The sequence below is a fragment of the Acomys minous genome, assembly GCF_964271855.1.
Source record: "Acomys minous genome assembly, chromosome: 7".
NCBI classification, from domain to species: Eukaryota; Metazoa; Chordata; class Mammalia; order Rodentia; family Muridae; genus Acomys; species Acomys minous.
The window spans coordinates 2,445,438-2,517,099 of record NC_140488.1 but is presented as its reverse complement, the minus strand read 5'-3'; the positions used below and the strand labels follow the sequence as shown (position 1 = coordinate 2,517,099).

The 71,662-nt window shown below is 42.7% G+C and overlaps 3 protein-coding genes across 15 annotated transcripts in view; all 3 read left to right on the top strand.

Annotated features, from left to right (window-relative positions):
- LOC311602254 (melanoma-associated antigen 10-like) overlaps positions 1-1,400 on the top strand; it is an 8,387-nt gene extending 6,987 nt beyond the window's left edge. For all 8 annotated transcript variants that reach the window (XM_084790063.1, XM_084790065.1, XM_084790058.1 and 5 more), the window contains one exon: positions 215-1,400. In XM_084790063.1, coding sequence (XP_084646189.1) covers positions 280-1,287 — 1,008 coding nt within the window. In that variant the 5' untranslated portion in view covers positions 215-279 and the 3' untranslated portion in view covers positions 1,288-1,400. The remainder of the gene's footprint in view (positions 1-214) is intronic.
- A 31,542-nt stretch (positions 1,401-32,942) lies between these two features.
- GABRQ (gamma-aminobutyric acid type A receptor subunit theta) lies at positions 32,943-48,109 on the top strand. Of its 4 annotated transcripts, none has more exons than XM_084790670.1 (11): positions 32,943-33,049; positions 33,197-33,367; positions 35,191-35,279; positions 39,440-39,507; positions 40,471-40,691; positions 42,598-42,680; positions 43,159-43,293; positions 43,619-43,771; positions 44,245-44,501; positions 45,165-45,574; positions 47,111-48,109. In XM_084790670.1, exons 2-11 carry the CDS (start codon positions 33,219-33,221, stop codon positions 47,136-47,138), a joined length of 1,593 nt encoding a protein of 530 aa, XP_084646796.1. In that variant the 5' UTR covers positions 32,943-33,049; positions 33,197-33,218; the 3' UTR covers positions 47,139-48,109. The 4 variants fall into 4 exon arrangements, with proteins under 4 accessions (XP_084646796.1, XP_084646797.1, XP_084646794.1 ...); XM_084790671.1 differs by having other exon boundaries at positions 46,901-48,109; XM_084790668.1 differs by having other exon boundaries at positions 45,165-48,109.
- A 9,131-nt stretch (positions 48,110-57,240) lies between these two features.
- On the top strand, positions 57,241-63,236 carry LOC311602100 (melanoma-associated antigen 10-like). Of its 3 annotated transcripts, none has more exons than XM_084789777.1 (5): positions 57,241-57,293; positions 58,190-58,249; positions 60,963-61,049; positions 61,169-61,224; positions 61,821-63,236. In XM_084789777.1, the coding sequence occupies exon 5, from the start codon at positions 61,885-61,887 to the stop codon at positions 62,749-62,751; it is 867 nt and encodes a 288-aa protein (XP_084645903.1). In that variant the 5' UTR covers positions 57,241-57,293; positions 58,190-58,249; positions 60,963-61,049; positions 61,169-61,224; positions 61,821-61,884; the 3' UTR covers positions 62,752-63,236. The 3 variants fall into 3 exon arrangements, with proteins under 3 accessions (XP_084645903.1, XP_084645902.1, XP_084645904.1); XM_084789778.1 differs by lacking the exon at positions 57,241-57,293 and adding an exon at positions 57,719-57,904; XM_084789776.1 differs by lacking the exon at positions 60,963-61,049.
- The last annotated feature ends 8,426 nt before the right edge of the window (positions 63,237-71,662 follow it).

The window sequence follows — 71,662 nt, the reverse complement described above, 5'->3', positions numbered from 1 at the left end:
TTGATGGCAGTTCCGAGGTCTCGAGCTCTGCGACTTGGCTGTACCCCAAATAGCTGGGTCGCATTCTTTTTGGGGCTTATATGGTTCTAGGGCTGCTAAGACTCCTTGTGACCCTAGAGCATCACTTCAGAGAAATCAAATAACAGGACTTTTTGAGGGCTGTGAGAGAGTGGATGCCAGCAGAGTCCACTCACCCTCTCTCTTTCCTCACCAGGCCTGTGAATCCTCACTGCTGTGACTGGGACACTCTCCTGCCTCCTGTTACCAAGGAAAGTCACAATGGACGATGCCCAGGATACTCATCACTCCAACCTCCCAGACAGTCCTCAGGCCCAGTGGGAATTAGACAGTGCCCAGGCCACCATGGCTGCAGCAGGGGAGGAGGAAGTCACCATCTCAGAGGAGGTGTACAGTGGTGGAATACCAGGTTCTCCCCAGAGTCCTCAGGGAGCCCCCTCTCCCCCTGTGGAAGTGGAAATGGCTTCCATTCCTGGGCTCCCATCTGATGAGGCTTTCATGGAGCAAGTACAAGAGGTGCGAAATATACTGTCAATGCTGCACAGTGCACAGAACATAAAAGCGTATGACTTGGTGCACTTTCTGATTTTCAAATATGAAATGAAGGAGCTCACTAGCAAGGGGGAGATGCTGGAAGCTATTGGCAGGGAGTATGAGGACTACTACCCTCTGATCTTTAGTAAGGCCTCTGAGTGCTTAAAGCTGGTCTTTGGCATTGACCTGATACAAGTGGACCCTGCTGTCCATACCTATGCCCTTGCCATTGCCCTGGGGCTCACCTATGATGGGATGCTCACTCCTGTCGTGGGCATGCCCAAGACAGGCCTCCTGATAGTTATACTGGGTATCATTTTCATGCAGGGAAACCGGGTCCGTGAGGAGGTGATCTGGAACACGCTAAAAAACATAGGGTTGCCCAGTGAGAGCGGTCCTTACCTATGTGAGGATCCCAGGAAGCTCATCTTTGGGGATTTTGTGCAGGAAGGCTACCTGGAATACTTGCAGGTGCCTGGTAGTGATCCTCCTTCCTATGAGTTCCTGTGGGGCCCAAGGGCCCGCCTTGAAACCACCAAGATGAAAGTCTTGGAGTTTTTTGGCAGCATAACTAGGACCCATCCCCGAGAATACGGTGAGAAATACGCAGAGGCCTTGATAGAGGAGATAGAGAGGACCCAGGCCTGGATCGCCGGGCGGATGGCACTTCTGGCTCTGACCCGCTCACGCTCTCGTGCACGGGCAGGGCAGTCATCCAGGTACCACGCCATCTGAGAGCTGGTGGGAGGAGCTGGGAACCATTGTAGTTGTAGTATTCTGTTGATGGGACTTGGGTTCTTGGTATTCCAAAATGTTAACACTCTTACCAGAAGATCCATTAGTTTTAAGTCTTTCATCTGAGAGCTGGTGGGAGGAGCTGGGAACCATTGTAGTTGTAGTATTCTGTTGATGGGACTTGGGTTCTTGCTATTCCAAAATGTTAACACTCTTACCAGAAGATCCATTAGTTTTAAGTCGTTAGTAATACGTGTACTGTTGTTGATCCGGTTTTGGAGAATTTTACTATTTTGAAAACAAGTGAGAATGACTTAAGTCCTAATTTGTAACATGTCACAGATACCAGTGACATTGAAATTGGAATTTCCTGGACAATGGGAAAGAAAGAACTTGGCATTAATATGAGCAAGAATAAAGTTGTTTTTTTTATTGTCTTACAATGTTTAGTCTCACATTCTTGTGAACTAATTACAATCAAAACTAAAAAAAATTGAGTGGAACTTCCTTACCCCCAAACCTTCACTGAGTACCTATTCTTTGCAGAGTTCCTTATTAGCAGTGGGGCATGGCAGAAGCCAGATCTCTCCTCACCCATGGAAAAGTAAGATAAGAGCATAAGCCAGGGCTGTGGTTTTCTGTACAGAGTGTAAGGACAGGATCCACGGCCCTGTCGATACAGCTAGAGGTTCTTTCAGACCAGAAGCAGTAGAATAAGAGGCTTGCAAAGGGGTCTTCTGGGGCAAGCAGCCCAGTGTCAGTACTGTAAACCACAGCAGTTTGAGAGTCATGTGGACATGGTAGCTCACAAGGTCTATAAGCCCTGATCCAGGGGATCTGATCCCAATATCTGACCCTGGGGTTCAGGGACACGTGAGGTGCACAAGTAAACAACGCACCCGTTCACTTACGAGTGGCTATTAGCTGTTAAGCAAGTGAGAATCAAGCTGTAATCCACAGGCCCAGAGAGGTTAGGTAAAGAGGAGGGCTCTCGGGGTGGGGTGGGGTCACATGGACCTCCCTGGGAAGGAGAAACAGAATACATCTTGCAGGTGGAGTCAGCCTAGGTGGGGACAGAAACAGGAGGGGTGTGGAGAGAGGGATCACAGGGAGAGACAGCTGGAACTGGGGAGCATTTTGGAGGGTAGAAACCTAGTGCAGTGGAAACGTCCTGGAACCTACGAAGGTGACTCCTAGTAATGGAGGATATGAAGTCTGAAGTGGCCATCTTTTGTAGCCAGGCAAAGCTTCCAGTGGTGGCACTGGGTTGCATTTGGCTGAGGTTTGGGGGTTTTGGGGGTTTTTTTTGTTTGTTTGTTTTGTTTTTGGGGGTATTTTTGTTTTGTTGTTGTTGTTTTTGGTTTGGGGTTCCATGGAGATACCCAAACAATCCAGGCTGATGCTAGGACAGAGAGCTGCCTTCAGCAAACTGATAGTGGGGTCCCATTGCCAAGGACCACATCACACAGCACATTTAACCTACGGTGGTTGACCTAGTACAGGGAGCCTCCCCTCCCACTTTGTAGTCTTGGTGCAGGAAGGTATTCTGCAGGCTACAGAAAGAGAAACCGGGACACCAACTCAGCCACTAAACCTTCAACCTACAGTCTGACCTGCCTGCAAAGTGTCCTGGGGCTGGAGTTTCTGATTCTCTTTCCCCTACACAGAGCACTCATATGATTCCTACAGGTCTTGTCTTTTCCCAGTCAGCCCTCTGATGCTCATTGGATAGCGTCTTATCTACCTTCTCCAAGGGGTGTGTCTTTTCCCTTTTTATTTCTACTGCAGAATTTCTGGTGAAGGGCTAAATATGTATCAGGATCCTCCACGGTGATTATTTGCAGTTATATGAACCCAGCACACTTTTTTACTACCCTCTAGATGAGCAGACTGAACTAAGCACTGGCCTTATGGGCAAAATTCCCAACTGAGCTGTGAGGAGAACTGCTACTTAGTATCGGCCTGAAAGGGTTAACTAAGGATTTTGGGGAAGAGCTCAGGGGCTGCCCCTCCTGGAAGGGTTGGGTGGCTCTGGCTCTGCTCCCAGAAGTCTTGGCAGTAACTCCTTGAGAACTTCTTGATAAAGTTAAAACAGTTATTGGTTCAAGGTGAGGGAAGGCTTAGAGTTAACTTCTTTCTTGTTCGTGAAATTTTCTCCCTTGACTGATTCCCAGAACGTGTTTAGTCTAATAGGTATGAGAACCAAGTTTGTTATTGGTAATATTAATGAATAACTAATGTTACGCGCCAAGCCAGAATATGCTACTTTAGAATAGTATAAAAGCTGTACTTAAGAAATAAACCATTGCTATTTGCCACCGGAGCAATAGTCTGCCCATTTCTTAAGGCTACTTGCCACCAGAGCAGTAGTCAGCCTGTACTCAAGGCGTTCGCGGAGCTGGTCTCCGTCATTTGGTGCCGAAACCCGGGAACTCGGAACCAAGGAACGCCGCTTGCCTCAACCAGCCGCGGCCAGGGTGAGTAGTATCTGAGGCAAGGAAGAGCGTTTTTACAGGCGATAAAATGGGTGAAATGAGATAAAATGAGAGAAATATGTAAAAGAGTTTTTCACAGGCGATAAAATGGGTGTAAATTCAAGTACTGAAAGAAAAATGTTTGTTAACGTAGTTAAATCTTTGCTTACTGCTAGAGGTATTACAGTGGGTTCTAAACAAGTTTCTCGTTTTCTTGAATTTGTTGATGAAGTATGTCCATGGTTCCCTAAAGAAGGTACAATTAATATTGAAACCTGGAAAAAGTAGGAGAACGGATCAAGGGTTTTTATACTGCTCATGGACCAGAGAAAGTTCCTATAGATGCTTTTACCCTCTGGTCACTTATAAAGAAAAAAACCTTAAAAAATCCAACTTGACTCAAGGTCTCAGTCTGTGCTCAGGGTTCAGCTGAACTCAAGGACAATCAGCTGTGTTTAAAATTTCCACTACCTCTCCCCAACTAAAAAAGTTCCTGTGTCTGCTTCAATCAATCTTTTCCATAGGTTAACTTGCCCGTCCACCCATTATCCAACCACCAAACGCCAAGACTTGTAACTCCCTGCTTGCAGCTTTTCTGCCCAAATGCCAACCAATTACATACTGTAAAACTTTTTTTTTTTGTCTAAAACCTATAAAAGGCCTGTGCCTCTGTTTCTCGAGGTCTACAGCTTAAAAGAGCTAGACAGACCCCATCGCGATGGCTCAATAAATTTCTACTCCTATACATTTGCATCGGCAATAGACTCCGTCTCTTGGTGGGGACTCCGGGAATAGACTAGAGGTCTCAGTCTTACATTGGAGGCCCCAGCGAGATCACCAAGTCCCCTCCAAGACCCGGACTCCAGTCCAGGAATTAGGTAAGGCGGCCGCCACTCTTCTTTGTCTGTCTTCTTTATCTGTCTCTCTGTCCCTCTTAGTTTCGCTTTGGAGTTCCAGCATTTGGGTTAGTCACAGTGTCAAGGTGGCTCTTTGCCTGTGCCAGGAGATGGTGTACCTCCTGACGGGGAGGCTGGAAGACGTTCCTGACCTCCAGGAAGGGAGTCTATCTCCCTCCACTTGGGGAGCGCCCTCAGCTCGCCTGATCACAGGGTCGACCGCTCATTTGGTTCTGGTTTTGGTATAATCCGGACTACTATGACTTTTGGTGTCGTTTTCTGTCTTTATTTGTATCTATTTGTGTGGATAAGTGGCCTCCATCCACTGGTCTAGTTTTCTTCCCCCCTGCAAGTGACAAAGGCGTTTCTGTATCTGTCTATTTGTTTATCTGTTTGCTTGTGGACTGAGACTGACAGTAGTTTTGGACATGAGACAAGGCAGGTTGCTCCCACAGCCAGCATGAGGTCCGTGTTATTTTATATTTTATATTCTGGTGTAAAAAAGGGCGAAATTTCATCTGTTGGCCATTAGTTCTAACTCATTTAAAAGATTCTCAAAAAAGGCAGTAAAAAACTGATCAACTAGCTTTGTCCTTGGAGCGGACTGGGAGTCTCCTGCTTAGATCAAACTGGCAACAAGCCCAGGGCTACCTGAACTTCTGATGATGTGCTCCAAACTCCAACAAGCCTGGAAGCCTCAACATGGTGAGTACAGGGTTACTACACCCAATAAGAAAAATAAAAGACTGAAGAACCCTAGGAGCTAATGTGATGGGTCTTTCCGGGAACTGGGTGGTAAACAGTGACCAGATAAAGCCACTGGTAAGGTCTTTTTCAGTCCTAGTCACTCCTTGGACTCCTTGGTGATGGGCTCTGAACAACTTTCACTATAAAGGCTGTCCATTAAAAAAAAGTTTCACACACAAGAAACATTCTGGGCAAGATGCCAAACTCGGATACTCCTAGTTTCTCTATTATCTTTAACAGGTTCTATCTTCAACATTTAACATTTAGGTGTAAGATTCTTTTAAATTATGCTATAAAATTAAGAAACATTTTGTCTCTTTTACTACATGTTTGTTTCTTATTGACTTTAAAAGTGTTAAAATTACATCTCCAACATATATCTATGAACTTTTATCTAAGGATTAATAATTTGCTTATTGACTATGATGTTTAAAATTTAAGTTCAAACTCTTGTCTAAAATATATGAGTGCATGTACATTTGTAATACAGATATTATACAATTCAATCCTAGTTCAAAACACTGTAAAAAATCGGGTTTTAAGTTCTAAAAATTATGATTATACTCTATAATTTCATTCTTAAACAAACGTAACAGGACTCATTTGTATTAATTATATACAGTCAATATAAAGTATTAATAACTTAAAACTTCTATAAATTATAAATTAAACATATTAGTAACACTGATAAATTTTCTTTAAAACTGCTGTATTCTATATTAATATGCCATATGGAAACTAAAAAAAAAGTTTCCAACCCCTATATTTATAGATCTTGATGCTGAAGTAAGTTCTCAAGGTCCTATTGTGCATCCTGGTATTATAAAATATAATTATAAAAAATCATAGTATATGTAAAACAAAATACAAATTAATGCAAGAAATAAAATTACTCAGCTGTTACTGTATGCTTACATTAAGGGTAAAGCCGCTCCAGTAAAACAAAAGGGTACATTTAAAAATACAGAAAAATATATGTTCTGGAAAACAATGGTATATATTCATGTATAAGTAAATATTAGCCCAGCATAGATGCTCTCAGAGACTCCACCCAGTGGGGGATTGGAACAGATACTGGAAATCATTGCCAAACTCTGGGCAAAGAGCTGTAAGTTATATAAAAGAGTGGCCCAGATTTAAAAAAAAATAACAAATATTTAAAATTATAGATAAAAGGTAACTTAATAAAAATTATTAAAAACAGATGGCATGGGATTGAGACAAGGATCCCATACCTGCTCCACTATAAAAAGATAGTTTAATTAATTAATATCTGAAATATCTGCTGTGACTCAGGCTAACTAAGCCTATTATAAAAGTAATAATAAAAGGTGTCTATATCTTGATTGATTGCCAGTGGGTTAAAAAAATACAACAGTAATAATAATTATAGACATAATAGTAAACACTCTTAAGCCATACTGGTACTCTAACTACAACTGGTATGTAAAGTTAAGAGCTACTATCACAAACTGTTTAAAATAATTAAAGCTCATGGTTTTGTTGGGTACTAGCTCACTTAAGCGCAGGCGTTTTCTAAAATCATCAGCATATATATATATATATATATATATAAAAACAAGCAATTCAGATACACTAGAATTAAACAGATGTAGTCCTCTAGCACTTATCTGCAGACTATAGATTATAACGTCACTTTATGTTTATAAGATGTAAGTTAAGACAACTAAAGACAGACAAGGATTGAGCTTTGCATCTTACCATAGTATAGTCTTTTCTAAAATAGTTAAGCAGACATCCTTAACCCCAGCAGTTGCTGCTTTTACTGATCGCTCATCTAATGGTAATGCCGTTTTGATCCTTAACGATCAAAGATATACATGGAAATTACAGTTTCCACTCAGATGGTGAAACTTTATACAGTTTATCAAGCATTATTGCAAGTTCCTGATTCTTTAAATATTTATCCGGATAGTCTTTATACAGTGCAAGCTTTACAATGGCTAAAAACTGTTACTTTAATTAATTCTTCAGTTTCCTTTATTCAGAAACATTTAAGTCTTATTCAATCCTTGTTATTGCAGAGTTCTTATCCTTTATTTATAGGACATATTCGCAGTCACTCCGGCCTTCCTGGGCCTTTAGCTGAAAATAATGCTCTTACAGATTCTCTTAATAGAATTTATAATATTAATATTAAAAGTACACAGTGTTCTCATTCTTTACATCATCAATCTGCTTTATCACTACGAAAGCAATTTAATTTAACCAGAGAACAGGCTAGACATATAGTTAAACAATGCTCTTCCTGTGCACCTTTGTTGCCTGTTCCTCATTATGGGGTAAATCCTCGAGGGCTGCGACCTAATGATTTATGGCAAATGGATGTGACACATATACCCACTTTTGGAAAATTATCATTTGTGCATGTTACTATAGATACTTTTTCTCATTATATAGTAGCTAATGTTTTTCCAGGAGAATGTATTGTATATGTTATGACTCACTTATTACAATGCTTTTCTATTTTAGGAGTACCCAAAGTTATTAAAAACTGATAACGCCCCTGCGTATACTAGTAAATCTTTTTTAAAAACTTGTCATCAATTCTCAGTACAACATAAGACAGGAATTCCTTATAATCCACAGGGGCAAGGGATTATAGAAAAGGCAAATCATTTACTTAAAAATCATTTAAGAAAAATAAAAGGGAGAATATGGGGTATAAAGGATACTCCAAAAACCCTATTATCACATGCTCTCTTTACTTTAAATTTTTTAACTTTAGATAAAGATGGATTATCAGCAGCAGATCGCCGTTGGTGTCCTTTAGATAAGGCAAAGCCATTGGTATACTGGAAGGGCCCACTAGATGGGAAAATTTACGGCCCTGACCCTGTATTAGTATGGGGGCGTGGGTATGTTTGTGTTTATCCTACAGATGGTCCTGCACCTCAGTGGATACCTGAGCAGTGTATTAAGCATGCCGAAAACAAGGATGGGAAAACTGAGGAGACGGATGGCTCGACTATTCCTGCAGCATGTTCCGAAGCAGAGGATGCCCATGCTTAATATGAAGATATTCGCTGCCTTGCTTAGCATTATTTGGCTGCTTCAAAGAGGATGCCATGCAGAAGTATATTGGGCGTACGTTCCCAATCCACCAGTTATTCATCCTGTAACATGGAATGAAACTTTTGACATTCCTATATATGTTAACCAGACAAAATTTTTGAGACAAAACTCTGATAGTCATATTAAATATTTTCATGCTTTCTTGAACTATTCAGGACGATTTGAAGGACAATTGATTTGTTTTACAAAAAACTTTGCTGAAGGATGCCAACAGGTTAAAATACAAGGTGATTGGGACACAAATGTTTCTACAAGAATTCATTGGGCCTTGGACTTTTATTATCCATATAAGAAAAATCCTCGATGTGGATCTGGCTGTCCTCCAATTAATATTCCTGTTTGTCAAAATGTAGTGCCTCCTAAATCAGACTTTGCTCCCTTTTGGAGAGTGTGTCACAATAATGAGACTGTTTGTTCCAACACATGCTTTTGCGCTTGGAATGTGCTGGACGCCACTGGTCAACGGCCCATAAATCTGGTATCTGGAATTTGGACCTTTAATAATAAAACATATTTTACATCTTTGTGGAAAGCAGTAGCCACTTTGGGAGAAATAAAAGTTAAAAAACATAATATTACATGGATTCAAATAGGGAATGGTATGGGTCTTACTGTGAATCAAAATCAAATAAGTGTGTTTAATAGGGCCTGTGTACCTGAACCTTATGCATTTTTAAGCGGAAATGTTACCATAGGACAAACCCAAATTAATTGTTCAGATTGTCAAATTACTAATTGTATTAACCATACTATTGATAACGTCTTGATTGTGAAACAGCCAGGGTATGTTTATGTTCCTGTTAATTTGTCCCAAGGATGGTATGAGGAAAGAGGGACCGAACTTATTCATCAAGTTCCTGCACAATTATTACAAAGAGAAAAAAGAATGATTGGACTTATATTTGCTGGAATAGCTGCTCTTATTGTTGCCATTACTGTTACTGCTGTTGCCTCTGTATCATTAGTTCAAGGTATTCAAACTGCTGCCTATGTGAATAGTCTGGCTATAAATGTTACTAAAGCATTACAAGCACAAGAACAATGGGATGAAAAAATGGAATTGAGACTTAACTCTTTAAAAGACACAGTTGATTTAATGGGGCAACAATTACAAATTCTAGCCACTAGGGAATCTCTCGCTTGCCTTGCTGATTATAAAATAATATGTGTTACTTCCGTACCATATAACGCTACGCTATTCTCTTGGGATAAAATACAGCAGCATCTTCAGGGGATATGGGATAATTCTAATACTTCGTTAGATTTAGAGGAGCTTAAAAATCACATTCAAGAGGTATTGAACGCTCCAAAAATTAAAGTAGACTTAGCAGAACAAGCGAAGTATTTTGTACATATGTTAAAGTCTGTGTTTCCATCCTTTTCCTCGTTTAAACATTGGGTGTTTGGTGTTACTGCTATAGTTATTATTATTTTTTTGAGTTGCCTCCTTCTGCCTGTAATTTTGAAGATATTAATTACTCAGCTTAATAGAAGTTTAATAGAAATGAAGAAACTTAAGTTGTATCAAGATAAGGATAAACCGCCCTCCATGTTTATTTAATAAAAGAAAAAAGAGTGGAATGAGGAGAACTGCTACTTAGTATCGGCCTGAAAGGGTTAACTAAGGATTTTGGGGAAGAGCTCAGGGGCTGCCCCTCCTGGAAGGGTTGGGTGGCTCTGGCTCTGCTCCCAGTAGTCTTGGCAGTAACTCCTTGAGAACTTCTTGATAAAGTTAAAACAGTTATTGGTTCAAGGTGAGGGAAGGCTTAGAGTTAACTTCTTTCTTGTTCGTGAAATTTTCTCCCTTGACTGATTCCCAGAACGTGTTTAGTCTAATAGGTATGAGAACCAAGTTTGTTATTGGTAATATTAATGAATAACTAATGTTACGCGCCAAGCCAGAATATGCTACTTTAGAATAGTATAAAAGCTGTACTTAAGAAATAAACCATTGCTATTTGCCACCGGAGCAATAGTCCGCCCATTTCTTAAGGCTACTTGCCACCAGAGCAGTAGTCAGCCTGTACTCAAGGCGTTCGCGGAGCTGGTCTCCGTCAGAGCTGCACAGCAGGTCATGAATGAGCCGAATTGGATAATGATGATGTAATGACACTCCTAGCAAACACAAGTCTGGCTGTTCTTCACACTGTTTGCATGTGTAATTTCTATTTCACAATTGCAAGAATATTCTTCAGAAATGGCACCTTTCTCAGGTGATGTGAGATTTCAGGCTTTGGCTCTTTGCCTCCTAACACTTCCTAAATATTCCAGCATTACTCAAAAATGCCCAGTGTTCCCTATTTCTTATTTCTCTTGAATTTCTATCTAATTTCTCTATGTGTGTAGATCACATATTTTCCTAGAATCCACTGAAAAGGTCACACAAGGTGTCTATCCTCTTGGAACTTACTTCACAAGGAGAAACAGATCCAGAATTTTACCAGATTTGCAATGAAAGAACAAATTCTGTGACTGAATTTATTGACTTAGAACAGGCTCTAGGTTAAATTTTCAAGGCCGTTTCTCAAAATAACATTACATTATTGGCATTGTGAGTACATTCAAGAAGCCAATGTCCCAACATCTCCTAGGATAATCACAAATACTGGCCCTGAAATGGTGCAACCTCTTTCTCCATCTACATAAGAAAAGTAGACACCTCATGATTAACTGTTCAATTTTCATTAAGCTAGAAACTGAAGGTTAGGAGCTCTGTCATTGTTAATCCAAAAGAAGAAAGGCTTTGAGGGCTACACTCAATAGCAACAACAAAGATAACAACAACACACATACACACAGGGAGGAGGAGAGGAAGAAAGAAGAAGAAGAAGAAGAAGAAGAAGAAGAAGAAGAAGAAGAAGAAGAAGAAGAAGAAGAAGAAGAAGAAGAAGAAGAAGAAGAAGAAAAGAAGAAGAAAAGAAGAAGAAGCCTGGCATGATTCATTTCTCACCTGAACTGCATTCAGGCTCATCTGCTTGGCAGGGGCTAATACATACATGTAGTCCAGAAGGTTAGAGAGGTTAGAAAATGTAGTTTTTGCTTCCAATCTGCTATCATTTTGTAAGACATATAATGTTGATTGGAATGGATTCAAACAAGCTAATCTACGGTGTTTGCCACAGGAGACAAAACTAGAAAGAGGAAAGACAACTAGAAACTCTTATAAATGGCCCGCGCACCTTAGAGGTAATGATGACTGGAACAAAATGAAAATAATGGCAAGGGTTTAAAGTAGACGGACTTAGGACAGTACTGGTTTACACATTAGGGCAGGGTTGATTGATAAAAAGATATTAAAGAATGAAAATTAAAACTAGCAGTCATCCTTTCCTCAACCTCATAAATTTCCTCCTGAATGCTCATGCCTGGTTTAGGATTCTCTATTTCCATAAAATCATCATGCTGCATTTTAGGAAAAGTTTTCTTTGTCCTTTATATCTCTTGTAGACTCATTTCTTTGAAAGTAGAATAAGTGATTAGCTAAGCATCCCATAGTTCAATTTGCTTCTCGATATTTTATTCTTTTGCTCTTGCTGTAAAAGTTTTGTTTTTCCTTTTTGTATATTTTGCTACTGATATATACATATGCAATATATTTTTATGTTTTGTATCCTTCAACTCTGCTTCATTTGGGTAGGCTTTAAACAGTTTTCTATGTATAAGCTAATTTCTGAAATAAGCACACAGAGGCAAATAATAGGATGGTGGTTGTCAGGGACTGACTAGAACCAAAAGCAGACTTCTGCTCAGTGAGTATGGAGTTTCTGTTATGTAAGATGAATGAGTTCTAGAGATCTGCACTATGACCAAATGCCTATAGCTAATAGCAGTACTGTATGCAAAAAATTCTAACTATATATTCTGTGTTCTTGGAACAACAACAAAGAGACACGTGGAAACTTTTGAAGATGATGAATAGGTCTATTTCATTGATTTTAGTGACGATTTGTTTATTGTGAAATCAACTAATACAAATCAGATATGGGTGGTGTTACATATTGATTATTCCCCAGTGAAGCTGGCTAGGATGACTATTTTGTCAGACATTTTGTTGCTGTGACAAATACCTGAAAGAGAGGCTTAAAGGAGTTCACGATGTTCAGTCCATGCTGGCCTGGCTTCATGGTTTGCAGGACTGTGGTAAGGCAAAAGCATAATGGTAGGAGGCATGGTGAAGGAAATGTATTCACCTCATAGCAGTTACAAAGCAGAGAAAATGGACGCTTGCAATAGCTAACTTTTACTTTTCTCTCTTCTCATTCCATCTAGCTCCCCATCTTATCTGATACTTTGTTAATCTTTTCTAGAAATGTCCTCAGACTCCCAATCACAATCCCTTTGTGATTCACAAATCAGACAAACTGACAAGCCAGATTATCCAACCCAATGTCTATAATTTTTTAATGAAAATGACAAGTGAGGCTGTAGAAAATTTGATGTTTAAATATATGCATATACATGTACATATGTATATGCATATATTTATTATTTGTATGAATTTAAAATTATGTGTTTTCTATAGAAAGTAGTTTGGTGCTTCTTAAATAAGTTGAATGTAAAATTGCTATGTGACCCATAAACTTATAGCCAACAGAATTAAAAATAAATGTTTATTCAGATGTGTAAAAAAATAAAGAATAATATATCATTTTTCACATATGTGACATCATATTTATTCATTCATCACTGAGTACTTTACATATTTGATTTGTTGTAAAAAATGAAGCTATGGAAATTCATGAAGAATGGTTGTTTAATGTGTACATGTTCTCATGTAATAAAAATGTTTTTGAACATAGGTAGAGGTAATGGTTATGTAACTCCACATATACTAAACACATTAGCTTACACATTTAAATACACTGATTTGTATCTAATTACATGCTAATTTAGCTATTTTGTTTAACTTTTTATTTTTATATGTTTAAGTGTGTGTGTGTGTGTGTGAGAGAGAGAGAGAGAGAGAGAGAGAGAGAGAGAGAGAGGAGAGAAGGAGAGGATATGCAACTACACATTGAAAGGGGGACAGAAAGAAGGTAACAACAGAGACTCAAAACTGGTCAAAGTACCTTAGTACTAAATGTGTCAGCATAGGGTACTCAACAGAAAGAGGGCTCTTGCAAGGAAACCCTATCCTAGAAGCCACCTTGTTCTCCCCATGTTCCTCTCTGGCCACAGCTATAGTTGGGTTGCAAATTGCAGAGTGGTTAGAAATGTCACTCTCCTTAGGAACTATGGCTCTCCAGACAAGCTCTCATCAGTGAGTTGTGGGTGCCTAGCACCATTCAACATGCCATCCTACTTGGGAGAAATGAGCTCACAGTACTTGTGGCATTGAATTGGAAAGGATTGCTCACAGCCTGACTTAGCTTCTGAAGTCAGTGATGTGCGAGAGTGACTTCACTGAAGACTTGGAGAGGACTCTTTCCTAAAGTGCTGAATTTGAATCCAGCCATGTTGTGGTCGTGCATATGGAGTCATGCATTTCCTTGAGATGATACCTCTCATTAAACCTGGAGCTAGGCAGACAACCATCAAGCATCAGAACTCTCCTGTCTTCATCCCACATAGTAACAGAACTCGAGAGCATGCAATATGCCTGGCTTTGTTTTCTGACGCTGCTGGAGATGTGAATTCAGAGTCTTAAGCTTACACAGCAAGCAATCTCACCCACAAAGCCACCTCCCCAGCCTTAAGCAACCATTTTTAAAGAATAAATTAAAAGGATGGAGGAAGGAATGCCATATCATGTTGATTTCATTTATTTAGTGACCTGATTAATTTCTATGCACTTATGACTTCTTATTCATTCCAGATGCATCTTTCAAAAAGAATTGTGAAGCCCTTCAGATAATCACAATCTGTAACCTAACACCAAGTAACACTATGTTCAACTGAATTTCTCCTTTGTACTCAAGAGGGAGTGGTCTTTGAAAAAACATTACATCTCATTATATCAAACCAGAAACATTTTTTAAAATCCTGTATTTTTCCTTTGCTCTCTGTGGGAATCAGCAACAAATCCACATCAGCATCTGAAACGTAGTTTCTAGCAGCAGAATAGAAAGCTGCTGCTATAGAAACTGCCCTGAGATCATGGCTAGAAAAAAAAAAAAAACAGAGCCATCAATTAATTCAACATGGACTGGGAGCTCTGAACACAATTCTGAAACATTTATTGTGTTCAGTGATAAGGAAAAAGAAAACAAACAAATACCTTGGCTGCAGGACACAAAGAAATCCAACTGAAGCTGAGCTGGATGCTTTCTCCCCTCTGGTTAGCCCAATAATGTCAGAAGTGCCATGCAGGCTGCCAGGAGAGCACTGTCAACAACAGTCTTCCCAGCTGTGTACCCTGTATGCAACAACAGTCTTCCCAGCTGTGTACCCTGTATGCAACAACACAAACTGCTCTGGCAAGATGAGCCTAGTGGAGTAAAACTGGCAAGTCCATTGTAAGAGTAACCAACTACTTTTTTTTTCTTTTCTCTCTTTTTTAAATACTGGGTTTTTTTTACTTTTACATATGCATTTATATTATTACACATGTATAAAATAAACTACATACAACAAGAAGAACCATAAAACACTCGGAAATTATATTAATGTTACATTCATAGTGTTTTGGCTATTTGTATTTAGCAACCTTGAAGAAAACATTTTCCTATCTTGGTGAGTCTAAAATTCTGAATGAAAATGAATATCTATTATATCTCATCTCTATCAATTTAAAACATCTCTCTAGACTGAAAAACATCTTAACCCCTAAATCACTAAGCTTAATTGTGAAACTAAAGTATCTGGTCTTCAACCCCATCAGAGACTTGAGAAGGAATAAAATGAATTACCTGAGTAAACAGGAAGTGCAGTTTGGCAGCTTCCAATTTGAAAAAAAAATGACAGAGACAATTTGTTGCCTGAAGAGTCACCCATAACTCTCTATAACATTGGAGCATCATCTTCAGGCTTCCGGCCCAACTACTTTCTGATTAGATCTGATGCCTGCTTCACAAGAGTAAATCCTTGTCTGGTATTGTTAAACCCCATTAAAATCCTGTGGCTGAGAGGACTAGGCCCCGGTGGAAAAGTTACTGCTGTTGTTTGGTTAAATAGGTATGATGTGCCTGTCAAATCACCTTCTAAGTAACTATGTTTGTGTTCATAGATTAGTGCTGCTGTCAGCTTTACTCAGAAAAGATCCTTTGTTCAGTGGTCAATGCTAACAGTAAAGACTCAAAACTGGTCAAAGTGCTAAGGAAAAATGACCGTTGAATGGCTAGCCATACGTGATATGTCTATATAACTCCCTCCAAGGCTCAAGGCTCAAGTGGAAAGGGGAACATACAGAATATAAGAGCCAATGGAAAGTGCAAGAGAAATGAAACCCTGACTTCCAAGTAGGACACAGTTAGTGTACTCTTGAACTCATGGGAGCTCTGATCTACCATCACAAGGTTAAGACCGCCAGCACTTTGTCGTGAAAAGAAGATGGCTCATAGGCCCCGGACTCAGGATTTTTACACAGTTAATGGTTGATGGGGCTACATCAGTTGTGTAGCCACTGGTAAGTAGTCCAAATGAAACTCACTAGATCACAAAACAGTAAGATGCAAAAGTGGAATCAAGGTTATCTGGGAAGACATTACTGGGAGTGGGAGGGGGAACAAAAAAGGGTAATAGATGATGAATATGTTCAAAATATATTATATGCACATATAAAATAACTTCAGCTGTCTCAGTGGAAACCTATTAGGAGTGGTCAGTTGCTTTCTAAATTGCTATAACTAAATTAAGAAAAAAGTTAGTTGAAAAATAAACTATAATTATGCTTGTACTTTATGAATTACAAGAAGTCATCAACTTTTCCTTGAGTCTAACTTGTATGGGATTTTTTGTTTGTTTTGCGTGCTTGTTTGTTTCCTTAGTTTTGTTTTTCTTTTTCTGTTTAATTGCTTGTTTTTAAGATATTTTCACATCTACTGGGGTTTAAGAGATTATGGCTGGGGTTAACACAATAAGGACACATGTCATGCACTAGCTCCTCTAGGCCTACATTCTATAATCTTTAAAGAAATCTTCTCTTATGTTTAATTCTTCTCTCTCCCAAGAGAGTAGTTTTCTCTCTCTCTACTCCTCCTAGCCCTTCCACTAACATCTTCTCTCCCCCAAATCCACTCCACCTCAATTTCCCTTCAGAAAAGAGCAGACCTCCTAGGAATATCAGTCAAGCATGGAATATCATGTTGCTATAAGATTAGGCACAAACCCTCATATTAAGGCTGGATAAAGCAACTCAGTAGGAGGAAAAGGGTCCCAAGAACAGACAAAAGAGTCAGACACACCCCTGCTCCCACAAGAACACCCAGCTACAGGACCATAAGATATATGCAGAGGACCTAGCTCAGATCCATACAGGGTCTGCGATTGTCATTTCGGTCTTCGTGATCCACTACAAGACCTGCTTTTGTGGACTGTGTTCTAGTGGTGGCCTTGACCACTCTGACTCCTATAATCCTCCCCCTCCCTCTTCTGCACGGTTCCCTGGCTTTGAATAATGTTTGGCTGTGGGTCTCTGCATCTTCTGCAGTCTTCTTATACGTCTATTCCTACCACTAATCAAAGCCCAATAAACCATCCTGGGAGCTATAGATGAGGCTGCTCTATTCCAGTGGCCCATATCTGACTTCCTTTCATTCAGCTACTCGCAGGAAATTGACAATTTAACTGCATAAGAAATAAAAACTTAAAAAATTATTTTTCACTATCTAAACATGGCCATATACTCAATTGTTTAAGATATTATACGTACATACGTACATACATACCTACATATATATATATACTTAATGATGAAATTTTACTGTTACATAATTTTAAAGATAACTCCAGTATTGAGCAATTTCCCTAAAAAACTCCTCAGAAAGATGAAAACTGTGTGAAGAATGTAGGAGGACTCCTATAGCTGCATTTTCTAGAAATTCAAGATGTAAATGTCACGTTCACCTCTGGCTTCCATGCTAGCCCACTCTGTAAATTAAAGGGATTAAATGCATGCAACATGCCGACATCCTCAGGAATAAACTAGAGAATGGCTCAATTCCTAAAAATCCCATAATCCCCAAGAACAAACCAAAGGCTTAAGCTAGTCAAGCTCAGACGCTAAGAAATGAATTGAATAAATACTTTAGATAACCTTTCCCTTGGGTTTGGCATTTCTAAAGGACAGAAAGGAGCACTTGGAGAGCAAATGGGGCTCCTTGTTGATTTAAAAAAAAACACTGGGGCAGTGTTCAGAAGAATAAATCATTTGTAAGCTGATTTTTTTTCCACTCACATTCCTACATTGTCAATTAGTGACTGAAATGACTTATCTAATTTGTGTTTTTAGGATGTCAGATGTTAAAATTACTTTTCACTCCAACATACAGAAGCCCTAATTGGGTTTATTTGTTTATTTGGTAAATGAAATAGGGATTCCAAAAAGAAACTATGGTGGAGGGAAGAATTAGTTTTTATAAATTATCTATTTATTTAATCAAGGAGAGGTGGGATGGAGAGGTAGTGTAAAGGTGGCCTGGGGGGAGAGAAAGGAAGGGATTAGGCTGTAAAGAGTACAGGAGGCCCCCAAGGAGTACCAACCCAGCTGGCACCTCAAATTGCAGCAGGTCTAAATGTATCCTCTCCCTCTGAGGCTAAGCAAGCCAGCCCAGCAATGGAGAAGGGACCCAAAGGCAGACAACAGAGTCAGAGACAGCCCCTACTCCCGTTGTTAGGGGACCCACCTGATGACCAACCTGCACATCTGCTACATATGTGGGGGGGGGTCTAGGTCCAGCCTGTGCATGCTCTTTGGTTGGTGGTTCCATCTGTGTGAGCCCCATGGGCCCAGGTTAGTTTACTCTGCATGTCCTCTTGTGCTGTCCTTGACCCCTCCAGCTCCCTCAATCCTTCCTCCCTCTCTTCCACAGAACTCCCCAAGCTCCACCTATTGTTTGCTTGTGGGTCTCTGTATTTGTTTCTATTAGCTGCTTGATGAAGCTACTCAGAAAATGGTTATGCTAGGTTACTGGCTGCAAGCATCAAAGAGTTTTATTAATACTGTCAGGGGTTGGTTCTCTCTCATGGGATAGGTCTCAAGTTGGGGCAGTCATTGATTTGCCATTATCTCAATCTCTATCCCTACACTTTATCCCTACACTTCTCAGCAGGACAAACTTTGGATGGAAGGTTTTGTGGGTGGGTTGGTACCCCTTCCCTCCACTGGAAGTCCCACCTGTCTACAGGAGATTGCAACTTCAGGCTCTTTAACTCCCACTGCTAGGAGTCTTGGCTAGGGTCACCCCTATAGACTCCCCTGAATATCCACTGTCCCAGAAATACTCCCCTGATTTCTGTCCTCTCTCCTGCTTCTCCCCTGACCATGCCCCACAACTGATACACACCCCTTTGACACTCCCTACTGCCTCTCCCACCCAGTTTGCTACCTCCATCTACTTCAGATGTCTATTTTATTTCCTCTTCTGAATAAGATTCAAGAACCCTGCCTTGGGCCCTCATTGGCTTCTTTGGGTCTCTGGATTGTAGCATGGCTATCCTGTACTTTATGGCTAATATCCACTTGTAAGTGAGTACATACCATGCATGCATTCATGCATGTCTTTCTGGGTCTGGGTTACTTCACTCAGGACAATATTTTCTAATTCTATCCATTTGCCTGCAAATTTCAAGATTTCCTTGTTTTTAATAGCTGAGTAGTATTCTATTGTATAATGTACCACAGTTTCTCTATGCATTCTTTGGTTGAGGGATATCTAGGTTGTTTCCAGATTCTGATTATTACAAATAAAGCTGTTATGAACATAGTGAGCAAGTGTCCTTGTTGTATGCTAGAGCATCTTTTCAGCATATGCCCAGGAGTAGTGTAGCTGGGCCTGAACGTAGAGCTATTCTTAATTTTTGAGAAAGCACCAGTTTGATTTCCACAGTAGTTGTACAGGTTTGCACTCCCACCAGCAATGGAGGAGTGTTCCCTTTTCTCCACATCCTTTCCAGCATGTGCTGTCACTTGAGTTTTTGATCTTAGCCATTCTGACAGATGTAAGATGGAATCTCAAAGTCATTTTGATTTGCATTCATTTCTTTAAGTGCTTCTCAGCCATTAGAGATTCCTCAGTTGAGAATTCTCTGTTTAGCTCTGTAACCCATTTTTTTTCAAATGACTTTGTTCACTTTAACCCCTCCCTCCTCTCTTGCCAGTCATACCCTTCCTCCTTTCCTCATCCCCCTACCCCTACTCCTCAGAAGAGGGGAGTCCCCCTACCCACCCACCCTAGCTCATCAAGTTGCGTCAGGACTGAGCACATCCTCTTCCCCGACAGAGAAAAGTGATCAAAAAGCAGGCAACAGAGTACATGTCAGAGAAGGCTCCACTCCCTTTACTAGGGGACTCACATGAAGCCTGAAATGCCCATCTGCTACATCTGAGTAGGGACCTAGGTCCAGTCCATGCAGGGTCCTTGGTTGGTGCTTCAGTCTCGTCAAGTGCTTCTGTGCACTGGTAAGTTGGCTCTGTTGGTCTTCGTGTGGAGTCCCTGTCATCTCAAGGTCCTTCTATTTATCCCTTCCCTTTTCCACAGGACTCCCTACACTTCACCCCATGTTTGGCTATCAATTTCCACATCTGTTTGGATCTACTACTGGGTATAGTCTTTCAGAGAACAGCTACACTAGGCTTCTGTCTGAGTGCATAGCAGAGAATCTTTAGTAGTGTCAGGGGTTGGCGCTCTCCCGTGGGATGGGTCTCAGGTTGGACCAGGCATTGGTTGGACATTCCCTCAATCTCTGCTCCATCTTTATCACTGCACATCTTATAGGCAGGGTAAATTTTGCGTCAAAGGTTTTGGGAGTGGGTTGGTGTTCCCCCTCCCTCCATTAGGTGTCCTGTCTAGTTAGAGCGTGGCCTCTTCAGTCTTCATAACCCCTGCTACTAGGGATCTCAGCTAGAGTCACCCCCATATGCTCTCAGAAGCCTACCCTGTCCTATGTCTCCAGCTTGTCACAAGATGCCCCCAGCCATAGTTTCTCTTCTCTCAGCACACCCTTTGTCCTCCTGCCTCTGGTATCCCCAGGTCTGATCTCCACTATCATATCTCTTTGCATTCCCTCTCCTACCTTGTCCCATTTTTATGACCACGACCTCTATCTATTATATAAAGACCCTTCTGACTTTCACAGACTCTGTTTTAGAGTCTCTATTGAGAATTCAGGTATAATTCTGATATTTCTGCCTTTATATGTGACTTGACCTTTTTCCCTTTCAGGTTTTAATATTCTATGTTTGTTCTGTACATTTCATGTTTTAGTTATTTTATGGCAGGAGGATTTTCTTTTCTGGCCCAATGTATCTGGTGTCTATAAGCTTCTTGTACATTTATAGGCATCTCTTTCTTTAGGTTAGGCAGGTTTTCTTCCACGATTCTGTTGAAAATATTTTCTGGGCCTTGGAGCTGAGAGTCACCTCCTTCTTCTATTCCTATTATTCTTAGATTTGGTCGTCTCGTAATGTCCCAAATTTTCTGGATACTTTGTACTAAAAACTTTTTTATTCACTTTGCATCCTTATTATAGCCCCATCCCTCCTTTCCTCCTTGTCTCACCCTGCCTCTCTCCCCCTATGCCCCCTCCCTTAAAATGGAAGGCCCCCATTCCAACCCACCCCAGCACATCAAATTGCATCAGGACTAAGCATATTCTCTTCCCCCAGGGGGAAGTGGCCAAGAAGCAGGCAAGAGAGTCCATGTCAGAGACACCCCTTCCTCCCATTACTAAGGGACTCACATGAATAGCAAGCTGCTGATCAAGTACATCTATATAAGGGGCCAAGGTCCAGTCCATACAAGGTCCTTGGTTGGAGCTTCAGTCTCCACAGGTCCCTCTGGACCCTGGTTAGTTGGCTCTGCTGGTCTTCTTGTGCAGCTCCTGTCACCTCCAGGTCCATTTTTTCTTCACCCCACTTTTCTACAAAACTCCCTATGCATCACCCAATGTTTGTCTGTGTGTCTCAGCACCTGTTTTGTGTTATGAACTTTTTAGATATAAATTTTTCTTTGACTAATATATCGATTTCTCCTATTGTATCTTCTATACCTGAGATTCTCTCTTCTGTCTCTTGTATTCTATTTGTAATGCTTGCCTCTGTGTTTCCTGTTCTCTTCTCTAGATTTTCCATCTCCAGGATTCCTTCATTTTGTGTTTTATTTATTGATTCAATTTCCATTTTCAGTTCTTAAAGTGTTTTATTTATTTATTTCCTTCATCTGTTTGATTATATTTTCCTGTATTTATTTAAAGGATTTATTCATTTCCTCTTTAAAGGCCTCTATTATCTTTATACAATTGGATTCAAAGTCATCTTCTTGTGCTTCAGCCATGTTAGGATACCCTGGGCTTGCTGTCCTGGGATAGCTGGGCTCTAGTGCTGCCACATTGCCCAGGCTCTTGTTGATAGTGTTCTTATTCTAGCTTTTAGCCATCTGGTTGTCTGTGATGTTTGCTGGATGTCCGTGATGCTGGGCACTACTCCTCAGGAAGGCATGCTAAGCTTTAGGTCTAAAGTGGGGCTCAGGGAACATCTCACTGCTCATCTCTGCTGGCTGTGCCCCAGGTGGACCTGAATGTTCCTGGGAGTACTGCAGGTCTCCTCAAGAAGGGAGACAGAGCCGTGGTCATGATAGTGGAGCTCAGTGGGGAGAACATTGCTCACCTCTATTGACTGTGCCCTAAGAAGACCTGGCATGCAGGGAATTGGTGGGAGGGCTCTGGAGGCCTCCTCAGGAAGGCAGGTGATAGGGCTCAGGGGCGTTCACCTCTGCTGGCTATATACCAGGTGGACCCAGTAGGCAGGAGACTTGTAAACAGCATTTTTATCAGTTCATCATTTAGCCAGTTCCAGCTATGGCCAGAGGGATAACAAATTCTAGCAAGCTTGTGGAATAAGAGAAACCCTTAGACATTGTGGGAATGTAACTCAGTGTGCTATTATAGAAAACAGAAAGTGGTTTCTCCCAAAATTAAAAATAGATGGGCCAGAGAGATGTCTCAATGATTTTTCAATGATTAAGAGAACTTCCAAAGGACCTGAGTTTGATTTCTGTCACCCATTTGGCAGCTCACAATCAAATAATTGCAGTTTAAGAGATGAATGCACATGTTGCACATACACATGTGCAGGCAAAATACTTGTACACATAAAATACATAAACTCCTTTAAAAATAGAACTCCTTTTTTGATCCTCCAGTTCCCCTTCTGGATATACATCTAGAGAGAATATAATTATCTTCACTCTGTTTTCATTGCAGCACTCTTCACAATAACAGCAATCAACCAGTATCCATCAATGATTAAATGACAGGATTTCATCTTTTATGTTAAGATTAAAACATTTTACAGTTGAATGAATACCCTATTTTGTATATGCTCCAAAAGATGCAATTCTATCATTTGTGACAACATAGATGGACTAAATTTCATTATATTAAGTGAAACAAAGCATGCAGGGGAGTCAAATATTATATAATTTCACTTATATATGGAATGTAGAAATGATGAACACCTAGAAAGTAGGATAATGGTTACCAACAGCTATGATAGGCACGGGAGGGGGAGGGTAGACTAATTAGCAGCACATTTTTTTCAGCCTTAGAGCTGAAGGACAAGTAATAGTTCACACATAGACTCATAGACTCATAGACAATAATCTCCTCTTTTGTGCCCATTGGAAAGAGAGGCACACATCTATAGGACATCAGCCTGCCCTATGACAATTAGAAAGGGCTCCCAGGTTGTTAAATTACTTTATAAAGCATATTCTTTAATTCATACATTGAATTAATTAGTGCTGAAATTGACATATTTAAAAATGTCATTCATGGGATAATTAATTGAACTCATTCAAAAGTGTGGGTCTCACTCTCATGCCCTAATCTTTATGTCTTCACTCGTGCCCTAGGTCAAGGTCTCTCTATGTCTCATATGTTGACAGGAGGAATGAGTTCTGGTCTCTATAGCACAATAAGGTGACTATCATTATTACCTGAGTGCACATTTAAAAGCAGCCAGAAGAGGGGACTTTAAGTATACATGGCACAGAGAGAAATACTTCGAAGTGATGGCTATCCTAGTTTCTTTGATTTGAACTCTACTTATTGTATACATATATTGAATTTTCACATTGTACCCTGTAAGTATATACAATTACTGTGTGTCAATTAAAATAAAATAAATTAACAGAGACCATAGAAGCATGCAAAGGGTTTGCACAGGGCTAAGCCAGATGGTGTCCCAGTGCTGAGAGGGCAGGTAGGCATAAGCCCCATCCCTGACCCAGAAATTCTCTCCAATTGATAACAGCTCAAAGATGAAAAGTTAGTTTTCACCAACTCTCTATAGCACAAGAAGCTGACTATCATTATTAACTGGGTGCACATTTAATTGCAGCTAGAAGAGGGGATTTTAAGTATATGGTATTTTGGAGATTATTGCTGTTTTGTTGTTGTTTTATAATGCTTTGTCTGGTAATTAAAAAAGAAACCCTACAGCTATTTTCTTATATACTGTGGTTTCCTGTTTTGTGTGCTTATGAGACGTCTATGTGTGCGAGTGTATGTGTGCTGCATCTGTATGTGCCTTCTGTGCTTTTTCATTGGCTGTTTTTGTTTTTTGTTTGTTTGTTTGTTTTGTCCAATGCTGATTTGTTTGTTTATTTTTAGCTGCTTGGTTTTTGTTTTTTGTTTTGTTTTGTTTTAATTGGTTTTTTTTTTCTGTTTTTGTTTTTTTGTCTTTTTTATTTTCATGGAAAAGTGGGGTATGGATTTGTGTGAGCGGGGAATTGGGCAGAATCTGGGTGGAGTTAGGGGGAACCACCATCAATGTAGGGGATTAAAACCTACTTTCAATAAAAACAAATTGAAAATAAAACAAAATGAACCCAACCTTAACAGTACAGAAATACAAAAGAAAGAAATAAAAGCCCGCCCATGCGCTGCTTAACGTTAACTCCTTAAGAAGGGTGTTTATCTCCATTTGTTTCACTGGGCTTTTGAGGACGTTCTTTTCCTAAATACCAGCCTAGCTTTGGATTCAGAAAACAATTAGATGAACAGAAAGGCTCATTCCACCATCAGACCAGGAGCATTGATGTCCCCTGGTGGCTAGATGTGGTAGTCACCTTAGCCTTTCCAGATGAAAACATAGAATAGATAGATGGTACTCCAAAGCTGGAAGTTTGGACAGTAATTCCCTTCCGTCTGGGTTGTAACTTGCATTGATAAGTGGGCACAGTTGCCATCCTCATATTTCAGATGAAAGAGTGAGACATACATCTTTGAATTAGCGCTGGAGCTCTAATCTGTAGCTTCAGGTTTGTGGTCAAATACACTTTTAGTGCACATGCTACATACAGCCTGTCCCTAGAGCAGTGCTTCTCGACCTTCCTAATGTTTTGACCCTTCAATACAGCTTTTCATGCTGTGGTGACCCCCAACAATAAAATTATTTTGCTGCTACTGCATAACTATAATTCAACTACTGTTATGAATCATAATATAAACATCTGGTCTGCAACCTCCAGGGCATCGTGACCCGCAGCTTCCTCAGAACACCTTTATACTCCTGCACTTCCCTCTAAGCAAAGGAGATACTGTTAGAACATGCCAAAGAAGGACATAAACAATCAAGGCCATTAAAAAGGAAGAGGAAATGTGGACACTCAAAATCAGAAAGTCATAACCCTCTACCTTTGTTACACTTGGTGAAAATTGTTGGCCACTTAGCACTCGCTACAATGAAGGTTATTTACATCATCAGAGAGCATTCTGACAGCCTGCTGTTCCATTATACACTCCGCAGAAAGGGTTGTTTGTGGAGGTGGATGATAGCATCTCTCAAATCAGAGCAATAAATGAAGTATTTTGAGCCAAACAAAGAAAATCAAATGTGAATTCCCATATGGGAGAGAAGTTTGCCTTCTATCCATTGCTTACTGGAGGGATTTTTTTCAGTCAGTCTGTATCAGGCAGTCTAGTGATGAGAAGGGGGCTCATTCTCCCAAAAGCTAGCCTATTGCCTGTTTAACCATGTGTGTGCAAGAACTTCATCCCAGTACACAGCAGTTACATAGCCCAGTGAGGTGGGGGTGGGGGTGGCAGGAGAAAACAACTCCACCATTAGAGCTGCTTGTTTAATAGAAACAGAGCAAATGCTGAGGGAGTGGTAAGGAGAAGGATATTTTTGTACAAAGATCTAAGGGAATCAAAGAGAGGAGGAGAAGAGAAAAGCAGGAAAAAAAAAAGAAACATGATAAGGCACTTGCTCAGAGCACATTATATATCTGTATGAATGTGTGTTTATGACATCCAGTACTATGTACAATTAATGTCCATCTATAAAAAGGAAAATAAAAGGAAAGTTTATTTTATTTTGGCTTCTTAGAAGAATCGTTTCTTTTTAATGAAGAAATACTTTCAATTATATTTTATTTATATTTTGAGAATTTAATTCATACATACAATATATCTGTATCATTTCACTTCATCATTTCAACTTCTGACTCACCCACTTTGTACTTTCTTGGCTACCACAGTACAATTCTCCCCCAACTACATGTCTTTTTTTAAATTAAGTTATTTATTCACTTTATATCCTGATCTTAGCCTCCTCCACCCTCTCCTCTGGGTCCCACCCTCCTTCCCTCTTCCCCTTCCCATATTCCCCAGAAAAGGGGAATGCACACAGCCACCCCAGCTCCTCAAGTCACATCAGAACTGAGCACATCCTCTCCCCCTGTGGCCTGGCAAGGCAGCTGCACCAATGGCAGAGTGATCTAAAAGCAGGCAACAGAGTCCCTGTCAGAGACAGCTCTGCTTCCCTCAGCTGCCCATCTGCTGCATCTGTATAGGAGGCTTCGGTCCAGTTCATGCAGAATCCTTGCTGCTTCAGTTTTGGCGAGCCCCCTGCGCCCTGGTTAGTTGGCTCTATTGGTCTTCTTGTGTATTTCCTGTCATCTCCAGGTCCTCCTATCTAGCCCCCCTTTTTTCCACAGGACTCCCTACACTTGGCCCAATGTTTGGCTATGAGTCTCCACATCTGTTCGGATCTACTACTGGGTGTAGCCTTTCAGAGAACAGCCATTCTAGGCTCCTGTCTGAGTGCATAGTGTCAGGGGGTGACTCTCTCCCGTGGGGTGGGTCTCAGGTTGGACCAGGCATTGGTTGGATGTTTCCTCAATCTCTGCTCCATCTTTATCACCAAACATCTTGTAGGCAGGGTAAATTTTGGGTCAAAGGTTTTGGGAGTGAGTTGGTGTTTCCCCTCCCTCCACTAGGAGTCCTGTCTAGTTAGAGGGTGGCCTCTTCAGTCTTCATAACCCTTATTACTGGGAGTCTCAGCCAGAGTCACCCTCATATCCTCCCAGAAATCTACCCTGACTTAAGTCTCCAGCTTGTCACAGAGATGCCCCCGGGCATGGTTTCCCTTCTCTCTGCAGGCACTCTGTCCTCCCACCCCCGCCCTCTCCAGATCTGATCTCCATTCTCATATCTCTCTGAGCTTCCTCTCCTACCTTGTTCCCTTTCTTCGGCCACTTCCACCATCTAAATCCATTTCCCCTGCTGAGTGAAATGTAAGCATTCTCCCTTCAGTCCTCCTTGTTATTTATCTTTTTTGAGGTCTGGGAATTGTGATATGATTATCCTGTACTATATAGCTACATGATGCTTATAGATGAGTACATACCATGTGTGTCTTTCTGAGTCCAGGGTACCTCACTCAGGATGATCCATTCTGGTTCTATCCATTTGTCTAAACTTTTCATAATTTCCTTGTTTTTAATAGCTGAGTAGTATTCCATTGTGGTTCATTTGAACCATAATTTCTTTATCCATTCTTTGGTTGAAAGACATCTAGGTTGTTTCCAGATTCTGGCTATTACAAATATAGCTGCTATGAACATAGTTGAGCAAATGACTTTGTCGTGTGGTGGAGCACCTTTCAGGTATATGCCCAGGAGTGGTATAGCTGGGTCTTGAGGTAGAATTATTCCCAATTTTCTGAGAAAGCACAAGATTGAATTCTAAAGTGGTTGTACAAGTTTGTACTCCCAACAACAGTAGAAAAGTGTTTCCCTTTCTCCACATCCTCCTCAGCATGTACTGTCACTTGAGTTATTGATCTTAGCGATTCTGATAGGTGTAAGATAGAATATCAGAGTAGTTTTGATTTTCATTTCCCTGATAACTAGGGATGTTGAATATTTCTTTAAGTGTTTCTCAGCCATTAGAGTTTTCTCTGTTGAGAATTCTCTGTTTAGCTCTGTACCCCATTTTTAATTGGATTATTTGGTTTGTTGGTGTTTAATTTCTTGAGTTCTTTATATATTTTGGATATCAGCCCTTTGTAGGATATAGGGTTGGTGAAGATCTTTTCCCAGTCTGTATACTGTTGTTTTGTTCTGTTGACAGTGTCCTTTGCCTTACAGAAGCTTTTCAGTCCCCCCCCCCTTTATTATAATTTATTCAGGTTATATTCTGATTGTTATCCCCTCATTTGTATCTTCCCATTCTCACCCTCCCTTTCTCTTTCACCTTATTCCCCTCCCCTAGACCTCTGACAGAAGCGGTCACATTTATTAATTGTGATTCTTAGAGCCTGGGCTATTGATGTTCTGTTCACAAAGTTTTCTCCTGAGCTAATGAGTTCAAGGCTCTTCCACACTTTCTCTTCTAACAGATTTAGTGTGTCCACTTTTATGTTGAGGTCTTTAATGCGCTTGGACATGAGTTTTGTGCAGGGTACAAAATATGGATCTATTTGCATTCTCCTACATGCAGACATTCAGTTAGACCAGGACCATTTGTTCAAGATGCTTTCTTTTTTCCATTGTATGGATTTAGCTCCTTTGTCAAAAATCAGGTTCCATAGGTGTGTGGTTTTATTTCTGAATCTTCTATTCAATTCCACTGAGCAACCAGTCTATTTCTATGCCAATACCATGATGTTTTTATTACTGTTGCTCTTTAGGGTATCTTGAAGTCAGGGATGGAAGCACCTCCAGAAATTATTTTATTGTATAGGATTGTCTTAGCTATCAGGGGTTTTTGTTTTTCCATATGAAGTTTAGAATTGATCTTTCAAGGTCTACAAATAGTTGTGTTGGCATTTTTATGGGGACTGTCTTGAATCTGTAGATTGCTTTTAGTAAGATGGCCATTTTTACTATGTTAATCCTACTGATCCATGAGCATCTTCAGATATCTTCTTCAATTTCTTTCTTTAGACATTTGAAGTTCTTGTCATATAGGTATTTGACTTGCTTGGTTAGAGTTACACCAAAATACTTTATATTATTTGTGGCTATTGTGAAGGGGGTAGTTTCCCTAATTTCTTTCTCTGCCTGTTTGTTGTTTTTTTATACAAGAGGGCTACTGATTTTTTTTTTTTAATTAATCTTGTATCTGGCCACTTTGCTGAAGGAGTTCTCTGGTGGAATTTTTTAGGTCACTTGTGTATACTAGTGTATCTTCTGCAGATAGTGATATTTTGACTTCTTCCTTTCTGATTTGTTTCCCCTTTTTTTCCTTTAGTTGTCTTATTGCTCTAGCTAGGACTTCAAGTACTGTATTGAAGCAATACAGCGAGAGTGGGCAGCCTTGCCTTGTCTCTGAGTTCAGTGGGATTGCTTTAAGTTTCTCTCTATATTCCGACTCATAAAAACTATTTATTTTGTCATTCTTTCACTTAAATAAAACTACATTTTTTCCAGCCTTGGAGGTGAATCACAAGTAATATGTTACACTCATAGACAAAAGTCTCCTCTTCTGTGGCCAAAGGAAAGAGAGGAACACATCTATAGGACAATAGGCCTATAAGTCTATTCGATCTAATAAAAGATATAGGCAATAAGTCTTCTTCGCAGTAGGGCACTCTGGTTGAATTCTCTTGCCTCTGGTTTTCAGCATTTATACTATGATGCATCTATAAGTAGGTTTCATTTCATGTGTTCTTCCTGCCTGGAGTTAGTGGAGGTCTTTGAAGCCGTGAATTTGGATCTTCTTCTGCATTTTTTTCTTTCCCCTTCTGCTATTTTATCTATCTACACCTATATATCTATATCTATAGATATCATATATGGTGACCCTTCTCAATGTACCCATTGGTCTTCTTATGCTCATTTTTAAAGTTTCTATGTAATTTGTTTCGTAATTTGTTTCTCCAGATAGAACTTTGGACTATTGCTTGTAATATATTTTCAATTTTAACTATTTTTCCAGTTGTGTTTGGCCTTCTGTTTAGCTCAGACATTCAGTTTTCAAGTTTCATCATTAGTGGCCTGAGTTGTAAGCCTTTTCTTCAAGTCTTTTTTAGAATTTCTCTAACAGTTGTGGTGATTTCATGTATCAAGTTTTTTCTTTTTTATTTTATTAATTTATTCAGATTACATCTCAATTGTTATCCCATCCCTTGTATCCTCCCATTCCTCCCTCCTACTTTCATCTTATTCCCCTCCCCTAGGTCTGTGACTGAGGGGGACCTCCTCCCCCACCATATGGTCTCATCTTGGTAGCCTGCTTATCCTTCCTCTGAGTGCCCTCAGGCCTCCTCACCAAGGAGAAGTAGTTAAATACGGGGCACCAGAGTTCATGTCCGAGCCAGTCCCTGCTCTCACACAACTGTGGAGAATGTCCTGTCCATTGGCTAGATCTGAGTAGGGGTTCAATGTTTCTTTTAGAATAGGGTAAAGCACAGTTATTTTACTCTGTAGAGATGGAGTTACAGTTATAAGCCTCCTGACATGGGTGCTAGAAACTAAACTCGGGTCGTCTACAAGAGCACTAAGTGCTCTAACCACTGATTCATTTCTCCGCCCCACTTCATAATTTCTTGTCTTACTACCAAACTATACCCGTCATTGTAGTGCGGACGTACAGGGTGAGAATGCAGCCAGGAGAACTTCCGTGGCAGCACTGATCTTCCTGGGACATGATCCCCCATCCATCGTGGAGGTTTTTTTTAAAGTATTTTATACATTCACCTTATTTTAGTATATGTCTATGGTGGGGACGTACTATGGTATATCTGCGGAGACCAGAAGCCAGTTTGTGGGAGTCAGTTCTCTTATTCTACCATGTGAATTCCAGGGATCAAATACACTGAGACAACCGCTCATTCAGCATGCAGGGCAACGATTTATGTATGCATCTAGCTACATTTAGGGTGTTATTTGGTTTTATGATTCAGAGATTTCAAAGAAGCATTACCTCCCAGGAAAGCAAAAGGGAGTCTTTTGGGATTTAAGGTCTGGAAATAAATCATTGACATCCACCTTTTTGAAATAGCCACAGGCACGGAGACACCTAAGAACAGAATTTTAATTCTAAAACTCTTCCTGGCAAATAAGAGGCCAGACCAATTAATTGCATGCAGAAATTGACTCCTCTGAACTGGAAATATCTACCAAACAAATCTACTCCCACCTGCTGGTAGTTGTCTGCATTTTCAGTCAGAGGAGGCAGGCAAATCTGCCTCAAGATTTCAAGCTTGAATCTCAACTATGTGACATTAGGTCAATTTCTCTTTTCTCTGAGCTTCAGTTTGCCTGTATTACCATCCAGTTGGTTAGGCTAAAGGACATAGGTTAGCCCTACCTTTTGGTGAGAAACCAAGGATCTCTGTAAGGATGTCTGGATGATCAGGGATGATGTGACCGAACTCACAGTAGGAGAGCAGCTTGGAGAACTTCCATGGCAGCACTGCTCTCCCAGGGTGTTTATCCCACATCTGGTCTGAAATTAAGAATTTTATACGTTCACTTTATTTTAATATATGTATGTGGTGGGAACATGCTATGGTATGTCCATGAAGGCCGGAAGATGGTTTGTGGGAGATGGGGCGGCTCAATTGGTAAAAAGGACTTGTCACCAAAGCTGATGACCTAGATGTGATCTCGAGTTCACATAGAGAACAAGCTGAGACTTGGCTCTCAGTCCTTCTGTGTGATCAGCAATAACATGCGGACCCCGTCATTCCTTTTCTCTTTCACGCCCATTTCTTGTAACAGTGGGAAAAGGCAGGAGGGTGGGTTTTGGTTGTTGTTGTTGTTGTTGTTGTCGTTTTTTGGAAGATGTGAGAGTATTGTGTGTGCACTTTAGGAGAAACTATGGAGAAACATAGTCATGAAACTATGGAACATGGAATACTTTATTTGTTTCTAATGTGTCTTTTCAGAAGGAGAGTAAAAAGTTAAATAGGCAACCGTGTAAGACATCACACAAACCAGAAGAATGAAGCCTTTCTTGGCTCAACCAATCTAAAGTTGTGTTGTTGGGGACTGAGGGAAAGCAGAAAGGGCATTTCCCTGTGTGTGCCTAGTTGAAGAAGGCTGGACTTGAGACCCCTTTTACTTCAGCCCTTCTCTACTGTGTGACTTGGGAGGCGCAATGCTAGTGAAGATGACTGAGGCCCTTTGCTTATCACTGGGCACATGGGCTGCTGTCATGCCTGTATTTGAACTAGCTATGTTATGGATCCAAGCTGAGACACAGTGTCATTTCATGCTCTTCTGGTCCGTAACAGAAGCTGTTCCCAGGTAGAGAAGTAATAAATTGCCTCCTGACACAAATCCCGAACTTTTCCATGTGCTAGCGTTTGAACCCAGGTGCACATCTAAAACGCTGACTTTTGCCTTCTTTTCCCCTTCAGTAGCGTCAGCCTAGATCCTCACTTCAGCTCTGCACTTCTGCACTCCCTGTTTACAGCAATGAATCACACCTTAGGAAGACTCCCTCTGGTGAATATTTTAAGGTCCCTGAATTTCTTTTTCCAGAGAAACCAAACTGAAGACTTGAGACGAAGAACCCTCCGGGAAATTTGGCTCCAAGAAGACAATTTCCATCCTAAGAGATTCCATCAATCCACTCAAAAATGAAGCACGTTGAGTTAAACACAGTGAGTTGCCAGTGTCAATGGTCTGCCAGCAGCCTCTTGATTCCTCTAAGGTGTGCAAGTGTTTCAGGGTGCACATCCAGCCTGGACAGTCAAGTGGCCACACTCTTTTCACTACAAAATACAAACTCGCAGACACAAAGTCTTCTAAAAGAAAGATTTTTCCCTCTTCAAAGAGGCTCAGAGCCAGATGTTCCTGGCTTCTGCTGTGGTATACAGTCTCAGCAGTAAGAACCTTCCTCTTCCCATGGCTGAGCCCCACCCCAGTAGCTGGTGCTGGTCGGGGTAGAATTGCATAGGCCTAAAGGAGGGGCAGGAGCCTGGCGCAGCTTGCGGGGCGGAGGCCCAAGCGCGCGCCTTTTTGTGGTGCTCCAGGCACTAGCGGGATTGGCTCAGCTGGTCCAGCCTTCGAGTGGGCGGAGCCATCCGTGCGCCCCGCCCCAATCAGCGCCCTGTCTCTGAGCCATATCTGATGGAGCGCACCTTGTGGGGCCCAGCTCGCCCTGTGTACCACTTCTTTGGGGAGAGCTACTGAGGAGCTGCTGTTCTTTCAGGTTCTGAACTCCGGACAGACCCCCTACTCCCTGGTCTCTTCAGGTCTCTCCTTAGGGTCGCGATTCTGCCTATTGGCTCGCGATCCCGCCCCTTTTGCCCCGATCTGACTCGCCCCCATCCCAACCCTGTCCCCTTTTCCTTTCCAGCTGTCCGCTGCAGTACGCAGCCATGGGCATCCGAGGCATGCTACGAGCTGCAGCGCTCCTGCTGCTCATAAGGACTTGGCTGGCAGAGAGCAATGGCCCCAGTCCCACCCCAAAATTCCACTTCGAGCTCTCCTCCAGCATGCCCGAAGTCATCCTGGATCTCTTCAACTGGTAAGCAGCCCAGCCTAGCTGAGCATGGAAAGGACAGGGGCAAACAGAGGTCTTGGCCTCTTGGACAGAGCGGGCTTGGGGCAGAGGACTCAGACCTGCGCTTGCTTAGGGGATAAAGGGGCAATGGGGACAGTCCTAGCTTCAACCCACCTGTTACGGCTGCTGCGCCTTATTGTGTCTACTGTTAGCCCAAGCCTTGAGGTCAGATGCACCCTCCCCCTAAATCATCCTCAGAGACTGAGGTCCCAGGCAGTTTTTCCCAGTCCTGTTTTCTGACCCCCATGAGACACTGGCAATTTGCAAAACAGACAGAAAAAACACCTGTTTGAGTAAAGATTGCAATCGGCTGGGCGGGGGCGGAGGTGGAGGTGGGGGGGGGGGTGGCGAGGCCTCTACCTTCTGGCTTAAGTGGAGTAAGCTTTTGTGCTTACTTCTGTGGAAATAGTTGAAGATTTTTAGCGTTTCACTATGTTTGATTTAAAGTTTGTTTAGTTCTGCAAGTACCTGAAGAGGGGATAAACCGTCGTCTTTGAGATGCAGAACACACCAAAAAAAAAAAAAAAAAAAGTGCCTTTGCGCTGCCTAGAGCTCTAGAACACTGGTGCATGGGAATTCTGTGGACAGAAACAGGCGGGAATGTATTTCTTGAATTTGGGATTAATTCATGCGCACACTTTGAAATGTTACAAATTAAATTTTATGATTGAGGGAAATGAGGAATCATTTTAGGTGGCAAACTACAAATAAACATGTATTCAGAAGGGGGGAGGGGCAGAGCTGGGCAAGGTTCCAGCAGGCAGCCCTGCAGAGCTCTCAACCCAACATACAAGACTGCGTCAGTGAACACACACAGGGAGTGGAGGCAGTCACTGAGAGATGGAAAGGCAGAGAGAGAGACACACACAGAGAGACAGAGATTGCAGGAGCAATGCGTCAAAGATCTGAAGAGTCACAGTGATAGTGATGCCTGGGGCCTGTTGTCATTTAAAAGCCCTGTGGGGAATGAAAGTCTAGATTAACTCACTGAGCATCGCCGAGAGCCCTGACAAGGCCTGCTTTACGCAGCTGAGCTGGCTTCACTTACATGTGCTAACCTAAGACACCTCCAGGCTGAAAGCACATGCTTACTGAGTAAGGTGCCTATTCCCAGGATGGATCTTTGTGAAGACAGCTCTAAACCCCAAGAATCTGAAATGGTTTGGTTCAGTGAGAGTTATAAATCTGTGCTACATGAGCAAGACACTCTCCCTCCCCCACCTCTCGCTTTCTGCATCATGTATCATATACCAACTCTGAACCACAAGGTTGGCATAAATGTGATGGGGAGAAGCTCCCAGAGCAGCTAGAGGAAATGTGTCTTTGAGCTAGAAAACATGAGAACATCTCAGGGGACACTTGTCTGTGGGAGCTGACTTCCTGGGGCAAAGAGGCACCCCTGGAAAAAAGATTGTCAGTAGTCAGCATCCAGATGTCCCTCAAGGTTCTCAGAGAACTAAAACAATGCCCACCCTCCATCCTCTCCTCCTGTGGCCTTTACTCCCCCTCCCAAATATTTCTGCCTGGTAACAGGGATCCAGTCCTTAGGACCCACCATCTGGATTAAAGCTGTGAAGGGGGAGGGGAGGGGCAAAGAGTCTGCGTCACTGCTGTGCTTCGGGCTGACTCACTGTGAGCTGGGAGAGGAGGGAGGAAGGGAGAGAACGCACACACGTATGACTGGACCTGTTTGCATATGGACAGAAGCACTGATGGCCCTGGCAAACCAGCCACTGGCAGGTGGGCCACAAGTCAATCAGCATTTACTCATGGCTTCTCTGTTTCAGCAAAAAATGTGCAAATGAAGCTGTGGTTCAAAAGATTTTGGACAGGGTGCTGTCAACATATGACGTCCGACTGAGACCAAATTTTGGAGGTAAGCCAAATCCAGACAGCAGAGGCCAGCTTCACCCTGTAAACTAACCAGGTTCTACACTCTGCCCCCACTCCAACCCTACTTCCTCCAGTCTGCCAATCCCTGCAAGGGATCACCCCCAGACTCCCAACTCTGCTCTCTCCCTGAAATGTACCTCACATCTACGTGCCTGCCTTTGGATGGGAGAGACCTTCTCCTCCTTACTCCCTTCCAAAGGTGCTGCCACCCTTGAGCAATTCTGGGAGTTCAGAATTGAGGCCATGGTTTTCTCTGCCTCTGTTGCCTAAGCCACCTAGGCCTTTAGATCCCACCAAATTCAGTCCATCTAGCATACTGTATTATTACATGTGTCCTTAGAATTCAGCCTGATGGCCACTAACAAATAACAGCCTGACAGCACAGAGACAAGAGGCCAATGGGTAATTCCTAGATTTCTGCTTCTCTTGGACCACACACAGCTTTAAGTGGTAGATAGCTCACACAGGCCCCAGAAAGTAAGAGTATCTATCATTCAGTGACCAAGGAAACACCTTAGAACCACAAACCTAGACAGACAAAAGAAAAAGTGCTCTAAATCCAGCTTAGTTACATTTCAGCTCAAAGACAGCAGAAGGAGCTATGGCACGTGGCCGCTTCCTGTAAGGTGAGCCACAGCCGAGGAGTTGTCACTACTAATGACTCCCGTCTGCGCTCATATGGAACCGTCTTCAGAAAACATTGTGCCACCTTAAAAAACAAGATTTCCCTTGGCACTAAATGTAAGAGGTGAGGCCATTAGCTGCTGCTTCCCTTTCCTCTGCTACATGAGGGCAGAAGGCACAGGGCAAGGTCGCCAAGGTGAGTATGCATGGGAAACAGAGCTGAAAAGGGCAGAAGGCACATGATGTCAATACCTTTATGCTGCTGAGGACACAGCAGCAGCACCTTTTCCATGATCCTCGAGGGGAGGGAGCATATAGAAATTTAGGTGGTAAAACACACCTAATACCCATTGCATGGCACTACTCTCGGAATCACTTGTGCCAAGCCCCAGAGGATGGCAGGGAAATCTGCATTCAATGAGCTCACCTTCCACACTCTTTCAGGCTCAGTCTGCCCTCCCTGTGGCATCCAGGAACAAAAGAAGGGAACAGAGACAAGAGTATATCCCTGAGTATTGGCCAGCACAGTGGGTCCATAGTAGGCCTGAGGCCCCTTGCCACCAACTTTCATGTTACGCCAAGTATTATGATCATTTCAGGCTGGCGCATCTGATAAAGCATGGGCCCCTACATTGATAATTGCCAAACAGATGGAGGTAGTAGAGGGAAAGGACAAAGAGAACATGGGACCACCCACCATTTAGACAGAAAGGAACACTACAGGCTCTAAGGCTGGAACTGTCACATGGAAGAAATATGGTGGGAGATTCATTAATGAGACATCCAGGTTAGAGCACTCCTGGCTTAGGGGACACAGGGCTCCCTGTGTAGACTCCAAATAAACAGAGTCCCCTCTGTATTTAAGATGAGGTACAGTTTTAGGGCTTAATCTTCACATGTAAGAATGCCTGTGACTCACTCTCTCACACACACAGGAACATGACACAGTAAAGGAAGGCATGGAGCATTTTGTAAGGTAGAAAAATAAAGATGTCTCTTTCCTTCGGTTGTGTCCCTGTGCCATAGGATGGCTTGACAAAGAATATGGCCTGCATTTCAGTATGCACTTCCCCTTCAGCTAAGAGTTCTTGGGCAGGCTTCTGCCCTGGCTGTTTAGCTCCACAGCATTCCACATGAGAAAAGGCATCACTAGGACGGTCCAAGAACCTGATCTCAGAGGAAGGGCTGGCACTCATGTCTCGGAGGAAGGGCCAGCATGTAGGCCTCTCTAGGGCTTGTTGCCTACTAGCACAGCTGCCGTCTGCTAAAAGTGTCACTACATAGCATTTTCCTAGGGCTTTTCACAATAGCCCAGAGTGCTGCACTCTCAGCTGCCATCCACACACTTACTCCCCACAGCACTTTGCTCTTCAAAGCACTGGGTTTGAAATAACACATTTCCTCTCTTTAGCTCAGCTTCTAAGCAATCAACCTGCAGTGAAACCAGCATGGATTGCAAGCATCACATGTACATGTATTTCCCTGTAGTAGTGTGATGTAATACACTTTGCTGTAAGCTGATGTATTTCTCCATAGTACCTTACAGCTTACTATTTTCACAACCATGATATTTGAATCTTGCCAATGGATACTGCAAATACCCAGGCCTAGGGGGAAAACATTAGGAGGCAGAGCACTGACAAAGAATTACACAACCAGTCACACTTGCACATTAAACCAAATCATCACACAGTATTCACTCATATGAACACACATGAATTCCCTGACATAGACACACATAAGCATGATCATATACTCAAATTCACACATTTATGCACACATAAAAATATGAACGCACACATTAACACTCATATAAAATACCCATACATCACACATATATATTAACAAAATAGTTGATCATGCACAGATATACAGAAATAATCACAAAAATTCATTTATGTGCATGAATACACAATTATGTGCATGAATATACAATTAGTTCACACAATCAGACATTTCCATAAATATTCCTTAATCATTTATATCCACATACAAACATACAAATCTATTCTTACATAAGAGCAAATACATCAATCTGTTCACACTTATATACATAAATATTCTGACACATTGACAAGCCATCAGCACTCATATATATGTTCACATGTATATATAAACATGAGTGTGCACATGTGTATACTTAAAATCCACTCACATGTTAATACACAGTAACATTAATACACAACATAGCCACATATAAGTATACCTATAAGTTTTGTCATGTTATACATTATCACACTCATAGAAACACACAAATTCACTCACAGTTATGTTTGATTATACAAACATACTCACTGCTTCACTCCCACATGTGAGCGAACATTGACACGCTCATCACAGATGAACATTGTACTTATTGATGCACTCACCTAAGCTCACATACCAAAACACACTAACAATTTTACTTATTATACACATTAACATCCTAACACATACATATGCTTACAGCATCACACATGAAATAAACCCATATTCACTCACACAAATATAGTCACACTGCCATATACACACCTTCATACATGCATACAAATGCGTTCATACACACAGGCAACCTCACATCCCCCCACATATGAGCAGACAGGATAACATTCATTCACATACAACAGTACTCGTACCATACATCCGCTTCCATACACCCCATCTACATGCTTGCGGACCTACTTCCACAAAACATACTGAAGCAAACATGCTTACACATTGCCTTCACATAGCACTCACAGCCACACATTTGCTGCCTCATGATAAATATCCTTATATTGCACGTGCACTTTCTCAAATGTTGTCTCCCACCCAGCACACTGGCTCATGCAGACATGCCCACATACTCACTCATACACGGACGTGATCACACACATATGGACACACCCACCTGAATAGGAACACATTTCCAAAGGCACTGGCCAACATGGACAGGCTCACGTTCACTCACCCGGAACCATGACTCTCAGCTCTTGTTTGTGGGCTTCTTGAGTTTCAGTTCAGTGCTAGTTTCAGTGGCACAAAACATTTGCCACAGAGCACTTCATTACATATTTTCCATTTGTGTTGCCCTTACATCTTCCTTTCACCATATGAGCAAGGCCTTGCTCTAAGCACTTGACCTTCATTAACTTCAATAACATTCTCCCCATTTGAGCCCTGAGGAAGTGCAGGCCTGGAGAGATTGGGTGACTTACTCAACATCACACAACAGGAAACCTCAAAACTAGGATCCTAAGTACATACTCTTCATCTTTTTTATAATTTACTTAATTATTACATCTCAATTGTTATCCCATCACTTGTATCCTCCTGTTCCTCCCTCCTTCCCGTTTTCACCCTATTCCCCTCCCCTAGGTCTATGACCGAGGGGGACCTCCTCCCCCACTATATGGTCAGAGGCTATCAAGTCTCATCTTGGTAGCCTGCTTATCCTTTCTCTGAGTGCCACCAGGCCTCCTCACCAAGAAGAGGTGGTCAAATATGCATACTCTTAATCTTTATCTAATGTTCATGTGATTGTATCTTCCTGTATTGTAGGTGCCCCTGTGCCTGTGTCAGTATCCATCTATGTCTCCAGTATTGAACAGATCTCAGAAATAAATATGGTAAGTCTGTAGGTTACAATCATGACGCTGTTGACAAGGAACAAGAAGTACAGTCATAAGCCAACTCTAATTGTTCTGCTCTGTGGCAGAACGCACATGAAAGGGAGTAAGGGTAGGTTTGGAAGTGGCAGCCCTCTTAAATATTAAAAAAAAATCAATTGAAGGCCCACATCACAGCATATCCAAAAAATTCAGTTACATGTATATTATCAACTCAAAAGAAATCTATAAAGCTTTTAAAAGGTTTAATTGTGCACTATCTTTGTGCTGCAGGCTAGATAAAGACTTATTTCATAAGACACACGTTGTCCAAAACAGGAGTCAGATGCTGCTGCTGTCGGTGAAGTGGAAGCACCACTAACCCTTACCTCTTCTCAGTTTTCACACAGATGCAAATGGCCACTTTCACTTCGCTGTTGTTATTTCTTTCTGTTTTAGGCATGTATGGTACTTTTTACATGGTTACTTACCTTGTGTGTTCATATCTGTAAATATTCTCCAGGAATATGAGAGAGCAAATTATAGTTACCCACAACACCTTGAATGGGTGTCACCAATACAGTACTGAGTTGGGGGGGATGGGTTACAGATATACAGTTTGGTTCTGATTGGACAAGATTCCAAAAAGAAGTCTAAGCATTGTGTTTTCTAAAAAGGCATATGGAAACAGTGAAACTCTAACCTGAAGCATGGGGGATGGTATCTGGTTGTGGGAACTGTGCTCTGCAAAGTACACATTGGAACTTGAAACTTGCTGGTCACATTATGTTTCTTAACCTGGGTATTAATTATAGAAGCTTAATTTTTGCCATTCTCTCTTAAGCACATTTCTGTTTTATGCACCCATTTGTAGGATATGTTTCATATAGTAGTATGTATGTTTGTGTGCACATATAATCTGTGGTATACAGAAGACAGACAGCTGGACACTCTGACAATTGTCATTTACCTATCTCTCCCCAGGACTATACAATCACAATGTTTTTGCATCAGACCTGGAAGGACACACGCTTAGCTTACAATGAGACCAACCTGAACCTGACTCTGGACTATCGGATGCATGAGAAGCTCTGGGTCCCTGACTGCTACTTTGTGAATAGCAAAGATGCATTTGTGCATGACGTAACTGTGGAGAATCGTGTGTTTCAGCTTCATCCAGATGGGACAGTGAGATATGGCATCCGGTGAGTCACCACAAGAGTCTTCGGCTGTCCTGGCAATCTTCATTCTTCCTACTGTGTATCCTACAAACACAACACATTAGAAGGAATTTACAGAAGAGATCCCTGCTTTCCAGATCTGCCTTGCACACATGTACATTTTCAGATTTTGCCAGAGACATCCTAGACTGCCCTGTCCCCACACCTTGGCCTCTGCTACTACTGCTATCTACAGTGGCCCTTTCTCTTTTTCCATGAGTTGAAAATTTTCACACTTTCACACACTTTCCATTTTCTGATGCAAGTTTCCCCTCTTCAAGAAATCCTCAAAGTTCCCATGGCTGAATATTCAACTGAGAAAAGCTTGAGGTCCCAGTTTAGATGCTGTAGCCAACTTTTCCCTTTTCGAATGTATCCTATCATGGGAGATTGTATTAAGGCATCTGAGCACACTGGGAACAGTGCTACTTCATTTTGTCGTCAATGAGGAAAGGAATAGACAATGGTGATTACCATTTGTGATGGAAAATACTGTTTTTGTTAAACTTGTATGTAATTATCATAAAGATTTTATTTTAAAAGAAATTCTGATTCCCTGGGCCAAAAGATCTCCTCCTCCATGTTCATTTATGTGTGTTGAATTCTTTGTCTCCCACAAAGTGATGCATGGAGATGGATGAGTGCTGAAGCCCGCTTCTCCCTTTCCTTATGTTTACACCATTCGGGGTGTCAGGAGAAGGGGGAGCTAGTGCTGTAAGAGGCCTAGGGTGGGGCTTCTGAGTTCCTGCTCTCTTTACACACAGAACATATGCACACAGGTGGCCTTCAATTGATCCAGTTGCAACAGAGCAGGCATCAAAGCTGACTTCAGTTTCTCCTCAAACAGATTGCCAATAAGTGCGAGCTGAGAGGTCATCTTAGCCCAGAAAAAAATTTCCTGGTGGTAGCTACCATAGTTTCTTTGACAGGTTTCTCTTACTCTGAGGGTCTCTTTCCCCATTCCTTGCTTTCTTCTTTCTCCATCCACATTCCCATGGAGTCATGGAATATCATTGCGTGCATGAAACTTACCAACATCACTATTGTTAAAGTAAAGGAGGCACTGGCTGATGAATAATACTTAAGAAATATATTCATATTAAAAGCAGGAAGTATACACACATATACACACTACCCAGTCCCCAAAATGAAATTCCTGCAAGGATTGGCAGGGCCTAGGGCTAGGTTAGCAGATGGCAATGGAAGAAAAAGAGGCCCAGGAAGAAAAAGAACTAAGGCAGTAGAGAGTTTTTTCATTATGCTGTTTTCAAACAGAAGTCACCTCCCTAGCTCCTCCAAGGACATTTGCTCAGATACAGCTATCTCCTGGGTACACAGTCACAGCAACTTAATGCCTCTTCTGGCTGTATCTATAGTCGGCACTGTCTCGGCCCTCAGTGGATAGGTATTTTGTGCCCAATGATATCTTTGTAGCTCTCAAGGCCACATGGGCCCTCACAAGTGACATGCATGTAGATATGCTGTGAGGCTGGCTTGGGCCATTGCCCACATCTATACGTGCACACCACATGTCTGCATTCCTCAGTGGCCAGGCAGCCTCAGCACATTACACATAGCACAGAGCGTTCTCTCAACAGCCTTCCTGACACTTTAACAAGCACAAGCATTTCTGTCTTTGCATTGTTTCCCCCAAGGTCTCTTCCCTTTCTGGTGTTCTTTGCTTTTCTGGCATGACATATATCTGTTCTTTGTTTCAGCTCTGCCAAATCTTGTGTATTCGTTATCAAATTCCAATTTTCTGTCTTTCTGTCCCCCTCCCTAATTCCATACACGTAGGTCAATCTTCCTCCTAACTCTTGCTTCCTCACCCTGCAGAATGCTTAGGAATAAGCTTGAATTGTTTTCCCTTCTTTTTCATTTTCCTTGGCAGACTTACCACAACAGCAGCCTGTTCCTTGGATCTGAAAAAATTTCCTATGGACAAACAAGCGTGCGAGCTGGAGGTGGAGAGCTGTACGTATTTCTCCTGTGGACCCTTCATCCCTAAGTGTGACTGCGGCAGTCCGCACAAGTAGAGCTGACACTGGGAGAAACAGCAAAGCTCCTATGCTATGCACTCCCATCTCTTTCCCCACATGTGTCCACAAGCAGTAGACAAATGATAGATGGATGATGGCTTAATAATCAACTGACTTATAGCTATATGGACCCCACACCTAGGAGTAGGTGACCTTTATGGTGTAGGTCATACAGTTGAGAAACTATGCATACTCGTGGATTAAAAAGTCCATAGCATCTTTGTGCTATACACTCCTTCCTGTAAAAATTGCAAAGTGGAAGTCCTCTCTTTGCAAGTGTTTAGACTCCCTGACTCTCATGCTCAGAAAGCTACAAAGTAGCCTCCAAATTCCAAGTGCCACCCATGGTTTGGTTTCCGCAACCTTCTGTGGAGTGAAATCTGCCAAGATTCATTCTTTGTCTCATCTTCCAGATGGCTACACCATCGAAGACATTGTGTTATCCTGGGAAGATGATAATGCCATCCACATCACTGATGAGCTGCACATCCCTCAGTTTACCTACCTGGGGAGGACAATTACCAGCAAGGAGGTTTATTTCTACACAGGTGAGCCAGATGCCCTCTTTCTCTCCTGTTTCTTGTCCCCTTTACACCACTACAACTCTTAGGGACATCTTCCTTTGATCCTCTTTTCCCATTCCTTTGATTTTGAACACATCTCCTCCTCCCCTCCCCCTTGATAAAGCCCCTACAGATTGAGAATGTGTGTGGAAGACTTGGGCAAGTTGACAACGTTCTACAGCTGGAAATGATTCCTGCTGCTCATAGGGCTGGCCTCTCACCCTCTGGCTGTTTGCAATCTGAGAACATCTCTCATGGAATGAGTGAGACAGGAAGAGCTTAGAATTGACACCCATGTGTGTTCTTCCAGGATCCTACATGCGCCTGATAGTGAAGTTCCAGGTTCAGAGGGCAGTCCACACTTACGCTGTGCAGGTCTACTGGCCAGCAGTTCTCACCACCGTTCTCTCCTGGATAGCATTTTGGATGAACTATGATTCCTCTGCAGCCAGGGTGACCATTGGTAAGTTCTCTTTATCTCCAGCTCAGGAAGGAACTTGGGTCATTTGGCTTAGAAAGCAAGTAGATGGCAGAAATGTGGAGACTTTGAGCTTCCAGTCTAAGTTTGGGGAAGGCATGAAACCTTTTGAGCTCCTTGGCTTCTTTTTGCCTTCTGTGGATCAGAATGTTCTAGCTTTTCCTTTAGGATCACGACTGTACCTATATGTGTGTGGTATATTAGGATTCAGAAAACTTCAGATGCTAAAGGAAGAGTAGTTTATGGAACTGGAGATGTAAATTGCTTAAACCAAGGCTCAGAATTTGAGCTTGATCCAGACCAATCAATCTGGTAAAGCATAGGAAGGCGGCCATGGGCAGAGCCTTCCCACTGGAGGTGGCCTCTGGTCACTTCCTCTGGGGGATAGACTAAATGGCTTGCTAAAACTGCAGCTGTCAAGGGAGATTAAACTTACACTTGCACTGTGTTGTTCTTAGGCCTAACTTCAATCCTTGTCCTGACCACCATCGACTCACATATGCGGGATAAACTCCCCCATATTTCCTATATCAAAGCCATTGACATCTACATCCTTGTATGCCTATTCTTCGTGTTCCTGTCCCTGCTGGAGTATGTCTACATCAACTACCTTTTCTTCAGCCAAGGTCCTCGGTGTAATCGCAAGAGATGCAGAAAACCCAGGAGAGTTGTTGCCCGATACCGCTACCAAGAAGTGGTGGTGGGAAATGTGCAGGTTTGACATTTTGACTGATAGCCAGCCAGCTTTCTTTCAGCGCCCTCTCAACCTACGCTTAGCACTTGACCTGACCCTTTCCCATTTTACTGTTGCTTTAATCCTCATACTTCACTTGTATATGACAGGCATGCCTGCGCTCATCTATAGATAATCATTATTTGATATCACAGGATAAGAAAGGTCAGAACTTGATTTCTCTAGATCTTTGATCCATTTTTTGGGCTTTCAGAGTAAGTGGTAAAGCTAGAAGGGAAGGGAAAGGAACAGATACAATTTATTGTAACAGATACCAGAGAAGTTGGCCTTCATACTTGCCTTCCCTTGACACTTCAGACATCTGAGACTTTGCCTTGGGGTATACATGAATGCTCAGAAATACCACTCCTTTGCAGAAAGTGCAAGCCTCATGCTGCCTGGAAAACCTACAGATAGCAGCACGTGGTACTCCTGAAGCCACAACTGCTCCACAAGGAGACAGTTGCTTGGCTGCAGCTATGACATTCTCTGCATGCTAAAACAACCCCCTAGCTTTGTTTCTCAACCCCTCTAAGCACCCAGGGAGGAGATGGCTCTGTCTATCAAAGATATCAGTAGCTCTTCCCCCATTCATACCCACTAGGTGATATGAAACTAATCGGCTTATCCATTATCTCTTACAAGGATGGCCTGATTATTGTGGATGACAGAGTGGAAGACAGAGCTGGCCCCCTTCCTAACGTCCCCATGCAGGCTCATCTAGCAAGCCAAGAAAGTGTCAGATCCTTGGTGTTCACCTCAGAGCAGGCCCAGCTGGCTGCCTCGGAAAGCCTCAGCCCACTCTCTTCCATCTCGAGCCAAGGCCAGTTGGCCACTGGAGAAAGCCTGAGTGATCTGCCTTCCAGCTCTCAGCAAACTCTACATGACTGTACCATTCCCTTCCATGGCTTCCTCACTGATGACAGCATTATCCCCATCAAAATCGACAGCCGCTCTGAGGCCCATGGTGATGAAGACTCCGAAGAGACCCTAAGCTCTGATGAGAGCCATGGCCATGGAAGCAGTGGAAGGCTCATGCTGCACAGTGGACAGAGGTGTGTGCAAGAAGCAAGTTGGGACCTTGATAAGATTGAGAGCATACAGGATGACATCAGTATCCAGAGCAGCTGGCTTGGCCTTGATGAACAATGCAAGGGGGATGCTGAGAGTATCTGGAGCCTTATTGATGAGGAGCTCATGGCCTGTGACCAAGAGAAGGACAGTAGCTCAGAGTCTGAGGAGAGTTGCCCCCCAAGTCCTGGGTGCTCCTTCAATGAAGGGTTCTCTTTCCGGCTCTTTAACCCTAACCGGGTCCCTAAGGTTGACAGGTGGTCCCGTTTCCTCTTCCCTCTTTCCTTCGGGTTGTTCAATGTGGTTTACTGGTTGTACCACATCTATTAGTTTCCCATACCCCACAGCAGCAGAGATAATATGTGTTTCCTTCGGAGTACTTTTGGTTTTGTTTTTCTCTCTTCCCTCTGATCATTTTCTTTGGCAGTTGTTTGGCGCATACAAATCCATTGGGCACTTCTCTTTATTATGAAGTAAGGAGGAGACGGAGAAAACATATAGCTGGAGGTGAAAGATTGAGGAAGGCTTGGAGATAAATTGCACAGTGATTTTCTCCTGCTAGAAAATTCTCACCTTTCAAACACTTTGCACAGTCTATCGGCCTAGACGTGTCCTTGGAGGTAGTTAGAGGACAGAAAAGACCAGGGTGCAAAATGAGCATAATCTGTGCCTGGTGCACAGGCCTTCCTGGGACCTTTCTTTTTCGTCCCCTGAAGGTGTTAAAATTGCTTTTGCATCACTTTTCCCTTCCTCCTGGATGTCATGCACCTTGTCCACCTGCTAAAAAGAGCTTTCGGAGAATAAGTTAAACTAAATTGGTCTGCCGTATGCAGAGCAGAGGCTAAGCATGGCAGGGATATTCTGACAAAGAAAGCTGGGAATCATGTGTAAGTGCCTTGTACTTTGAATGTGGAGTTGTGGTACAGGAGTGGGAAGGGCAAGTGAGTGGGAGGGACTGCCAAAGAGATAGAGCAGGGTATGCAAGGAAGCATGCGTCCAGCAGGGGTGTGTAAGACAGGGGAGTGGTGTCAGGCTGGAGTTTGTACATGTCCAGCTATCCCCCTTAGAGTTAGTTGACCTTCTCTTGCCTCTATTTCTCCTTCACATTGCCTCACAGTAGGGACTCGGTACATATGTTCAGTTAGGAGTGAGCTTTCTATCAATTGCTGGGTTGATTATTAGTTATAGTAGACGTACTTGGCAAGTAAGCAGTAGTTGAGAAAGTTCAGACCTACTATTTCGCCATCGGCCTAGAATAGCAATTAGACAACTACTGTGAATCTATATACTAATCCTTTCTATTTGTTTAGCGCATAGTAAGTATCATCGAGCTCCCTGACCCGTCACATCGTTGGATCATCACAGGAGCCCTGCGAGCCAGGGAAGACAAAGCACCTTGTCCCCAGTGTTCCAAGGAAAATGTGAAGCTTGTGTGCAATGCTTAAGGATGCTTGTTCTTTCTCCTATCTACCTAACTCTCACCTGATGCACTCCCTTACTGCCCTTCTCTTTGCTCAAAGGGGCATCCCTCCAGAATCTACCTGTTGAGCTGCCAAGCTCACTGGACAACCTGGAGCATCTCTGTAGGAAGAGGCTACTGACCAGCCACTGGGCATGAACTGAGCAGGTGAAGAATATGGCCCTACCCACTCCGCAGAGCTCCTTATAAGGATGAACCGGGAAGCACCAGTTCATTGATGGAGGTGATGAGGAAGCTTTTCCAAGAACTCAACCTATGTTCTCCCTTCCTCTATAGGCAGCCCCTCCTTCAGCCCTATACCCATCTACCTACTCACCTCCTTAACTGTATCTCTGTGTTTATATGTTTCTGTGCATCCCTGGGAATGAGTGTGAAATACATCCAGGTAGGTGTATGTGTCATGAAACCATTCGAGAAGCTGAATAGCACTACATTAGTGTCAATCTATGTTAGTGTATATATGAATACATTCTGCACTGTGTGGATGAATAGTTTGTGAGTATGCTTCTCTGTGAGAATGTCAGTGGTGTACTTGTATTAACAGAGGTGAGTGCATTCTGTGTACATTTGTGGAATGTGTATGTCTGTATACCTGTGTTTACCAAACATAATTGGTGTAAAAGGACATACACCAAAACCCACATGTATTCCCTGCTGGAGGCTTTTGTAGAAACATCAGCACTCTAGTGACCTATTTTGACACAGTGAGGAGAGTTTTATTTAGCTGGGCTGAATAACTATTCTTTTCCATTTCTAGGCAGCCAGGCAGCAGGGTCTATTGGTTTTCACTAACTCCTCAATCTTCCTCCCCCCATCTCTGCTGTGTCCTAGGCGGAAGACCCAGAGGAAATGAACATAATCTTAAGAATCAGTAATAATAGTGCCTTGGGGATAGAAAAAAAATGGTTCATGGGATAAATTGGGAGTTCTAAACATTTAGCCTGGTGCTGAAAAGTGCCAAAAGATGAGCTGGGAATAGAAATAAGGTGTAGACCATGGGGTGGGAGTGAGAGTCCAGAGACGTGGAGAAGAGGTATATATATATGTATATATATATATATATATATATATATATATATATATATATATATATATATCGTTCCTTTTTACCCTCCTCACTATATTAGCCCGATAGAGATGAGGATTGGTTACAGCTAGGAAAGGATGTGCCCAGAATGTTGGGTGGCAACATCTACATTCTAGGAACCGAAGGTGCATGAGGATGGCTGTGGACAAGGACTATAGTGATGGTGGCCTACTTGGGAATTACATTTGTAGCTCACCTTAGGACAGAGTTGGCTGCTTGAATAGGTCACAAACTCTACCTTAAATTTGGAGTTTGAACATTTCTGACTTTAACTCAATTCAGAGAAAGAGCCAAAGAAGTAAACGTGGAAAGGAGCCCCAGGTACTGACTCAATGGTCCCTGTGTGGTCTCTTCTCTTCTCCACACATAGATGTAGTTCCAGCCTCTTATGCATACACACCCAGCCACACATGTTCACCCCATCACACACGCACACATATACATAGGGAGCACCCATGCTCCAAGGTACATTTACAGGCATGGCCAGACATGTACACTCAGAAATAGACATGTGCACACTCACCACATTCTTTTAAAACAACTCAAAACAAGGAAGTTACTACCAATATGTCTAAGATAACCTATTTTGTTTTGTGAACCCAGCACAAAGAAGTCCAGATTAAAGGGAGAGGAGAGAGAGCTCATCTGGAATCTCCGCGTTCATTGGTTTGTATACTTAGATGTAGAGCCCTACAATCTTATAGTGTTGAGCACACCACTGGAGTAAAGTTTACAAAGAGGAACTAGAGTAGTGGGAACAAAGTCCAGCAGAGGAAGGGCAGAGAGGCCAGTTGTAAATATCCACATAGCTAGATATACCCTAAAAAGACTATTTTGCCCTACTGTGCTGCAATGAGAGCAGTTAAACTACTGCAATTCATAGTCTGTGAGGTTAAGTGTCAAAGTGCCATGGAGATTTGGCAATGACAGTGCTTCAGGAACTTGAATCTTCTGGCTTTCCCAAGGCTATGGTTTGTCTTACTTGAAAGTTGCCAGATCTCCTGTTGTGTTCTCTGTGTGGTCTGTTGTCCGTCTTCATCAAGCCCTGTCCCCAGCTGTCCTGGCCCCTCTCCAGCCAGGCAGGCACAGCCTCTCCATCTGGCTGCCTATGTCTCTTCCCCAACTTCCGCCAATACCAAGTAATTGTGGTTGTGCAGAGCACCTGAACAATGCTCCTGAGGTTCAGTCAGCCCAACATCTTGGACAAAGGGAAGAGCCTTACTAATTCTGGGATGGAGCAACTCTACTTTCCTACTCTATTCTATCTTGCCTTTCTCCCACCTTTCTCCCTAGAATCCCTATCCGAGAAGGACACCAGCTGTCTATCTTTCCAGTGCATCATTTTGTTGTAGAAATGTATGGTGTATTTCCTGCCCCATTTGATTTGTACTGTGGGGTCTTTGCAGAGAGAATAATCTGTTGGGTCTCAAAGGTGTTTGCCCAACGTATTCTTATATCCTCATTAAGAGCAAGGCTGCAAACTCTTGACATACTTAGAACCAAGTTTTGCTGAGATTGTAAGCATTCCTAATGAGGGTTCCTTACTCTGTATATACAGCAGCTACACTGTTGAGCTATTAAGGCATTCACTAAGCATTACATCTGCATGATATCCTGTGGTAGTAAGCAGGAACTTTCCAGCTACTCTACAACCCAGCATCCAAGGTAATTATAACTTATCCTACTGAAAATGCAGTGTGTTCCTTTTTGTTGTGTGATGTCCTAAGATTAATATGAAATCCACATTATCAGTGTTGAGTTTTCAGGGGAAGAGGAGAAGGATGTTAAAGTATCTCTCTGATATACATAAATTAGGAAATAGGCCAGCTGGTCAGGGTCATCCGTGTGGATCCCTCTGTCAGAATTTGCACCCACTATCATGCTAGACTGTATTGCCAGGATCATTATTCATCAGCTAAGGCAAATGTACCAGAAATTTTCACAGTATCATAGAGGATGATTTCAGATAACAGCATGGGTTTCTTCCAATAACAAATGTCAATTAAATTAGTAACATTCTGGAAGGATAAGGACTATGGTAAAGTCACATACATACAGATCTTCAGTAGTGGTGGCGGGACAAGACACTAAAGGCAAGAAAAGAGAATGGCCAAGAGCCAAGCAAACTAGGTGACCTGGCCTGCAAGGGTCACAGAGTAGCAGAGACTCACTAGATACATGGGTGCCCACATTGAGCTTATTGACACTCTTGTGAGAAAAAGACCTTGACCAGTTCTGACTTCAAGATAGTGGAGCACAAGGAAACATAAAATTATGCCTCTGAAAATATACTGAAAAAACATGTAAATAGCAAAAAATCAAAATAAAGATCTATAATAGCAAATTCTGTGGTTGGTCCTGTGCTTCCTCTAGTAGATTGGCAGGTACTTCATGGGCTTGCCATCTGGGTCTGACAGCCTCTAGCTTCCATTATTCACAATTTTCAAGAGGAAGGGAGTTAACAACATTGTCATTGAATGATTCACAGTTTTTCACAAAGACATTCATAGTCATTGGAAATCAAAGTTGTAAGACAGAACAAGCCAAATATGAGGTGGATATTTAGTTCCACTTTGTGTAATGGAGAGATAAGAGAAGTGTTTGTACAATATAAAATAGTTTGTTTCCTTCTCTGCCAAAGTGGATGTACAGTGTGGAGAGCAAAAAGAGCCAAGGAGCCAATGGCTTAGGGTTAATCTAGATTAAACTCATTGCAAAGTCTCACTGAAGCATTCTAGTGATGGAGTCTTTATGTGTAACGCACACTCATCAGAACATCTCCAAGCACTTTTTGATGAAAATGTGAGACCTTGAAACATGAACCCTAAGCCAATGGATCTTCTTCCATCAGCCTTTTTATGGCCCAATCAGATTGTGTGTTGTGTGTGTGTGTGTGTGTGTGTGTGTGTGTGTGTGTGTGTGTGTGTCTAGAGCCCAGAAGTTGACATTGGGTGTCTTCCTCAATTATTCTCCTCCCTTCCTTTTTGAGACAAGATTTCTCACTGTAGATGGAGCTCACTCGTTCAGCAGGTCTGACTGTACAGTGGGCTCCAGGATCCACTTCTTTCTGCTCCCCAATATTTCCATGTCTGACTTGGTGTTCTATTGCTGTGAAGAGTCACCATGACCAAGGCAACTCATATGAAAAAAATATGTAATTGGGTCTGGCTTACAGTTTCAGAGGTACAGCCCATTGTCATGATGGTGGGGAGCATGGTGGCACATAGGCAGACATGGTGCTGGAGAAAGATCTGCAGGCAGCAGGAAGAAAGAGTGAGCCACAGAGCCTGGCTTGAGCTTTTGACAGCTCAACTATGCCCCAAATGACACACTTCTTCCAACAAGGCCATACTTATTCCAGCAAGCCCACGCCTCTTTGTCCCACCCAAGTAGAGCCAAGCACTAATGACTAAGCATTCAAATATATGAGCCAAAGGGGCCATTCTTAATCAAACTACCACGTTGTGTTACAAACATGTGCTGCTATGCTGGGCTTCCAAGTGATTTTCTGTGGATCCAAACCCAGGTCCTCATGCTTGCACAGCGAGCCCTCTACTTCTCCAACCATTTCCTCAGTCCCAGGGTTCTAACTTCTCAGTCACTTTGCAGCACGCTTTGTAATTCTGGCTCTCCCTGATCTCCTTCATTGAAACCAGGCTCCCAACTTTACTTACCCACAAAGACTCAACCCAAAGCCTCCTTAGCTGTATAGAAGCCATTGCAGAGCGCATGTTCCTTGTCTTTCACCAAACATTGAGACTGGTAGCCATTTCTGGGCAATCCTTTATTGTATGGACAGCCGTATTTGACCTCTCACAGATTCTATTACGACTAACAGACGGAAGACTCCCACTGGTTCCTAGAAGCTTTCTTACTGCATAAATAACATGTTTAAAATCTGAAGAAATGTGGATTAGAATAGATTTAAATGTTACAAGACTGTACCACAAATATGACTTTCTGGCATATTTAGCGTGGGCCCTGAAGCTCAATTAGCTTCCACAAACACTGTAGTTGACACATGATGTGGCAGAGAAAGCATGTGTCCCAGGAACCATTTAGTCAAGAAGTCAGAAATCAGAATGAGGATCCTCATGAATGAAGACCTGGGGGCCAGGTCTTCTACTCACTCTAGCACATAAGATCCTCAAAAATCAGTCTCTGTATCTATTGTCAGCCCTGGGAAACATTATCTGCAACTAGGAAATCTGTTGTGAGATTGTATCTCCTAGAAATGGCAGGGTACCATTACCTATGATAGCTCACCAACATGGCATAAACAAGACCTAAACTAGTAAACCACCACTAAATATGTTAAGATGAAGGGGGAAATTTTCATGGGGCCCTATTCTTAAGTAGAATTGTCATGCTGACCCGTCTCTAGTTACCACCTGTACAGTAGTTAACCCATATAAATTCAGACTTGCCCTTGGTCGGCAAACTCAGGTAGATAGAAGTAAATGGAGAGTCAATGTGGTACTAGGAAAGGGCTAAAGGGAAAGATAGCTATAATTAAGGGCCATTCGAGGCGTAGTATTGAAACCTAATATAATAGAAGCTTACTAAACTACATACATATTTAAAGATAATCAAATGAAATTGCCCAAAAATAAGGGGAAACCAGGCCCCAACTGACCATCTCTTGTCACCAAATGAAACTTCCGGTACCAGATTGGGTTACATCTAATTGAATCATTAGCTAAAGAGGTCGCATGGCAACCTCCAAATAACGCAAGATGTTGCCAAGACCACAAGTTGCTCTCCACAACTGATATGCCCCGCAGCTAAAAAAACAACATGGACACAACTCACTGAACATAGAGAAGTCTAACTGGTGCATAATAAAGCCTTCACACCTATGGGCTAGGCTCTTTGGTAAAGGAAGTCTCTCTACATGCTACTACAAGAGAAACGTAAACATGAAAACAGCCACAAAGCCAGTGGTGTCTTGCCTGCAAGGTGTGCTAGTGCAATGATAGCACAAAGCTTGTGGGAGAAAGCAATCAATACCTGATTTGACTTAAGGCCCTCTCTATGAGATGGAACCCATAACCAATACTGCTTGGGTGAACCTGAGACTAGATAAAACCAAAGATCTAGGTAAAACCAAACACTACTGTTCTACTGAAAGAACATAGCAATAAAATGACTTAATGACAATCTGCTATACTAATAGCTCAGTGCCTTGTTCAGCCATCATCAGAGAAGCTTCCTGTTAGATCTAACGGGAATGAACACAGAGACCAACTGTTAGACATTGTGTAGAGATTGAGACCTCGGAACACTCAGCCATCAATGGAATGTCTCCATCAAAATCTTCCCCTCGGGGATCATGGAACCCTGTGGAAGAGAGATGTAAAGAGTGTAAGAGCCAGAAGAGATGGAGGACACCAAGAAAGCAAGGCCCTCTAAATCAACATGAGTAAAGTTCACATAAACTTATGGAGACTGAGGCAGCCTGCATGGCATATTACACCAGATGGGGTCCTAGAGCTGAAAGGAGAAGAGGACCCACACACCCCATGCCTAACCAGGGAACTACCTCTAGTTGATAGCCACTTGCAAATTAAAGTTTAGTTTCCTCCAAGGGAGTCAAGCCATTTGGGTAAGAGAGGCTGGAGAGATGGCTCAGCAGGTAAGAGCACTCACTGGCTGCCCTTCTAGAGGACCAGCATCTTATTTAACACCTATAGGACAGCTCACAAAGGATCAGTACCCTCTTCTGGTCCCTGAGGCCATTGCTTGCATATGGTACACAGACAAATATGCACGCAGCTCATATACACAAAATAATAAAAAATAATATTTTTCTTTTCATAATACCATATTTTTCAGACCATAAGATGCATATTTTTCCCACCAAAAGTGGGGGGCGGGGATTAGGGTGCACTCTATGGTCCAATTGCTGTTTTCACTGTTTTTCTTGTTCTACTGCTCTAAAACCTGGGTACATCTTATGGTCAGGTGCGTCTTATAGTCCAAAAAATATGGTATTTTTATTGCTTGGGAATTTCACATTATAAACTGCAGTCCTCCCAGGCATACCCCCAACCCTTGGGACCCACCCCCAAAGTAAGAAAAAAAAAGAAGTCCAATTTGTGTTGTCCATATACTCACTGGGGCATGATCAAACTCCCAATAGCCAGCCCCTTAAAATAAAAAGGGGTCCTTCCCCACCTGCCCCCCCCCCAGAAGCCATCAGTTCTGGAGAGCTACACTTCAGCATCCCAGTCACAATTTTTAAGAGTTCTCTTTGATGGTTTCCTGTCTAGGCTGTTACTTTTTGGTAGGGTAGGGGTTGCCACAGAAGCCTTCCATGTCGCTCTTTCTCAAGTGTGAGTTTGCAGCCATCAGCACCATGACAAAAGTAGTTTCCTTGCGCTTTACAGTCAATGGGAGCACGGGTCATGGATTTACACATGGTCTCTGGCATCAGCATATGCCAGGGACCTCAGCCTGAAATTTAAATGAGCTGGCACACAGCATGGAACCATTGCTATTGCTGCTGCCTCCCCTGTTTGTGCTGCTCACCCTGCTCGGGGACCAAAGCATGGGGCTGTGGTGGTGCAGTTCACTAGCTGTGAACATGATGGTCATGTCTCCGGTGCCTGCAAGGGAGCCAGCAATGAAAGCAGTGTGGAGTGCAGCAGCATGGAGCGCAGGCAGATTCTGACCCGCAGACATGCTACCCAGCTGCATGGTCACCTTAATGCTGAGCAACAGCAAGATAATCCGAGGTGAACAATGGTTCATTATCTGGATTAAGTCCCTCAAAAGACTTCTGTTGTGGGTTGGTCTGGTGCTTTGTATTCTAGTGGTAATTACTGGCTCCCAAGATCTGGCTGCTACCCAGAAGAACACATTGTCACATATACCTGTCCTTGTGTAAGCCTTGCCTAAGAAATTATTCATTTTGACCAATAAAAAGCCAATACCTGGGTAAGGCCGGAGGAAGGTGGGTGTGGCAACGGTACCTCTTCACAGATGGGGGTGGGGGCAGAACAGGGACACTCAGTTCTTTTTTAGGGACTGGCCACTGGGAGTTTGATCATGTCCCAGTGAGTATTTAGGCAACACAAATTGAACTTGGTGGGGGCTTGGGAGTTTGTTGGGCAAGGGCAGGAGGGTGGACCTGGGAGGAATGGGAAGCAAGTGTGATCCGGAGCATTGTACAAAATTCCCAAATAATTAATAAAAACATTATGTTGAGAAAAATTAAATTACAAATAGCATGTGCAAAAAAAATTAAATGGAATTTATAAGAGTCAAGATAACAAGACTTGTTTTGTTTTGTTAAAGGAACACAACACTAAAATAACTATTAATGACATTCTGCTATACCATGGATCACTCAACCATCATCAGAAAAGTTTCCTTCTTTGGTAGATTGGAACTAATACAGAGACCTGCAACTGAACAAAGTACAGAGAGTGAGAGTCCTTGAAACACTCAGTATGAATGGAATGTATCCATCAAATTCTCCCCTCAGGACTCAGGGAACTATACAGAAGATGAGACAGGACGATTTTAAGAGACAGATGGCATGGATAATCCCAAGGAAAGAGTGTCTTGCAGGCACAACAATACTGATGTACACATGAACTCACAGAGATTACAGCAGCATGGACAGGGCCCCCAGGTCTAAGTAAGATGGGGTCCCAGTGCTGAAACAAAAGGAAGACACAATTCCCTATCCCCAACCAAGAAGCTGTCTGCAGTTTATAATCACTTGCAAATGAAAACTACGTTTCTCTAAGGAAGTCTCACTGGGTATATAAAACACGCATAAGGGCAGGTGTCATGCCCAGCAGTAGATGACCAGCACAAAAGGAACTCATTGGCATTTGGGGAGGTGTTTTGTTTATTTGTTTTGTTTTGTTTTTGTCTCATAATGCTTTGTTTGGGAATTTTATCTTATTGGTCCTTTCCTGGTATATTATGTTTTCCAATTTTGTGGTTTTATGGTGTGTGTTTGTGTATGTACACACATGTGTACATGCATGCATATGTGTGTATGTATATGCACATGCGTGTGTGTGCATGCATGCATGTGTGTACGTGAGTGTGTGCATGAATGTGTGTGTGTATTTATGTAATGCTAGAGAGCAAAATCATAGATCTTAAAGGAGAACCTACTACTGTCCCTTTCCTTGCCAAACATAACTCCTAAGTGCCTCATAATACAGCCGCAGAGAAGTATAGCTCTCAACCTTTGTCTTATGGTTTCTATTGCTATGATAAAAGATCATGACCAAAAGGAACTTGGGGAGAAAAAGGTTTATCTCAGCATCTAGCTTGTAGTCCATCATCCAAGGAAGCCAAGGGACCAACTCAAGGCAGGAACCTGAGAGCAGGAGCTGATGGAGAGAGGTCATGGGGGGACACTGCTCACTGGCTTACAACACCCAGGACCACTAGACCAGGAGTACTGCCGTCCACAGTTAGCTGGGCCCTCCCATATCAGTTATCAATAAAAACATCCCACAGGCTAGCCAATCTGGTGGGAGCATTTCTAAATCGAGGTCTTTTCAAACAACTCTAGCAAATGTACCCCTCATCAAATAATTTTTTCTTTGTAATAGGCAGAAACCATTACAGGAAAATAAACTGGTCAAAATTTATAAAACAGCTGGTAGTGAAATTTCAACCTTAATTGAAATTCCTACACCTAAAGCTAAGGGGACATCAAGGAAGAGTGGGCAGAAAGATTGAATCAGAGGACTAAGAACTCTGCTGTGAGATTTTATCTTCTAGAAATAACAGGGAAGCCTCAGCCATGACACCTCACCAATATTTTTGCACTGTCTAGCAAATAATACACACGCCCCCTCTGTAAGCAAAACAGAACTATATGTAATTTTTTTCTAATTTTAAAAATAATAATATTAGCCTTCTGCTTCCAGCACATGCTCCGAGCCTTTTTCCGAAGCCCACTGAGAAAAAATGGAACCAACATCTGTGAGAAAACACAATGAGACTTCGACAGTAAGTTGATAGAAAGTCTCCGAATACCCTGTCTGCACTCTGTATGCCCTGTGCTCTGTTCGCGCCTTCTGCCTAGGTGGATTCTGGGAGCTTGAGTCCAGTTCAACGGTTGCCGGAAGACGGAAGACGGAAAACAAGAAGGAGCTGTGAGGTGAGTGGGTAAAACCTTGAGGGTGGAATGAGGGAGTGTCAGATTCGATAAACGACCCCCCAGATAATCCAAAGGCACTGCTGTCCTGACTACTACTGCTACAATTTGTGTTCCCCACCCACCCGTCACCCACAGCCCCACCCCCAACCCCTGCCACCGGCCCTGGAGTGAGTGGTAGCAAGTAGCCATTTTCCGCCGCCCCCCGCCCCGCCGCCCCCCCGCCCCGCCCCGCCCATGGCAAAGCAGCTGATGACTGTGTTTCATTTAGTTGGTTTCACTGTTTGAGACTGGCTCTTACTGTGTAGCCCACATGAATTTGGTGTTACTTTTTCAGCCTCGCCAGGGCCACAAGTATAAATGTAACGGAACGCGCCGGGCCAAGGCCACAAATATATACGTAACAGAGCGCGCCCAGCTTAGGGGCCATTTTGAATGTAGTGGAGACGGAGACGGTTTCAGGTTTGGGAGGGGTTGAAACTCTGAGGGTGAACTGTAAAAGCGCTACCCCGGAGAGATGGTCAGCATATAACCAACTTGATTTCTGTCGTCAGTCGGGAACCTGTGGGAAGTTGGCCTCAGTGGACTCTGGGATTCAGAACCAGTGTTATGAGGTGGGTCCAGCAGAAAGCTCATAAGCTCTACAAGGAAACAGGTTGAGGCTCAGAGGTGGGTCATAGCTGCCCTGAGAGAGGGCCTCCCACATAATAAGCCAGAAAGCCCTCTCCAGTCCCTTCTGCCTCAAAAGACTCCCAAGAGCTGCTATCTTTTTGTTCCTTTAGGGTTTTTTGGTTGGTGTCTGTGTGTGTGCGCGTACGCGTGTGCGTGTGTGGTGTGTGTGTGTGTATTTGTGCAGGGATGGATTTTTAATTTTATTTTACTTTTATTTATGTTTAAAGAGTACGGGACAAGTGAATTCGAGGCCAGAAGCGGGCAGCTGATCTTCCAGAGCTCCAACTGTAAGTCACCCGAAGTGGGTGCTAAGAACCAAACTACAGTGCTGTAAAAGAACAGCAAGTGCTCCAGTGAGCCATCTCTTCCCTGCTTTGCTTTGCTTTGGTTTTAGGACAACATCCACTCTACATAGCCCAGACTGTCTTGAAACTTGTAGAGACTGGCTTTTGAAGTGCCATCTGCCCCAGCCTCCTTAATGTTGAGACTTACAGGCATGTTGAGATTTACAGGCACCCTAGTTAAGAAACATTTTCTGAGGCCTGGGATACATGTTAAGACTCAGGGACTGACAGAGCTCCAGACCTCACAGAGGGGTAGCTCCTTTCCCATAAAATTCTCGGCCTCCTCACCACTCTAGTCCCTTCCTCCTCAGTAGAGAATTAGAGAGTTGTTTGGGGTTTTTTTGGTTTTGGTTTTTGTTTTTGTTTTTGTTTTGTTTTTTGTCGTTTGTCTTTTTGTTGTTAGGTTTGTTTTTGGTTTTGCTTTTGTTTTTGTTTTTGTTTTTTTTGTTTGGGTTTGGGTTTCTCTGTGTAGCCCCAGCTGCCCTGGACTCACTTTGCAGACCAGGCTAGCCTCAAACTCAGAGATCCGCCTGCCTCTGCCTCCCCGAGTGCTGGGATCACAGGCATGAGCCATCATGTCCAGCTTGTTTCTGTTTTTATTTAAGGGTAGATGTGTGTATGTTAGATACATTATCATTTTGACTGTTTTGAGACAGTCTGTTTGGTTGCTTTATTTGGTTTTGTTTTGAGATGGTTCCCACTATGTTGCCCAAGCTGTTCGGAAATTCTGTGTAGATCAAGTGAGCGTCCCCACAGCCTCCTGAGTACAATTGCACCTAGTTTTGGCAACATTTTTGAGGGCTAGGCTCTACAAAGGGACATGGTGAGATCTTGAGGATGTACTGAGGAAGCCCCAGTCCTAATGGTATCTCAAAAAACATCACCACAGCTCTTTAATAGGGGTTGGCTTTGCTCAAATGGAATCCAACATCCTCTTTCTGCTGTAGCAGACTTTGGGATTCAGAGCTACAGGAGAGGATGCTGAGAGACTCTGAGGATAGAATGAAGATGTCCCAGCCCTGATAGCAGAACCTCAAATAACCCATCTGTGCCACTTTTGTTCACCCTGTACCAAATGGTGACAATTTGCTGGGATGAGCCTTTTCACTCCTTCCTTTCACTTCTAGGCACTCTGGAATTTGGAACCATGTTCTGAGATCCAGTGAGCTAAGAGGGCTCTGGTAAAGAGCATGGCAAAACCCTGGAGATACATTTAGAAGTTTGCCCCTTATGGAAATATCTCCCACCAAATGCTCTAACCCTGCTTCTGTGTTCAGCCTTGCACCATACAGAGGCTGTCCTGTTAATCCTCCACTTCAGTAGATTTTAGCAGAGTCCTCTTCTGAGGTCCGCATGGCTTTGTGAGAGGTCACAGTGAGATCCCAGGGACACACCAGGGAAGCTCTAGTTCAAACACATGGAACCTCCAAGTAAACCATCCTTGACTCTGTTGCCAGCCCTGCACCACAAGGAAGCAGGCACTTCAGGGGAGACACTTGAAGCTTCAGCTCCATTTCCCCCAGCCCCTCCTGTCTTCAGAGCCTGGATCTGGAGGCAGGGGACTGGGGTCACAAGATGTTGGGGTCCAGAATGGTCTATGGGTCACAGGAAGTATCGTGAGGGATGATAAAGTGCCACCAAAGCATCCCACTGTGCCTTGGCTGTTAACTCTGGGAAGCGCAGGGCCTATGGCCCAACATGGAGTTCCTGAGCTTGTGTCTTGGATATCAGAAAAGAAGGAAATGTGCTCAAAGGGGGAAAGGTTCATATTATGAGAGAGAAAATTCTAGTACAAGAAAAGTACGGTGGTCAGCCTGGGGAGACCCAGTTCAAGGTGACGATTAAAGCAATGCCTATTTTGCACATCTTGGTCTGAGAGGGGAGGTTTATAGATAGAAGTAGGGCCTTGAGTCAGCCGACTGAGCATCCCAGACACTGATGGAAGTCAGGATGGATATTTGGGAAGGACTGAGTGCTCTGGAGGGGCCCAGCTTTAACCTTAGACAAAGCCCAGATAGGCACTAATAAGCAAGTGATTCCTGACATCTGCATCCAGGTCGGAGAGAGTTTGGGGATTTTACTGCACAGAACACTACTTCAGCAGAGGAGAGGGCTCAAGTCCTTTGGAGACTGAAGGTAGGAAATGGAGGCCAATAGTGGGGAGCTCACATGTGAGAGCACGTAGTTACCTCTACCCTCCTGTCAGCTCTGGAAGAATAACAAGATGCCGAGTACCTTCACTTTAGCCTGTTCTGCGGAATCGCTGAGGGATGCGGTCTGCTATAAAGGGAGATGTCAGGAAGAACACATCAGATGAATAAACTTCAGGTGGACATCTTAGCAAGATGAGTCTAGGTCATACAGACAAGCCTGCAGGTCTCATGCAGGGCTGAAAGGATATCACATCTGTTTACTGCTCCTGAGAGTATTCAGGCTTTGGGAGACAGGGTGAGGAATTTAATTTTAGTAGGTGATCTCAGCTAGAAATTGGTGTTAAAGGATCTGGCAAGAGTTAAAGTAAGGGCAGCCAGGGCTGACAGAAGGTAACTTCAGTCCAGAGCACAGACAGGGTTCCCACAGAAGTCTGTACTGCAACCCTTGTCACCCCCACAGTCCTGGACAACGTCACCAGTCGAAGGCCTTTGTCTGTTTCTAGGTCATTCATCTCAGAGAGCTGAAAGCCTTATCTAGAAGCTCTTGACTCGGGTCATCAGAAAGAATTGCAGTTGTGTCAGGACTCAAGGTGCGGACCGAGAGAGTGCCATCACACACATCCACGGCACCCAGCCCTTCTGTTGGCCGTGGAAACACATGATGGTAATGGATTCCCTCCCCTCACTTACTTTTTCTTCTTTCTCACAGAAATAAGCCTTCACATTAAGGAAGGGGAAGCAGTTCAGTCCTTGCAGTTTATCAAGGTAAGTATGAGACAGGCTCCACCTCCTGACACACATGGACTTTAGCTAAGTGTGTTACCTCTTCCCATCACCCCAGGCAAGCTTAAACAGATGTAAGGCTCCCTCGCTACCTTATTCCAACTCAGAGCTGTGGACTTTCATTGCAAGAAGTTGGCCCTCAGGTCCTCACAGGGCAAAGTTGAGAGCCTAGAGTGACTGTGAAGAATAGTCCAGCTCTCCTCTCCTCTCAGCGCTGGGCACACAGTGTGATCAGAGTCTGAAGCTCTGGGATGCCTCGTCATCTCTTACAGGAGCTCAAGGGGCCAGAAGTGCAGGGCTTGGTCATAGGAGGAGCCCAAGCAGTCAGGAGTGAAAGTGTGGTACCAAGAGCCCCATCTACCCCAGAACCCAAGGGCCCCACATTCCCTTGCCCCACTGGAGCGTCAAGCTCTGTAACACCTCTCGCTACTTTCTTCAGTCTCATAAGTAACAGGACTGACAGGCAGACAGGGTCCCCTGTGGCCACACAGTACCACCTGAGAGAAACTATAACAGGTAAGTTTGACAGCTTTCAGTTGCCAGCAAAGTCCTCTCACCTTGTCCTCTTTTTGGCCCAGGTCTGAGTCTGTATCACTGTGATCCTGCCCATCCTCCTGCCTGCTAGCTGCAAGGAAAGGCATCATGTCTCATGATCAGAAGAAACAGTGTTTCCAGTTTCAGGGAGACTCTCAGGCCCAAAGAGAAGAACAGGGCATGATGGCTGAGGGGGAGAAGTCCACTGACAGCAACGCCTCCTCTTCCACAAGCCCAACCCTTCTCAGGAAGAAGCCTGCTGGTGGCATACCAGATTATCCCCAGAGTCCTCAGAGAGCTTTATCTCCTCCCAATGTCATGGCCACCATTCCAATGTCTGCATCTGATGAGGCCAGTGGCTACCAAATAGAGGAGGTGGGAGAGCCCTTGCAGTTGCATCATGCACTAAATGCAAAGGTAGCTGATTTGGTGCAGTTTCTGCTCTTCAAGTACAGAATGCAGGAGCAGACCAATAAGGCAGAGATTGTAGAAATGATTATCAGAGATGACGAGCAGTATTATGATAGGATCTTTAGGGAGGCCACTAATGGTTTGAACCTGGTCTTTGGCATTGACGTGGTAGAGGTGGACCCTGTTGTCCATACCTATGTCCTAGTCATTGCCCTGGGCCTCACCTATGATGGGATGTTTACTCGTGTCCAGGGCATGCCCAAGACAGGCCTCCTAATAGTTGCCCTGGGTGTCATCTGCATGCATAACAACTGTGCCCGTGAGGAGGTGATCTGGCGAGCACTAAATATAATGGGAGTAAATTCTATGGAAAATCACTATGTAGCTGGGAATGTCAAGAGGCTTTTCACTGAAAATCTCGTGCAGGAAGGGTATGTGGAGTACCAGCTGGCGCCTGGCAGTGACCCCCCTTACTATGAGTTCCTGTGGGGTCCAAGGGCCCATGCTGAAACCACACCTAGAGATGTCATACAGTTCTTGGCTCGGATCAACAGGATTAACTAAGTGATTCCTGATCCTTCCCGTCCCTGTCTTTAGAGGCTTTGAGGGAACAGGGCCACCACAAATGAAATACAAGTTGAAAGATTTACTGAGCTTCATATTATAAGTGTGAAATGGCATTGATAACACATTGACTAGTTTCTGCAGTAGGATTACAGTATATAGCCCTAGTTGACCTGGAATTTTCAGATATCCACTTGCCTTCTCCTCCAAGTGCCAGGATTAAATACTGTGCCATCACACCTGGCCATCTTTTGTTATTCATATAAGAAAACTCACAGTAGAATATGAATTAGTTTGAATTGTGAAAGAACTTAGTAATATATCCAATCTCAATAAATACAGAAAAATGACAGTAAATGTTACTTCTTATTTTCCCCTTCTTCTAAACCTGTAGATCTATATGTACTTGGCTTTTTGAAACTGTTAAGTTCAGTGTGTGATGTTTTTCATTTGCAACTTATTTAATAAAATGACAAAACAGATAAGTAAGTCATCCTGCTTACTGACTGATTCCTTGAGGACCTGTTCTTTGCAGAGAGGTGGTGGGACTTTCAAGGGGTTGGGCCAAATGGAATTCTTTGGGAGTATCAGCCTCTTAGAAATATAATTGGTATGGTGTGTTCAGGAAGTTGTCTCCTGCCCCAGTGAGCTCGAGGCTTGCCGATGCCGCTCCCATCCAGCAGGAAAGACACCAACACCGGGAACTCTTCTTGCAGCAGTTTTTATTCAGGATCCTGGAGTGACCCTGGGAAAAGCTCCCACAGAACCTTTATAGTGTGCCTGGTCCTATCAGAAACTGCCACGTCGTCACTCCTGGTTGGTGCATTCAGATCACGCCACCTCACGCTATGCCTTGCTCAGATCACACCACCTTACGTCATGCCTTTAGGCATGCACATAAGGGGCTTGCTCAATGTGCATGCGCATACGGTTTACTCACTGCGCATGCGCAAAAAGGGGGCGCATTGCGCCGGGGAAGCAGCAGGGGGCACTGCTATTTGTGGCTCTCCACAGAGGCTCTTCCCCACTTTCTCTTCTAAGAGATTCAGTGTGTCTGGTTTTATGTTGAGGTCTTTAATCTACGTGGACTTAAGTTTTGTGCAAGGTGCCTTGCCTGGCTTCAGTGGAGGAGGATGAGTTCAGTCCTCATTCAGCTTCTGAGGAAAAGGGGAGGAGGATGAGGAAGAGAGTGGGAGGGTGGGACTGGGAGGAGGGGAGGGAGGGGGTTACAATTTGTATATGGAGTGAATATATAAATTGGATATGACTTTCTCACATACTCTGGTGCCTCACCTTTGACCATGTCCCCTGGAGGGGGAGACCTGGTGGCACCCAGAGGAAGGACAGCAGGTTTCCAAGAAGAGACTTGATACCCTATGAACATATGCAGGGGGAGGTAATCCCCCTCAGGAACAGTCATAGGGGAGGGGAGTAAGGGGAAAAGAGGAGGGAGGGAGGAATGGGAGGATACAAGGGATGGGATAACCATTGAGATGTAACAAGAATAAATTAATAAAGGAGAAAATAAATAAATAAATAAAATAAATAAAATAAAAAATAAAAGTAAATTTTAAAAAAGAAATAATTGATGTAATTCCCATAGGACCCTGGGTATTTCTTGCAAGAAGTTGTTATTAAAAGAGTCAGTCTTTGGGTTGGAGTCATGGCTCAGTTGATGTTGCAGAGGACTCAGATTTGGTTCCCAGCAACCACATAGCAGCTTTCTATAGCTCCAGTTCCAGGGAATCTGATGCCCTCTTCTGGCCTTCACAGGTACTACGCATGAATGTGGTGCAAAGACTTATCTGCAGGCAAAACACTCATAAAATAAAAACAATTTTTAAAAGACCCTGACCCCTGAATCGCTTTCTGGATTCCTGATCTGTCCCTCTTGCACACACTACCACTATAATGTTGGCTGCCATGAGGCCTTTATCAGGGCTGTTTGTGTTCTTGGCCTTTAAGCCTCTAAAATTATGAGCTAAATAAATTCCTTTTTATAGCGTTACTCAGTGATCTAAATGGAAGAGCACTCAGAAGCTGACTAAGTTACTTTTGAATAAAGCTCATCGTTGTGGAGAAGCCCTGGAAGCAGGAGCTGGAAGAGTGAGAATGCCTGTGCTCAGCAACCTTTCCGTGAGAATCAGGCCAGGAGGGAGTGCTTCCCGCATCTAGGTGATGCCTGCTCATGTCAATTAACTTCATCAGGACAACCAGTCATGGGCATGGCCAGAGACTAACCCAATCTAAATACACCCTACAGGTATATACAGAGCCTCATATCCTAGGTGATGCTGCCATACCAAAATCAATACTAACATCACAAAAGCCAGATGGGGGCCCCAGCACTGTGAGGGGGAAGTAGCCACAGAGTCACATCCCTAATCAAGAAGCTACTTGCAATTTATATTGGCAAAGGGAAAATTGGTTTTCTCCAATCAAGGGTCATTGGGTATATCAACCACACTCCAGGGCAAGCTCTATGCCCAGGAATAACTAGGCAACACAAAACAAATGTGTTGTTGTTGTTGTTGTTGTTGTTGTTGTTGTTGTTGTTGTTGTTGAGGGTTTTTTTTTAGGTTTGTGGTTTTTTGCTTCATTTTTGTTTGTTTGGGTTTTGGGGGTGTTGCCTTATTGATCTTTTTTTTTTTTTAGCAAATGTTTAAATCATTTATTGTCATTAAGTTACAGATCTGAATTATACACTATGGGAAACACTGGCATTTGTTCCCACTCAAAATTATGTGTAGACATGTGACCAACTCAGGTATATACTGTAGTCATTAAAGAAAAAGTCAAGAGTTTTGAGACTTAAATGCTTGCAGTTATAAAATTTTGTTCCCTTAGATTTATACACAAATCATAACAGATAATGTACACATTGCTGCATGTTGCTATAGAAGTTGGAGAAGGGGAAAGAATATGATCAAAATATATTGTTTTTAATTAAAATAAAAATAGTAAATAAAGATATATGTTAACATCACAGTGTGTGCTGATAGTTTTATGTCAGCTTGACACAAGGTAAAGTGATCTGTGAGGAGGGAACCTCAATTAAGAGAATGTTTCCATAAGATCTGTTGTAGGCAAGCCTGTAGGGCATTTTCTTAATTAGTGATTGATAGGAGAGAGCCGAGCCCATTGTGTGTGGGACCAGCTCTGGCTGGTAGTCCTGGGTTCTATGAGAAAGCAAGATGAGCAAGCCATGAGGATGAAGCCAATAAGCGGCACTCCTCCATGGCCTCTGCATCAGCTCCTGCCTCCTGCATTGTTTGAGTTGTTATCGTGGCTTTCTTCAATGATGAACAGTAATACGGAAGTGGAAGATGAATAAAGCTCCCAAGTTGCTTTGGTCATGATATTCCATAGCAACAATAGAAACCCTAATTAACTTCTAGAAGTTTCAGTTGTGTCCAGTTAGGAATGGCTCTAGACAAATTAAATAATAGATCACCCAGTGGGGAAACGGTGGTTGCATAGAAATATCTTTCTGATGTTAATATTCTAATACATAGCATGCTTTGGATGGACTTTACATGCACCACAGACATGCCAAAAAAATCTATTTCACAGTTGAAGAACCTGGAGTTCACAGGGCTTTGCAATTTTCCCACAACTGTATGGCTTATAAGTGACTTGATTGGAATGAGATCACTGCTGTTATAGGTAGAATTTGCCAGCTATCTAAACATCTTCGCCTACAGTACTTGAGACTGTAGCTATAAAGGAATACAGAGTCTATAATGGAGGAGCTAATGAAAAATAGTCATTAATCCAGTATGAATTGGTTCCTTATAAAAGAGATTGAACACACACGCACACAATGTGTGCAAATGCACACGGACATGTGCATGTACACATGCCCACCCACACACCAAATAAGTGAAAACACAGAAGGGGTAATCTCTAAAAAGATGCCAGAAGAAGCCTTAATTACAGTCGTCCAGCCTCTAGAATTGAGTTTTCTTTGTTATTTAAGCTGAAGTAGGAGAACATTTTGATACCATGCTAGGCCAGCCTGGGCTACATAGCAAGGCCATGTCTGAAAATAGTTTTTAAAAGAAACTAAAAAGGAAATCGCTGTAGAGATGAACAACTTCACTGCAGAGATTAACAGCTCCAGGATCCAACTCTTTCTTTCTTCTGTGTAGCTGAGGGAGTTTTTTGGTTGGGTTTTTTTTTTCAGTCTTTATAAACAGCCTAGAGACCAGAACAACTGTCCCCTGCTCCAGTCTCTTTCCACCCTTTCCTCTTTACTATGTCACCTAGAGCCTGACGAGAGTGGAGTTTATGGCTAGGTCCAAGAGACTATTCAAAGGCCTTGCCTTAGTCAAGAGTCAAGCAGGACAGTCTCTACCCATCCAGGTTCATATAAGAAATCTCTTATTACACTAAATATTTCTTTGGAGGTAAGTTGTCATTTTTTCTCATTTATTTCTTTGGTGCTGGAGAGATAGCTTGGTGGTTAAGAGTGCTTAGTGCTCCAGAAGGCTTGAGTTGGATCCAAGAGTTCATATTGAACAGCTCACAACTGCCTCAGCTCCAGCTCCAGAGTGCACAAAATCATTTCTCTTTAGATTTAGTTTTCTAGTGTTCTGGTTATGACATGTCTTGGTGTGGATTTTTTTTATTTGATCTTAGCTAAGATATGCTGAGTTTCTGGAAGTAGCTTGCTATAGGTTTGTGTCTTTTATAAAATCTCAGAGTGTGGTGTACCAATATCCTTTGAGATAAAACTTTACATCTGGATTTTGGTTGGGATTTCCTGAAAACTTTCACTGAATTTGGGGGGAAATCTTATCTTAACAATGTCTTTTAATTCTTCATCAAGCTATATCTCTATATATATTTAGATTTTTATAATTTTATCTATTCTGTATATTTAAGTGCACATATTTTTTCATATCTGTCCTACACTCAACTCCTAAAGACACTTGATGCCAACCCTGATGACCTGAGTTCAACCCCTGAGACCCACACACAGAAGAGAACTGAATTCTGCCGTGGGCAGTTGTCTTGATTATATTAATTGAAGTGGGAAAAACTCACCCACTGTGGGTGACACCATTCCCTAGACATGGGATTATAAACTGTATAAGGGTTTTTTAAACTAATTGATCACTAATATGCTTTCCTGCTTGATTATAGATATAAGGTGATCAACTTTCTCAAGTTACACACTGTGACTTCCCCACTATAATGGACTTTAACCTAAAACTGCAATCTAAAATAAACTCTTTCTCCCATAAGTTAATTTTGTCAGTAGATTTTATCATAGTGACAGAAAATAAATTTTAAGGCACCCTCCAAGAGCCAATATGTGTTCATTTTTATGTAGTAGCTTCATGTAGCATGACTTGCAGCAGAGGAGTACCTACCTCAGCCCCTACACTATTAAAATCCTAACCTCTACATTTCACCCACTGAGATCAACATGATCCACGTATCTGAAGCAAAATAAGGATGCCTAGAGGACGAGATTATTTACTGGCAGCTGGAAGACACTGACTTCAAATTGGATAACATAAAATGGAGGTGAGTCATACAGACAAAAGAAAAGGAAATGGACAGAAAAGTTCTCTGGTAGTAACCATACATGGATGCACAAAAACAGCTTTTAGGCTGGTGAGATGTCTTGGTGAGTATAGGTGCTTTCCATCAAGCCTGAGGACCAGAGTTCAATTCCTGGGACCCATATGGTAGAAGAAAAGAATTGACTTCCACAAGCTGTCTTTTAAACTATAAACACACACACACACACACACACACACACACACACACACACACACACACACACATGTAATTGAAATGTAATTTTGAAAGGATGTGGGATGATTCATATCTCCATAGAAGCTTAATATAGCCGTAGTTTGGGGAGGGTTTTAGGGAAGACATGAATACTAGTTAATTATGAATGGTGGGAAAGACAGGCATGAACTGAATAGGATGCCTAAATAAAATGATTGTTTGAAATGTTTTCTCAATCCCATGTAATTCACTGTAATTTAGCATAAGTAAATACTGAAAATAGAAGGCCAGTTGGGAAGGCTGAGAGATACTGAAGAAGTGACCCCTTACTCGAACCCGAGTGTATTAGAGCGCCAGTACTTTCCACCCCATGGAGGTGGCACAGTAACATACTATGAATATTGGCCTCCCTCCCCCACCCCAGATTCAATGATAACTAAGTCCCCCCCCCCCCCCCCGCGCGCCTCCGCCTCTCGACTAGGTGCATGGCTGCTGATCAACCTAAGCCTGAGGGAGTGACCTCCCCTACCCCGGGCAGAGCTGTGTATACAGAAGGCAGGAGGACTGAGATAGACCCTTAGGCAGAGTAGACATGGAAAATATGAGCAGAAACCCACCACCACATGTTAACTGCAATTCAACAAGTGACTTCAAACACCAAAGGAGGGAAGGAAAGGAAAGCTCCCCTCAACTCAGATCCAGGGACAATATCAAGGCAAGCTGAGCTATCCAAAGCCTGCTCTCCTTGATTCCTTTAGCCCAGCACTCCAACCCTGTCCTCTCCTAGAGCATACACCTCAGGCCATACACCTTGCCAGAAATCCCCCGTTTTTAATCCTTCCTCTAGCCTGTTATCCTTCCACATACCCATAACACCAAAGACAACAGAAACTGTCTGAGGAGTGTGAGGGGAAAGCCTCCCCCAGAACTCAGGCCCTTCCTCTTAATCGTAAAATGAGAAAGCCAGTACTATCTGCCCACAAAACCAGCAGCTGAAAAGCTGAATAAAGATAAGCCATGACCAAAACAGTGAGGGCTCCATTGTCTGGAGGATGACCTGGACAGCAAGGAAGGTGAGAAAGTAGGAGACCTCAGAACCATCTAGTAATTCTCCAGAGCCTTGACTGCTGCACAGTGGCCAACCACAAAGGAATGATTTTTATATCAAGTGGTCAATAATAATGAAAGTAAAACCAAGATCTTATGGCAAGGAGTGGGGGTGTTGAGTGTGTAGGAAGGTTAAAAAGTGGGTTCTACGGAATCTTATGTCAGGTCCACAAGGAACCAGATATGACCAGGTCAGAACATGCTACTGAAGACCAATTTTGCCTTAATATTTTGACCCATAAAGAAGTTGGAATTTCTACTTCTGTGTGTATGTGAAGGGTAACCTGAAGGGTGTGATGTGCAGATGGTGACAATGTCTACCAAAAAGTACACAGAGAAGTTGTTCCAGAATAGCTAACTCAGATGTTGTTCTAGTCTAGTTTGTGGTACTTAATTTTGTGTGTCACCTTGATTATGGTATGGTACACAGATATATACTCAAACGCTCATTGATCTGTGTGTGAAAGTATTTTGTACACATGATTAATATCTAAATCCAGTGAGGCAGATTACCCATAATGTTGGTCACTCTCATGCAGTCAATTGAAAGCTTTAAGAGATGGAAAACGAAGCCTCTTAAGGTTTTACTTCTCTGAGATAAATACCTAACAGCTCAACGTCAGAGTTATAGACTAATGGCATATTTAGTGTTAATACCAAGTTCTTCTTCAGAGTGACTGTGGTGACTTGAATAAGAATGACTACCATAAGTTTATCTATTTGAATGCTTAGGGAGTGGCACTATTTAAAAGAATCAATTAGAAGCTGTGGCCTTGTTGGAGGAAGTGTGTCACTGGGGGTGGGCTTGGAGGTTTCAAAAGCCCAAGCCAGGCGCGGTGGCTTTCTTTCTTTGTGCTGCCTGGGGAGCTGCGTGTAGAACTCCCAGCTACTTCTCCAGCACCATGTTTCCTGCACGCTGACACGCTCCCCACAACAATAGCCCACTAGCCTGATGCCATGCTCCTTGCCATGGTGAAAAATTTAACCACAACCTTTTTTTTTCAGATATGTCAAACTTTACATTTTATTTTGACAGTACTAAGAATTGAAACCATGCTGCTTACATGCTAGGCAAATGATCTATTACTAAGGCACAGAGACAGCCACAAAATTTGCTTTTTTTATTGGAGGATTTAAATTAACCCAAGTTAGTGTTGTGTTGCTGTAAAGAAACACTATGACCATGGCAACTCTTACAAAGGAAACCATTTCATTGGGGTTTAGTCCGTCATTGTCATGGCAGGAAGCATGGAGACATTCAAGCATGGTGCTGGAGTTCTACATCTACATCCACAGACAGCAGGGAAAGGCAATGAGCCAATAGGCCTGCCTTAAGCATCTGTAACCTCAAAGCGCACCCTTTAGTGACACACTTCCTCCAACAAGGCCACACCTACTCCAAAAGGGTCACACCTCCAATGTTGTCACCATCTATAAGTCTATGGGAGCCATTTTCATTCAGAACACCACAGTTGTTTAATCTCCTTAGGAGAAATCTGTTTTAATGATGAGTTAATGTAGGGGCATATAGACTAGCCCTTTGCCTCAACCTAAGACAATACTGAAGGGGCACGCCAGCTCCAAGACTCTCCACATTATTGGCAAACTGTGTTACTATGGTGACTGAGTCATAGCTCAACCTCTCCCTGTACTTCCTACTGACTGCACTGCCTAATGCATAATGCTCCCAAAATGCTTCCAATAATCATACTTCAAACAAATCTCTTGGGAATGTGACTAAAGACAGATAGCTTTTAAATGGAGATGATAAATACACATGAATCATACATCTCAGAAAGTCTGTTTTTAGATTTGTACTCTAAAATTAAGGAGGACATACATAATCTGCAGAAATATTTACACAAAATATTTGTATAAGATGTTTATAGCAGGCTTGTCTTAGAAACTATTCTGCTGCTGTGAAGAGACACCCTGACCAAGGCAACTCTCATAAAAGAGCATTTAATTGGGAGTTTGCTTACAGTTTCAGGGGTTTAGTTCCTTATCACCACAGCAGAGAGCATGAAAGCATGGAGGTAGACGTGACCATTTCCCT

Excerpts from the sequence above, each read along its gene's own strand:
- GABRQ (XM_084790668.1), top strand. The coding sequence starts at position 33,219 with ATGGGCATCCGAGGCATGCTACGAGCTGCAGCGCTCCTGCTGCTCATA. Across the intron at positions 43,294-43,618 it reads GGAGGTTTATTTCTACACAG|GATCCTACATGCGCCTGATA; the intron begins GTGAGCCAGATG and ends GTGTTCTTCCAG. Across the intron at positions 43,772-44,244 it reads TGCAGCCAGGGTGACCATTG|GCCTAACTTCAATCCTTGTC; the intron begins GTAAGTTCTCTT and ends TGTTGTTCTTAG.
- LOC311602100 (XM_084789776.1), top strand. The coding sequence starts at position 61,885 with ATGTCTCATGATCAGAAGAAACAGTGTTTCCAGTTTCAGGGAGACTCT.